This window comes from Triticum aestivum, chromosome 7B (genome assembly GCF_018294505.1).
Source record: "Triticum aestivum cultivar Chinese Spring chromosome 7B, IWGSC CS RefSeq v2.1, whole genome shotgun sequence".
NCBI classification, from domain to species: domain Eukaryota; kingdom Viridiplantae; phylum Streptophyta; class Magnoliopsida; order Poales; family Poaceae; genus Triticum; species Triticum aestivum.
The window spans coordinates 561,250,626-561,322,714 of NC_057813.1; the positions used below are offsets into that span (position 1 = coordinate 561,250,626).

Consider the following 72,089-nt stretch of genomic DNA (forward strand, 5'->3'; position numbering starts at 1 on the left):
TGAAATCGAAGGAAGGATAGCAGCGCGGATGACTTACACGGGATGATAAGGCACGAGAATCGCCCCCTTGTCCTTATTGGCGAGCATGAAATTGACGATGTATTCCCTCGCGTATACACGGTGCTCTGCGCAGACTCCCAAGAAGCCCTCGTGCATGTAGTACGGGTCAGCGACACAGATATGAGATATCTGCTCAACCCCGATGATGTAGTTCATGTGCAAGGCATAAAGGCGGACAAACGTAAAATCCAGCTTCTTCACGTGAAACATGTCGAATATGTAATCGAATCGGAGGAAGAACTTATCCGCGGGGAAGCTGTCGACGTACGACCTTTGCCGCGGAACGTTAACCACGTAGAGTGGGTATCCTGGATCTGTCGAGGCGATGAGGCCTTTCTCTACCCGCAGCACATCGTCATGAAGTCTCCTTAGATCGCCGAATCTGGCCTGTAGCGCTGTTGCAGGTAGGATTGGTTGACCGGGGATATGCCATTTATCCGCATCGGGGATATCTATACGGTCCTGAAGCCGAGGCTGCTGAGGCGGCTGGATCATAGAATCAGCTTTTTTGCCTTTCCTCGCTCTCTTCCTAGACTTCTTTACTACCGGAAGGTCGTCCATAATACGTTGAGACGGCAATTCAGGCACCGACTCATGACGCTCAAACCCTGAGGAGGCGCCAGTATAGACATACTGTTCAGCGCCACCGTCGTCCTCATCCTCATCCATGGCGACGTCATCAGCAACTAATGGAGCCTCCTCCTTACCCCGTCCGCTATCACCCAACCCGACACCCGACGCTAATTGGGTAGGTGGGGTGTTGATGTTCATACCTTGCTGAGGCTGCGTGCTCGTGGGTGTGCTCCCGACCGCCTCCAGACGAAGCAGACTCTTTGGCCACAACAGGACCCACCCATTGCAACAATCACCAAGCCGCCGCGGTGTCTCCTCGTCATCCACCAGTAGTGTTGGAGGAGGCAAATTCTCGTGGCCCGGTTCGACACTGGCCACGGAAACCTTGAAGACGTTCGGGGGGATCGGCCGGCTGTGGAACAATGGTTCCTTCGGCTTCATTATCGTCGCCTTCCCCACGTCCACCTTCTGGTCGCCGATGGTGTACAATATGGTGCACGGGTTTCGTCCGCCTGCAAAGAAAAGTCTGCGACGTGAGACATCCGAAAGCCAACGAAAACAGGAGATTATACATTTATATTGAAGGGGGCCGATGTGACAGATACCGTGAGGCTGTCGAGCTCAGCCAAAGACGAAGCACCGCCGAGCACGTCAGGTGCGGGAGCCGGTGCGGGAGCAGGTGCGGGAGCCGGTGCAGGAGTAGGTGCTCCCAAGAAGTCAGCAAGGGGAAAGTCCTCTGCATTTTTTTCTGGATTTTGCCTTGCCCAAGTGATAATGCCCGTCACCAAGGAAGTAGACAAATCTGCAACCACCTGTTTTGCGGCAGCTACCGCTGTTGCGACTATCTGTGATGATTTCTTCTCAACCGCAATCTCAACCTTCTTGTCAATGTTTTCTTCAGTTAACCTCCGTCTTTCCTTTCTCTCCTCCGTGGTCTCACGGTAGTACTTCTTCCACGTGGCGCCATCTCCGACACCGTGCACGCGTCCATACGACGGTTGAGTATCCACTGGTTGTTGTTTCAATATGTTCAACACCCAGTTGAATGGAGTGTCCCACTTGGGCCTCGCCAATGCCTCGGACGGTGAGTCGCTTTCGGCCGCAATCCGGTACTTCTCTCTCTGCAAAAGGCACAAGGATCGTTTACAAATATGACTAATGTGTGCAGTCGAATTGATCAGAAACTAAAATTACTTGCACTCTCATGAACTCCGTAATGACCGGTGTTGTCTCGTAAACCTTCTTCACTGGGTCCCAATGGTGTCGGGCCCTCAGGACGTCACGCTCATGCGGGATGGTGAAATCCGCCAAGGGGTCTGGGATGCCTAGACTCACGGCTTCTGCGTCCTCCTTGGCCCATTTGGACCTCTTTCCGCCGTAACCACGGCTTCCGAGGTGGTGGCTCCCAATGTTCCTCTCTTGAAGCCCCTTCATGTACTTAGACTTGTTTTTGGCAGCTTCGGCCTTGCAAGCCTCCTTGAATATTTGAAACTGGTCTTCCGTGATTGTCGGATTATCCTTTACAATCTCGGAGTAGGGTTCCTTCTTGTCGATGATCCTTGCTTTCACTCGAGTTTTCCAGGCGGCCAACGCGTCGCTAAACTTGGTCATGGCGTGTTTGTTTATCTTCTTCATTGCCGGGTCCTCGTCTGGATCTTCATAATCCTTCTCATTCCGGCCCGGGAACAAGAATATCTGGTGAAACTTCTTTAGGAGGGAGCTCCTCATATTTTCTATCTTCTGTAGTTTCTCATCATTGCTGGTGGCGGTTGTCCGTACGATGCAGCCTATTTGATTGTCGTAGCACGAGCGAGCTTCCTTGGGCGCCTTTGGCTCAAAATGCCGTCGTCCACCTCCGTGACCACCAGCCTAGTAGTCCTGATTTTGTTAGGAAGTCGTCGCCTCTTTTCTTTCGGTTCTACATCGGCTCCGCTCCCCGAGGCAGCACCGGTCTCAGTCTCAGCGCCGGTCCCGATGCCGGTCTGAGTCTTAGCGCCGGTCTCAGTCTCATCACCGGTATGTGTGTCGGTCTCAGTCCCCGATGCCATCGGTGGGCCCAGCAACAACATCGGTTGATCGTCGGTAAGGCTAAAAAATTCGTCTACCGCCCGGTAGGCATCGCCGCAATCACCAGAACCCTGTCCTTCATCGTTGCTAGCCATGTTTCTTATGATTAAATCTAGTCAATTAATTCTAGACCTAATAAAATGAATAATGACATAAAAAAGGCCTATTGTTTGCAGGAATGTTGACTCCTTCCTGGTGCGGCAAATCCCGGGCACTCGATATGTCCTAGTTTGTAGCACAAGTCATGCCGAAATTCACGGAAAATTTCGGCATGACCATTGCTAAAAAGTGGACAAATCGAGAACCTGAAATTTGCCGGAACAGAAATGAATCAACATTCCGGCAAAACATAGGCCACTCAGCATCATTCCCTGGAAACAACAAAGCCACTTGGGCACAATCGAACCACTTCAATGAAAAGATATAACATGACCACTTCAATGAAAAGATATAATCAACAATAAAAGTCTAGGAAGGGATCATCTTTAAAATAAAATTTGCCTAAATTCTTTTCCTTCACTAAACACTTCTCTGCCTAGGACAAAACCCAAATTATGTTGATCTAGCTATTCCTCTCTCTCACACAAACACACATTATTATCTCTAACCCTTCTCTGCCTAGGACATAACCCAATTAAATTGCAAAGGAACTCCATTTCTCTAACCCTTCTGACCTAATGCTCTAAAATAACATTTTCCTCTAACCTAGCCAACCTACTTAACCTAGCTTGTTAATCCAACGAACCTAATTAACCTACCTATTTAACCTAGTTAGTTAATCTAGTTTACCTACATAATTAACCTAATTAAACTAGTTAACACAGCTAGTTCTCCGTCAAAGCCCTAAATAAATTTTTACACTAATTAACCTAGATAATTAACCTAATTAAACTAGTTAACCTGACTAGTTCTCTGTCAAAGCCCTAACTAATTTTTGCACTAACCTAGATAATTAACCTAATTAAACTAGTTAACCTAACTACTTCTCTGTCAAAGCCCTAACTAAAATTTTGCCCTAACCTAGATAATAAAGCTAATTAAACTAGCTAACCTATGCATGAGAGAGAGAGGAGGGGTGGGGGCTTACAGAGGATGGCTCCGGTGGTGGCGAGGGAGGCAGTGGTGGCGAGGGAGGCAGGGGCGTCTTCGGTGACGGCGAGGGAGGTAGTTGTGGCGAGGGAGGATTTGGTGGCATCGACGGCGGCTCCGGTGGCGTCGATGAGGCCGCGCGGCTCCGTGGCATTGGGGGCAGCTCCGGTGGCGTCGACAGCGCACGGCTCTGGTTGTGTCGACGTCGGCAGGAGCGGCGGCGAAGTGGGGCGACTGAGAATCAGGGAGACGGCGGCGGGGTGGGTCGAGGGATTTGGGGGAGAAGTGGTGGCCGGGGGGAAACGGTTTTTTGGTTAAGTCAAATTTAGCGGTAGCGCGTTTCGCAAAACGCGCTATAGCTAAGATAGCTACAGCAGTTTTTACAAAACGCGCTGTTGTTATAGCTATGTAATTTTCTTCCATTTTTTAATTTTCTTTTCTATTTCTGTAGCGGGGTTATAGGACACGCGTTGCAGCTATGTTAGCTATAGCACATCTTACAAACACACGCTACTGCTATGCCTTCCTCCGTTTTTTCGCCTTTTCAATTATTATGCTTTACATTTTATTTTTTCCTTTTTCCTTTTTCTATTTCTTTCATTTTCATTTACTTTTCTATTTGTTTTTCATCTTATTTTGTTTCCATTAATAGTAGCGCTCTTCGTAGGAAACGCGCTACTACTTATACCCTAGCGGTAGCGCGCTTCTTCCAAGCCCGCTACTGCTATGTGTATCCTATCATTCTACCAACGGGAATATTAATAGTAGCGCTTTTGGCACTACACGCGCGACTGCTAAGGTTGTATCTGTAGCGCGGTTTTTCCTCAATCGCTACTGCTATCTAGCACTAGCGCTCTTTTTTGACCCGCGTTATTGCTAAATTTCTGTGTATAGGCTTTTCCCTAGTAGTGAATAATAATGATTTCCTTAGCACTCCGATTGCTCCTCTTAATGTTGAATCTTGTGAAATCAATGATGCTTTGCTGAATCTTATTATGAAAGATCAATTCTCCGGCCTTCCTAGTGAAGATGACGCTACCCATCTAAACAACTTTGTTGATTTGTGTGAGATGCAAAAGAAGAAAGATACAGATAATGATATTGTTAAATTGAAGTTATTTCCATTTTCATTTAGAGATCATGCTAAAATTTGGTTTTCATCTTTGCCTAAAAATAGTATTGATTCTTAGAATAAGTGCAAAGATGCTTTTATCTCTAAGTACTTTCCTCCCGCTAAGATCATATCTCTTAGGAACGATATTATGAATTTTAAACAACTTGATCATGAGCATGTTGCCCAATCTTGGGAAAGAATGAAATTGATGATTCGCAATTGCCCTACTCATAGTTTGAACTTATGGATGATCATACAAAACTTTTATGCCGGATTGAATTTTGCTTCTAGAAATCTTTTAGATTCGGCCGCGGGAGGCACTTTTATGGAAATCACCTTAGGAGAAGCTACTAAACTCCTTGATAACATTATGTCTAATTATTCTCAATGGCACACCAAAATATCTACTAGTAAAAAGTGCATGCTATAGAAGAAATTAATGTTCTGAGTGGAAAGATGGATGAACTTATGAAATTGTTTGCTACTAAGAGTGCTCCTATTGATCCAATGATATGCCTTTGTCTACTTTGATTGAGAATAATAATGAATCTATGGATGTGAATTTTGTTGGTAGGAATATTTTGGTAACAATGCTTATAGAGGAAACTTTAATCCTAGACCGTTCCCTAGTAATTCCTCTAATAATTATGGAAATTCCTACAATAATTCTTATGGTAATTTTAATAAGATGCCCTCTGATTTTGAGAATAGTGTGAAAGAATTTATGATCTTCAAAAGAATTTTAATGCTTTGCTTGAAGAAAAATTGCTCAAAGTTGATGATTTGGCTAGGAACGTTGATAGACTTTCGCTTGATGTTGATTCTTTGAAACTTAGATCTACTCCTCCTAAGCATGATATCAATGAGTCTCTCAAAGCCATGAGAATTTCCATTGATGAGTGCAAAGAAAGAACCGCTAGATTGCGTGCTAAGAAAGATTGCTTTGTAAAAGCGTGTTCTTCTAGTTTCCATGAAAATAATGATGAAGATCTAAAAGTTATTGATGTGTCCCCTATTAAATCTTGTTTTGCAATATGAATCTTAATAATGATGGGACTGGAGATGAGTCAACTTTAGTTAAAAGGCGTCCCAATGATTCGGAGTTTTTAGATCTTGATGCTAAATTTGGTAAAAGTGGGATTGGAGAGGTCAAGACTTTAAATAGCATTGAACCCACTATCTTGGATTTCAAGGAATTTAATTATGATAATTGTTATTTAATAGATTGTATTTCCTTGTTGCAATCCGTGTTGAATTCTCCTCATGCTTATAGTCAAAATAAAGCTTTTACCAAACATATTGTTGATGCCTTGATGCAATCTTATGAGGAAAAACTTAATTTGGAAGTTTCTATACCTAGAAAACTTTATGATGAGTGGGAACCTACTATAAAGATTAAAATTATAGATCATGAGTGTTATTCTTTGTGTGATTTGGGTGCTAGTGTTTCCATGATTCCGAAAACTTTATGTGATATTCTAGGTTTCCATGATCTTGATGATTGCTCTTTAAATTTGCACCTTGCGGACTCCACTATTAATAAACTATGGGAAGGATCAATGATGTTCTTATTGTTGCAAATAGGAATTATGTGCCCGTAGATTTTATCGTTCTTGATATAGATTGCAATCTTTCATGTCCTATTATTCTTGGTAGACCTTTCCTTAGAACGATTGGTGCAATTATTGATATGAAGGAAGGGAATATTAGATTCCAATTTCCATTAAGGAAAGGCATGGAGCACTTTCCAAGAAAGAAAATCAAATTACCTTATGAATCTATCATGCGAGCTACTTATGAATTGAGTGCCAAAGATGGCACTGCTTAGATCTATCCTCGCTTTTATGCCTAGCTTGGGGCGTTAAACCATAGCGCTAGTTGGGAGGCAACCCAATTTTATTTGTATTTTTGTTTTTGTTTTTGTTTAGTAATAAATTTTGCATCTACCTTCTGCTTAGATGTGTTTTTATGTTTTAATTAGTGTTTGTGCCAAGTAGAACCTATAGGATAACCTATGGTGATAGTTAATTTGATTCTGCTGAAAACAGAAACTTGCACGCACGAATTTAGTTTAGTTAATTCATAGAAACATGATTTTGCGTTGATTCTTTTTGTTGTAGATCAATAGACAAAGTTCCCAGGACTTCCTATTTTTTAGGATTTTAGAGTTCCAGGAGTATTCGTGGGTTACAGATTGCTACAGACTGTTCTTTACATTTTTTCGTGTGTTGTTTGCTTATTTTGATGCATCTATGGCTAGTATTAAGTGGTATGAACCATAGAGAACTTGGAATACAGTAGGTTTAACACCAATATAAATAAAGAATGAGTTCATTACCGTACCTTATGTGGTGGTTTTTCTTTCTTGCACAAACGGAGCTTATGAGATTTCCTGTTGAGTTTTGTGTTGTGAAGTTTTCAAGTTTTGAGTAAAGATTTGATGGACTATGGAATAAGGACTGGAAAGAGCCTAAGCTTGGGGATGCCCAAGGCACCCCAATATATTCAAGGATAACCAAAAGCCTAAGCTTGGGGATGCCCTGGAAGGCATCCCCTCTTTCGTCTTCGTCTATCGGTAACTTTACTTGGAGCTATATTTTTATTCGCCACATGATATGTGTTTTGCTTGGAGCGTCTTCTATGATATTAGTCTTTGCTTTTTAGATTACCACAATCATCATTGATGTACACACCTTTTGGGAGAATCCCACATGATTTAAAATTTATTAGAATACTCTATGTGCTTCACTTATATCTTTTGAGCTAGATAATTTTTGCTCTAGTACTTCACTAATATCTTTTAGAGCACGGCGGTGTCTTAATTTTGTAGAAACTATTGATCTCTTATGCTTCACTTATATTATTTTGAGAGTCTCTTAGAACAGCATGGTATTTGCTATGTTTATAAAATTGGTCTTAGAATGATGGGCATCCAAGTTGGGTATAATAAAAACTATCATAGAAAGTGAATTGGATGCTATGATAAATTTGATGCTTGATAATTGTTTTGAGATATAGAGGTGGTGATATTAGAGTCATGCTAGTTGGGTGATTATGAATTTAAAGAATACTTGTGTTGAAGCTTGTGATTCCGGTAACATGCACGTATGGTGAACCGCTTTGTGATGAAGTTGGAGCACAATTTTATTTATTGATTATCTTCCTTATGAGTGGCGGTCGGGGAGGAGCGATGGTCTTTTCCTACCAATCTATCCCCCTAGGAGCATGTGCGTAGTAATTTGTTTTCAATGGCCTGTAGATTTTTGCAATAAGTATATGAGTTCTTTATGACTAATGTTGAGTCCATGGATTATACGCACTCTCACCCTTCCACCATTGCTAACCTCTCTTGTGCTATGCAACTTTCGCCGGTACCATACACCCACCATATACCTTCCTAAAAACAGCCACCATACCTGCCTATTATGGCATTTCCATAGCCATTCCAAGATATATTGCCATGCAACTTTCCACCGTTCCGTTTGTTATGACACACATCATCATTGTCATATTGCTCTTTGCATGATCATGTAGTTGACATCGTATTTGTGGCAAGGCCACCTTCATAATTTTCATACATGTCACTCTTGATTCATTGCATATCCCGGTGCACTGCTGGAGGCATTCATATAGAGTCATATCTTGTTCTAAGTATCGAGTTGTAATCTTGAGTTGTAAGAAAATAAAAGTGTGATGGTCTTCATTATTAGAGCATTGTCCCAGTGAGGAAAGCATGATGGAGACTATGATTCCCCCACAAGTCGGGATGAGACTTCAGACTTTAGCAAAAAAAGATAGGCCAAATAAAAAAATGAAGGCCAAATAAAAAAATGGGAGAAAAAGAGAGAAGGGACAATGCTACTATCCTTTTTACCACACTTGTGCTTCAAAGTAGCACCATGATCTTCATGATAGAGAGTCTCCTATGTTGTCACTTTCATATACTAGTGGGAATTTTTCATTATAGAACTTGGCCTATATATTCCAATGATGGGCTTCCTCAAAATGCCCTAGGTCTTCGTGAGCAAGCGAGTTGGATGCACACCCACTTAGTTTCTTTTGTTGAGCTTTCATACATTTATAGCTCTAGTGCATCCGTTGCATGGCAATCCCTACTCACTCACATTGATATCTATTAATGGGCATCTCCATAGCCCGTTGATACGCCTAGTTGATGTGAGACTATCTTCTCCTTTTTTGTCTTCTCCACAACCACCATTCTGTTCCACGTATAGTGCTATGTCCATGGCTCACGCTCATGTATTGCGTGAAAGTTGAAAACGTTTGAGATTACTAAAGTATGAAACAACTGCTTGGCTTGTCATTGGGGTTGTGCATGATTAAATACTTTGTGTGATGAAGATAGAGCAACAGCCAGACTATATGATTTTGTAGGGATAACTTTCTTTAGCCATGTCCTTTTGAGAAGACATGATTGCTTTATTAGTATGCTTGAAGTATTACTATTTCTTATGTCAATATGAACTTTTATTTTGAATCATTTGGATCTGAACATTCATGCAACAATAAATAAAATTACATTGAGAATTATGCTAGGTAGCATTCCACATCAAAAATTCTATTTTTATCATTTACCTACTTGTGGATGAGCAGGAATTAAGCTTGGGGATGCTTGATACGTCTCCAACGTATCTATAATTTTTTATTGTTCCATGCTATTATTGTTGGAAATATGCCCTAGAGGCAATGATAAATTAGTTATTATTATTATATTTCCTTGTTCATGATAATCGTTTATTATCCATGCTATAATTGTATTGATAGGAAACTCAGATACATGTGTGGGTACATAGACAACACCATGTCCCTAGTGAGCCTCTAGTTGACTAGCTCGTTGATCAATAGATGGTTACGGTTTCCTGACCATGGACATTGGATGTCGTTGATAATGGGATCACATCATTAGGAGAATGATGTGATGGACAAGACCCAATCCTAAGCCTAGCACAAAGATCATGTAGTTCGTATGCTAAATCTTTTCTAATGTCAAGTATCTTTTCGTTAGACCATGAGATTGTGCAACTCCCGGATACCGTAGGAATGCTTTGGGTGTACCAAACGTCACAACGTAACTGGGTGGCTATAAAGGTGCACTACAGGTATCTCCGAAAGTATCTGTTGGGTTGGCGTGAATCGAGACTGGGATTTGTCACTCCGTTTAAATGGAGAGGTATCTCTGGGCCCACTCGGTAGGACATCGTCATAATGTGCACAATGTGACCAAGGGGTTGATCACAGGATGATGTGTTATGGAATGAGTAAAGAGACTTGCTGGTAACGAGATTGAACAAGGTATCGGCATACCAATGATCGAATCTCGGGCAAGTACAATACCGCTAGACAAAGGGAATTGTATATGGGATTGATTGAGTCCTTGACATCGTGGTTCATCCGATGAGATCATCATGGAACATGTGGGAGCCAACATGGGTATCCAAATCCTGCTGTTGATTATTGACTGGAGAACGTCTCGGTCATGTCTGCATGGTTCCCGAACCCGTAGGGTCTACACACTTAAGGTTCGATGACGCTAGGGTTATAAAGGAAGTTTGTATGTGGTTACAGAATGTTGTTCAGAGTCCCGGATGAGATCACGGACGTCACGAGGAGTTTCGGAATGGTCCGGAGGTAAAGATTTATATATGGGAAGTCCTATTTTGGTCACCAGAAAAGTTTCGGGTTTTATCGGTAACGTACCGGGACCACCGGGAGGGTCCCGGGGTCCACCAAGTGGGGCCACCAGCCCCGGAGGGCTGCATGGGCCAAGTATGGGAGGGGACCAGCCCCAGGTGGGCTGGTGCGCCCCCCACAAGGGCCCAAGGCGCCTAGGGTTGGGGGAGGGGGCGCACCCACCTAACTTGGGGGGCAAGTTTCCCCTCTCCCCCCCTTGGCTGCCCCCTAGATGGGATCTTGGGCTGGCCGCCGCCCCTAGGGTGGAACCCTAGGTGGGGCCGCAGCCCACCCCCCCTCTCCCCGTATATATACTTGAGGGGTTTTGGGGCTGCCAATAGATGAGTTTGACCTCTCCTTGGCGCAGCCCTACCTCTCTCCCTTCTCCTCTCCCGCGGTGCTTGGCGAAGCCCTGTAGGATTGCCACGCTCCTCCACCACCACCACGCCGGTGTGCTGCTGCTGGATGGAGTCTTCCTAAACCTCTCCCTCTCTCCTTGCTGGATCAAGGCGAGGGAGACGTCACCGGGCTGTGCGTGTGTTGAACGCGGAGGTGCCATCCGTTCGGCACTAGGATCTCCGGTGATTTGGATCACGACGAGTACGACTCCTTCAACCCTGTTCTCTTGAACGCTTCTGCTTAGCGATCTACAAGGGTATGTAGATGCACTCTCCTTCCCCTCGTTGCTGGTTTCTCCATAGATAGATCTTGGTGACACGTAGGAAAATTTTGAATTTCTGCTACGTTCCCCAACAGTGGCATCATGAGCTAGGTCTATTGCGTAGATTCTATGCACGAGTAGAACACAAAGTAGTTGTGGGCGTTGATTTTGTTCAATATGCTTACCGTTACTAGTCCAATCTTGTTTCGACGGTATTGTGGGATGAAGCGGCCCGGACCGACCTTACACGTACTCTTACGTGAGACAGGTTCCACCGACTGACATGCACTTGGTGCATAAGGTGGCTAGCGGGTGCCAGTCTCTCCCACTTTAGTCGGAACGGATTCGATGAAAAGGGTCCTTATGAAGGGTAAATAGCAATTGGCATATCACGTTGTGGTTTTGCGTAGGTAAGAAACGTTCTTGCTAGAAACCCATAGCAGCCACGTAAAACATGCAAACAACAATTAGAGGACGTCTAACTTGTTTTTGCAGGGTATGCTATGTGATGTGATATGGCCAAGAAGAATGTGATGAATGATATGTGATGTATGAGATTGATCATGTTCTTGTAATAGGAATCACGACTTGCATGTCGATGAGTATGACAACCGGCAGGAGCCATAGGAGTTGTCTTTATTTATTGTATGACCTGCGTGTCATTGAACAACGCCATGTAATTACTTTACTTTATTGCTAACCGGTAGCCATAGTAGTAGAAGTAATAAGTTGGCGAGACAACTTCATGGAGACACGATGATGGAGATCATGATGATGGAGATCATGGTGTCATGCCGGTGACGATGATGATCATGGAGCCCCGAAGATGGAGATCAAAAGGAGCAAAATGATATTGGCCATATCATGTCACTATTTTGATTGCATGTGATGTTTATCATGTTTCTACATCTTATTTGCTTAGAACGACGGTAGTAAATAAGATGATCCCTCATTAAAATTTCAAGAAAGTGTTCCCCCTAACTGTGCACCGTTGCGAAAGTTCGTCGTTTCGAAGCACCACGTGATGATCGGGTGTGATAGATTCTTACGTTCACATACAACGGGTGTAAGCCAGATTTACACACGCGAAACACTTAGGTTAACTTGACGAGCCTAGCATGTACAGACATGGCCTCGGAACACAAGAGACCGAAAGGTCGAGCATGAGTCGTATAGTAGATACGATCAACATGAAGATGTTCACCGATGATGACTAGTCCGTCTCACGTGATGATCGGACACGGCCTAGTTGACTCGGATCATGTAATCACTTAGATGACTAGAGGGATGTCTATCTGAGTGGGAGTTCATTAGATGAACTTAATTATCCTGAACATAGTCAAAAGCCCTTTGCAAATTATGTCATAGCTCGCGCGTTAGTTCTACTGTTTTAGATATGTTCCTAGAGAAAATATAGTTGAAAGTTGATAGTAGCGATTATGCGATCAGTAGAAAGCTTATGTCCTTAATGCACCGCTCAGTGTGCAGAACCCCAAAACGTCGTCTGTGGATGTTGCAAACATCGGACATACATGTTTTGATAACTACGTGATAGTTCAGTTAAACGGTTTAGAGTTGAGGCACCAAAGATGTTTTAGAAACGTCGCGGAACATATGAGATGTTTCGAGGGCTGAAATTGGGATTTCAGGCTCGTGCCCACGTCAAGAGGTATAAGACCTCCGACGATTTTCTTAGCCTGCAAACTAAGGGAGAAAAGCTCAATCGTTGAGCTTGTGCTCAGATTGTCTGAGTGCAACAATCACTTGAATCGAGTGGGAGTTGATCTTCCAGATGAGATAGTGATGTTTCTCCAAAGTCATTGCCACCAAGCTGCTAGAGCTTCGTGATGAACTATAACAAATCAGGGATAGATATGATGATCCTTGAGATATTCACGATGTTTGACACCGCGAAAGTAGAAATCAAGAAGGAGCATCAATTGTTGATGGTTAGTGAAACCACTAGTTTCAAGAAGGGCAAGGGCAAGAAGGGGCACTTCATGAAACGGCAAATCAGTTGCTGCTCCAGTGAAGAAACCCAAGGTTGAACACAAACTCGAGACTAAGTGCTTCTGTAATAAGGGGAACAACCACTAGATCAGAATTACCCTAGATACTTCGTAGATAAGAAGGCTGGCAAGGTCGATAGAAGTATGTTGGATATACATTATGTTAATGTGTACTTTACTAGTACTCCTAGTAGCACCAGGGTATTAGATACCGGTTCGGTTGCTAAGTGTTAGTAACTCGAAATAAAAGCTACGGAATAAACGGAGACTAGCTAAAGGTGAGCTGATGATATGTGTTGGAAGTGTTTCCAGGGTTGATGTGATCAAGCATCGCACGCTTCCTCTACCATCGAGATTGGTGTTAAACCTAAATAATTGTTATTTGGTGTTTGCGTTGAGCATAGGCATGATTGGATTATGTCTATCGCAATACAGTTATTCATTTAAGGAGAATAATGGTTACTCTGTTTATTTGAATAATACCTTCAATGGTCTTACACCTAAAAGGAATGGTTTATTGAATCTCGATCGTAGTGATACACATTTTCATGCCAAAAGATATAAGATAGTAATGATAGTACCACTTACTTGTGGCACTGCCATGTAAGTCATATTGGTTAAAACGCATGAAGAAGCTCCATGTTGATGGATCTTTGGACTCACTCATTTTTGAAAAGTTTGAGACATGCGAACCATGTCTATTGGTGTATACGCATGAAGAAACTCCATGCAGATGGATCGTTTGGACTCACTTGATTTTGAATCACTTGAGATATGCAAATCATACCACATGGGCAAGATGACTGAAAAGCCTCGTTTTCAGTAAGATGGAACAAGATAGCAACTTGTTGGAAGTAACACATTTTGATGTGTGCAGTCCAATGAGTGCTGAGGCATGCAGTGAATATCGTTATGTTCTTACTTCACGGATGATTTGAGTAGATACTGAGTATATTTACTTGATGAAACACAAGTCTGAATTATTGAATGGTTCAAGTAATTTCAGAGTGAAGTTGAAGATCATCGTGACAAGAGGATAAAATGTCTATGATATGATCATAGAGATGAGTATCTAAGTTACGAGCTTTGGCACGCAATTAAGACATTGTGGAAATTGTTTCACAATTAATACCGCCTGGAACACCATAGTGTGATGGTGTGTCCGAACATCATAGTTGCACCCTATTGGATATGGTGCGTACCATGATGTCTCTTATCGAATTACCACTATCGTTCATAGGTTAGGCATTAGAGACAACCACACTCACTTTAATAGGGCACCACGTAATTCCGTTGAGACCACATCGTTTGAACTATGGTTTGGAGAAACCTAAGTTGTCGTTTCATAAAAGTTTGGGGCTGCGACGCTTATGTGAAAAAGTTTCATCGTGATAAGCTCGAACCCAAAACGGAGAAATACATCTTCATAGGATACCCAAAATGGTCGGGTATACCTCCTATCTCAGACCCGGAAGCAAAATTAATTGTTTCTAGAAACAGGTCCTTTCTCGAGGAAAAGTTTCTCTCGAAAGAATTGAGTGGGAGGATGGTGGAGAATTGATGAGGTTGTTGAACCATCACTTTAACTAGTGTGTAGCAGGGCACAGGAAGTTGTTCCTGTGGCACCTACACCAATTGAAGTAGAAGCTTATGATAGTGATCATGAAACTTCGGATCAAGTCACTACCAAACCTCGTAGGTCGACGAGGATGCGTACTGCTTCAGAGTAATACGTGATCCTGTCTTGGAGGTCATGTTGCTAGACAACAATGAACCTACGAACTATGGAGAAGCGATGGTGGGCCCGGATTCCGACGAATGGCTCGAGGCCATAAAATCCGAGAGAGGATCCATGACTTTGGAAGAAATACTTGATGGTCGTAAGGCTGTTGAGTACAGATGGATTTTAAAAGGAAGACAAACAATGATGGTAAGAATCACCATTAAGAAAGCTCGACTTGTCGTTAAGATGTTTTCCGACAAGTTCAAGGAGTTGACTATGGTGAGGCTGTCTCACTTGTAGCGATGCTAAGAGTCTGTTGGAAATGGATTAGCAGTTACTGCATTATTTATGAAATCTTGCAGATAGAATGTCAAAACATTGTTTCCTCGATAGTTTTCTTGAGGAAAGGTTGTATGTGATACAACCATAAGGTTTTGAAAATCCTGAAGAACGCTAACAAATTTGCAAAACTCCAGCAATCCTTCTAAGGACTGGAGTAAGCCTCTCGGAGTTGGAATGTACGCTTTGATGAGATGATCAAAGATTTTGGGTTTATACAAAAGTTTATGAGAAACTTCTATTTCCAAAGAAGTGAGTGGGAGCACTATAGAATTTCTGATGAGTATATGTTGTTGACATATTGTTGATCAGAAATGATGTAGAATTTCTAGAAAGCATATAGGGTTGTTTGAAAAGTGTTTTTCAATGGAAAACCTGGATTAGGCTACTTGAACAATAAGCATCAAGATCTATAAGATAGATCAAAATGTTTAATAATACTTTCAAATGAGCACATACCTTGACATGATCATGAAGGTGTTCAAGATGGATCAGTCAAAGAAGGAGTTCTTGCCTGAGTTGTAAGGTATGAAGTTAAGAGTTAAAGCTCGACCACGGCAGAAGAGAGAGAAAGGACGAAGGTCATCCCCTATGCTTCAAACGTAGGCTCTATAGTATGCTACGTTGTGTACCGCACTGGAAGTGTGCCTTGCCATAAGTCAGTCAAGGGGTACAAGAATGATCCAGGAATGGGTCATTGGACAGCGGTCAAAATTGTCCTTGGAGTAAATAAAGGACATGTTTCTCGTTTATGGAGGTGATAAAGAGTTCGGCATAAAGGGTTACGTCGATGCAAGCTTTAACACCTATCCGAATGACTCTGAGTAGCAAACCGGATACGTATAGTGGAGCAACCATTTGGAATAGCTTCAAGTGGAGCATGGAAGCAGCATTTACAATATGACATAGAGAATTGTGAAGTACATACGGATCTGAATGTTACAGACCCATTGACTAAAACCTCTCTCACAAGCAAAACATGATCAAACCCCAGAACTCACTGAGACTTAATCACATGGTGATGTGAACTAGTTTAAGACACTAGTAAACTCTTTGGATGGTGGTCACATGATGATGTGACCTATCAGTGTTAATCACATGGCGATGTGAACTAGATTATTGACTCTAGTGCAAGTGGGAGACTGTTGGAAATATGCCCTAGAGGCAATAATAAATTAGTTATTATTATTATATTTCCTTGTTCATGATAATCGTTTATTATCCATGCTATAATTGTATTGATAGGAAACTCAGATACATGTGTGGGTACATAGACAACACCATGTCCCTAGTAAGCCTCTAGTTGACTAGCTCGTTGATCAATAGATGGTTACGGTTTCCTGACCATGGACATTGGATGTCGTTGATAACGGGATCACATCATTAGGAGAATGATGTGATGGACAAGACCCAATCCTAAGCCTAGCACAAAGATCGTAGTTCGTATGCTAAAGCTTTTCTAATGTCAAGTATCATTTCCTTAGACCATGAGATTGTGCAACTCCCGGATACCGTAGGAATGCTTTGGGTGTACCAAACGTCACAACGTAACTGGCTGGCTTTAAAGGTGCACTACAGGTATCTCCGAAAGTGTCTGTTGGGTTGGCACGAATCGAGACTGGGATTTGTCACTCCGTGTAACGGAGAGGTATCTCTGGGCCCACTCGGTAGGACATCATCATAATGTGCACAATGTGACCAAGGGGTTGATCACGGGATGATGTGTTACGGAAGAGTAAAGAGACTTGCCGGTAACGAGATTGAATAAGGTATCAGAATATCGACGATCGAATCTCGGGCAAGTACAATACCGCTAGACAAAGGGAATTGTATACGGGATTGATTGAATCCTTGACATCGTGGTTCATCCGATGAGATCATCGTGGAACATGTGGGAGCCAACATGGGTATCCAGATCCCGCTGTTGGTTATTGACCGGAGAACGTCTCGGTCATGTCTACATGGTTCCCGAACCCGTAGGGTCTACACACTTAAGGTTCGATGACGCTAGGGTTATAAAGGAAGTTTGTATGTGGTTACCGAATGTTGTTTGGAGTCCCGGAAGAGATCCCGTATGTCACGAGGAGTTCCGGAATGGTCCGGGGGTAAAGATTTATATATGGGAAGTCCTGTTTTGGTCACCGGAAAAGTTTCGGGTTTTATCGTTAACGTACCGAGACCACCAGGAGGGTCCCGGGGTCCACCAAGTGGGGCCACCGGCCCCGGAGGGCCGCATGGTCCAAGTGTGGGAGGGGACCAGCCCCAGGTGGGATGGTGCGCCCCCCCCCCCCCACAAGGGCCCAAGGCGCCTAGGGTTGGGGGAGGGGGCGCACCCACCTAACTTGGGGGGCAAGTTTCCCCTCTCCCTCCCCCTTGGCCGCCCCCCAGATGGGATCTTGGGCTGGCCGCCGCCCCTAGGGTGGAACCCTAGGTGGGGGCGCAACCCCCCCTCTCCCCCTATATATACTTGAGGGGTTTTGGGGCTGCCAATAGATGAGTTTGACCTCTCCTTCGCGCAGCCCTACCTCTCTCCCTTCTCCTCTCCCGCGGTGCTTGGCGAAGCCCTGCAGGATTGCCACGCTCCTCCACCACCACCACGCCATTGTGCTGCTGCTGGATGGAGTCTTCCTCAACCTCTCCCTCTCTCCTTGCTGGATCAAGGTGTGGGAGACGTCACCGGGCTGTACGTGTGTTGAACGCGGAGGTGCCGTCCGTTTGGCACTAGGATCTCTGGTGATTTGGATCACGATGAGTACGACTCCTTCAACCCCGTTCTCTTGAACGCTTCCGCTTAGCGATCTACAAGGGTATGTAGATGCACTCTCCTTCCCCTCGTTGTTGGTTTCTCCATAGATAGATCTTGGTGACACGTAGGAAAATTTTGAATTTCTGCTACGTTCCCCAACAATTATATTACCCGTTTTCGATGTTTATGGGCTTTACTTTACACTTTTATATCATTTTTGGGACTAACCTACTAACCGGAGGCCCAGCCCGAATTGCTTTTTTTTTGCCTATTTCAGTGTTTCGAAGAAAAGGAATATCAAACGGAGTCCAAACGGGATTAAACTTTTGGGAGCGATCTTTTTGGAACAAATGTGATCCAGGGGACTTGGAGTGGAAGTCAAGCAATAGAGGAGGCAGCCACAAGGGTGCCCGACGCGCCCCCCACCCTCATGGGCCCCTCGAGTGTCCACCGACCTACTTCTTCCTCCTCTATATACCCACGTACCCTGAAACCATCAGGGAGCACCACGAAAACCTAATTCCACTGCCGCAACCTTCAGTATCCGCGAGATCCCATCTTGTAGCCTTCGCCGGCTCTCCGCCGGAGGGAGAATCCACCACGGAGGGCCTCTACATCATCTCCAAGGCCTCTCCGATGAGTTGTGAGTAGTTTACCACAAACCTCTGGGTCCATAGTTATTAGCTAGATGGCTTCTTCTCTCTCTTTGAATCTCAATATCAAGTTCTCCTTGATCTTCTTGGAGATCTATTCGATGTAACTCTTTTTGCGGTGTGTTTGTGGAGATCCTATGAATTGTGGGTTTATGATCAAGTTTATCTATGAGAAATATTTGAATTTTCTCTGAATTCTTTTATGTGTGATTAAGTTATCTTTGCAAGTCTCTTCGAATTATCAGTTTGGTTTGGCCTACTAGATTGATCTTTGTTGCAATGGGAGAAGTGCTTAGCTTTGGGTTCAATCTTGTTGTGTCCTTTCCCAGTGACAGCAGGGGAAGCAAGGCACGTATTGTATTGTTGCCATTGAGGATAAAAAGATGGGGTTTATATCATATTGCATGAGTTTGTCCCTCTACATCATGTCATCTTTCTTAATGCGTTACTCTGTTCTTTATGAACTTAATACTCTAGATGCAGGCAGGAGTCGGTTGATGTGTGGAGTAATAGTAGTAGATGCAGGCAGGAGTTGATCTCTTGTCACGGACGTGATGCCTATATACATGATCATGCCTAGATAATCTCATAATTATGCGCTTTTTTTTATCAATTGCTCGACAATAATTTGTTCACCCACCGTAATACTTATGCTATCTTGAGAGAAGCCACTAGTGAAACCTATGGCCCCCGGGTCTATCTTTTATCACATAAGTTTTCAATCTACTTTATTTGCATCTTTACTTTTCCAATCTATATCATAAAAATACCAAAAATATTATCTTATCATATTATCTCTATCAGATCTCACTTTCGCAAGTGGCCGTGAAGGGATTGACAACCCCTTTATTGCGCTGGTTGCGAGGTTCTTGTTTGTTTGTGTAGGTGCGTGGGACTTTTGAGGAGCCTCCTACTTGATTGATACCTTGGTTCTCAAAAACTGAGGGAAATACTTACGCTACTTTGTTGCATCACCCTTTCCTCTTCAAGGAAAACCAACGCAAGCTTAAGACGTAGCAGTAGCCACCTATGTAATTGGATGTTTAATTTGGTTAATCATGCATGTAATATATATGCTGTTGTTCCGTATGCAATCCCATCGCACAACACACACGTCTTGTTAGCAGCAATTTTCTGTGTTATTATCGGTCTTCGCACACATTTCTGATTACAGACCTGTTTGCCGCGTATCGCACACATCTTGTTATATTGAACCATTTATGTTCTCTTGTCTCAACACAAGCAGTTCATCCGCGTGAACCGCATGTCATATATCGCACACACCTTGATTTGGCTGACCGTTTCTTTTGTGTTGCCTAATCACGAATAGTTTATCCTAGTGAATCGTATGCTGTTTATCGCACACACCTTCATCTGGCTGCCCGTTTCTTTTGTTTCTCCTCATCCCAAACAGTTAATTGCACTGAACTGTATTCCCTACATCACACATGGAACTAAAATCTGAACCATGTTTGATGCATCCGTCATCGCAAACGTTTTGCACCTTTTTGACATTTTTTACACCACTGTTTGCGATTAATGCATCGCACACAGTTTCGTCAAAGGGTCTCTAATCGTAGTGTCCTGTTAGCAGCATCCTGTAGTAGTGTCCGTTCTCCGGAACAATGGAACGAGCTACTGACTTATTGGAAATAATGCATACCGATGTATGCGGTCCAATGAGTGTTGAGGCTCGTGGCGGGTATCGTTATTTTCTTACCTTCATAGATGATTTGACCAGATATGGTTATAACTACTTGATGAAACATAAGTCTGAAACATTTGAAAAGTTCAAAGAATTTCAGAGTGAAGTGGAAAATCATCGTAACAAGAAAATAAAGTTTCTACGATCTGATTGTGGAGGACAATATTTGAGTTACGAGTTTGGTCTTCATTTGAAACAACTTACGTCACCTGAAACACACAGCGAAATGGTGTGTCCGAACATCGTAACCGTACTTTATTGGATATGGTGCGATCTATGATGTCTCTTACTGATTTACCGCTATCATTTTGGGGTTATGCTTTAGAGACGGCTGCATTCACTTTAAATAGGGCACCGTCAAAATCCGTTGAGACGACGCCTCATGAACTGTGGTTTGGCAAGAAACCAAAGTTGTCATTTCTTAAAGTTTTGGGCTGCGACCCTTATGTGAAAAAGCTACAACCTGATAAGCTCAAACCCAAATCGGAGAAGTGCGTCTTCATAGGATACCCAAAGGAAATTGTTGGGTATACCTTCTATCACAGATCCGAAGGCAAAATCTTTGTTGCTAAGAATGGATCCTTTCTAGAGAAGGAGTTTCTCTCGAAAGAAGTGAGTGGGAGGAAAGTAGAACTTGATGAGGTAATTGTACCTTCTCCCTTATTGCAAAGTAGTTCATCGCATAAATCGGTTCCAGTGATTCCTACACCAATTAATGAGGAAGCTAATGATGATGATCATGAAACTTCAAATAAAGTTACTACCAAACCACATAGGTCTTCCAGAGTAAGATCCGCACCAGAGTGGTACGGTAATCCTGTTCTGGAAGTCATGTTACTAGACCATGGTGAACCTACAAACTATGAGGAAGCGATGATGAGCCCAGATTCCGCGAAATGGCTTGAGGTCATGAAATCTGAGATGGGATCCATGTATGAGAACAAAGTATGGACTTTGGTGGACTTGCTCGATGATCGGCAAGCCATAGAAAATAAATGGATCTTCAAGAATAAGACCGACGCAGATGGTAATGTTACTGTCTACAAAGCTCGACTTGTTGCGAAAGGTTTTCGACAAGTTCAAGGAGTTGACTACTATGAGACTTTCTCACCCGTAGTGATACTTAAGTCTGTCCGATTCATGTTAGCAATTGCCGCATTTTATGATTATGAAATTTGGTAGATGGATGTCAAAACTGCATTCCTGAATGGATTTGTGGAAGAAGAGTTGTATATGGTGCAACTAGAAGGTTTTGTCGATCCAAAATGTGCTAACAAAGTGTGCAAGCTCCAGCGATCCATTTATGGACTGGTGCAAGCCTCTCAGAGTTGGAATAAACACTTTGATAGTGTGATCAAAGCATATGATTTTATACAGACTTTTGGAGAACCCTGTATTTACAAGAAAGTGAGTGGGAGCTCTGTAGCATTTCTAATATTATATGTGGATGACATATTGTTGATTGGAAATGATATAGAATTTCTGGATAGCATAAAGGGATACTGGAATAAGAGTTTTTCTATGAAAAACCTTAGAGAAGTTGCTTACATATTGGGCTTCAGGATCTATAGAGATAGATCAAGACACTTAATTGGACTTTCACAAAGCACATACCTTGATAAAGTTTTGAAGAAGTTCAAAATGGATCAGTCAAAGAAAGGTTTCTTGCCTGTGTTACAAGGTGTGAAGTTGAGTTAGACTCAATGCCCGACCACTGCAGAAGATAGAGAGAAAATGAAAGTCATTCCCTATGCTTCAACCATAGGTTCTATCATGTATGCAATGCTGCGTACCAGACTTGATGTGTGCCTTGCTATAATCATAGCAGGGAGGTACCAAAGTAATCCTGGAGTGGAGCACTGGACAACGGTCAAGAACATCCTGAAATACCTTAAAAGGACTAAGGATACGTTTCTCGTTTATGGAGGTGAAAAAGAGCTCGTCGTAAACAGTTACGTCGATGCAAGCTTTGACACTGATCTGGATGACTCTAAGTCGCAAACCGGATACATATTTTTATTGAATAGAGGAGCTGTCAGTTGGTGCAGTTCCAAGCAGAGCGTCGTGGCAGGATCTACATGTTAAGCAGAGTACATTGCTACTTCGGAAGCAGCAAATGAAGGAGTTTGGATGAAGGAGTTCATATCCAATCTAGGTGTCATACCTAGTTCATCGGGTCCAATGAAAATCGTTTGTGACAATACTGGTGCAATTGCATTGGCAAAGGAATCCAGATTTCACAAGAGAACCAAGCACATCAAGAGACGCTTCAATTCCATCCGTCATCAAGTGTCGGAGGGGGACATAGAGATTTTCAAAATACATACGGATTTGAATGTTGCAAACCCGTTGACTAAGACTCTTCCAGGAGCAAAACATGATCAGCATCAAAGCTCCATGGGTGTTAGAATCATTACTATGTAATCTAGATTATTGACTCTAGTGCAAGTGGGAGACTGAAGGAAATATGCCCTAGAGGCAATAATAAAGTTATTATTTATTTCCTTATTTCATGATAAATGTTTATTATTCATGCTAGAATTGTATTAACCGGAAACTTAGTACATGTGTGAATACATAGACAAAACATATTGTCCCTAGTATGCCTCTACTTGACTAGCTCGTTAATCAAAGATGGTTATGTTTCCTAACCATGGACATGCGTTGTCATTTGATGAATGGGATCACATCATTAGGAGAATGATGTGATGGACATGACCCATCCGTTAGCTTAGCATTATTATCTTACAGTTTCATTGCTACTGCTTTCATGACTTATACATGCACTACTAGGAAAAGGCATGCTCGTGGCGCACAAGTTTTGCCTACTAATGGCGCACTACTGGTGTGCCACTAGCATCACGCCATTAGAATATTTTAGTAATGGCGCACCACAGGTGCGCCATTAGTATCTGGTATACTAATGGCGCACCACATGGAAGTGCGCCATTAGTAACATTTTTTTAATTTTTTTCATTTTTTCTTAATCTCAGGTCACTATTTCACATATGAGATATCCAACACACACACATATATATATACAACAAGCATCCATATAACAATCATATCCAACACACAAGTTTCATCATATATACATACATAGCCAACACATAGTTCCATCGTTACATATTACAAAAGTTTCACATTGTTCATCCAACACCGTTATCCATCAATTCACAAAAGTTTCACATTGATACAAAATAAAAACACAAATGGAAAAGAAGCACTCCATCCATGCAAGCTTCCGTGAATTAAATCAAATCTACAAAATGATAAACAAGAAGTTAGAAGAAGAAGAAGAAGAAGAAGAGAAGAAGAAGAAGAAGACTAGAAGAATACTAGAAGAAGAAGAACACTAGAAGAAGAATAAGAAGAAGAATAAGAAGAATAAGAGGAAGACTATAAGATTATTATGTAAACTTGATCATTTTGTGCTAACATAAGTTATTTTCGAGCTAACCTATAGGAAACTAAGCATATAAGCTCTCTAAGTTAGCATATTAGAGCCAACTTAGGTAAAATGAAGCTAACCTATGTCATTTTGGAAAAGAAGAAGAATAAGAAGAAGACTATAAGCTTATTATGTAAACTTGATCATTTTGTGCTAACATAAGTAATTTTGGAGCTAACCTATAGGAAACTAAGCATATTAGAGATAACATAGGTCACTAAGTGTATATATATATATATATATATATATATATATATATATATCATTTTGGAGATCTACCATACCTGACATAGTTCAGTTCTCATTGTTCTTCTCCTTCTCCTTCCTCAGCCTGATGCACCAAGAGCGGCGAGGCGGTGGAGGCAGCGGGATGTAGTCTTCTACCACAATTGGCGTGGTCATGTTGCCCAGCTGTGGGATCGCCGACACCACCACCAGTGCGTGGTCATTGTTAGGCACCACTACCATCACGAGGCCACCTTCAGGCAGGACGGGCACGACCATCGCTAGGTCATCCTCATCCACCACCATCTCTTGCCCATGGTCAGCCACCACCATCTCTTGCCCATGGTCAGCCACCACCATCTCTTGCCCTTGGTCAGCCACCACCAGCGCTAGGTCATCCTCAGCCTGATGCCCATCATCATCCTGCAGCTCCTCATCCCCACTCTGCTCCTCTTCTCCCCCACTCCAGTCCGGATCATCCTTCTTGTTGTCAGAATCGCTGCTGCCAGAATCGCTGCTGCTTTCGCTAAAGCCAGAATCGCTGTTGCTTTTGCTACAACCATAATCGCTGCTGCTTTGGTTGTAGCTAGTGTCGCTGCTGCTGCTCCCATTGCCTGTCCAAATGCAACAATGACCGTTAACAATCAATGTGAGACAAAGCCAAATGTAGAGGAATAAGAAGAGGCAGAACGTACTGGCATCATCATCGTCAGCATAGCGCATGCGACACATAGTCGCGTTGAACACCTTCACGATGAGCATGGTGGTGGCGTCGTCGTACCTGAAGAGAAGGAAGTACCCCAGCTACAGGTCGTAGGCACGGTAGAACTTCTCCCACCCATGATACAAGTACATGTGGCCCTCATTGATCACCAACTCCACATCCCACAGCCTGCGAAACCCACTGCCGGCCTGTCGCAGCTTCACATTATTTGGCGGATCTTCACCCAGCATGTTCATAAAACTGTCAGGCAGCCTCTGCAGTTTGGGACAATGAGTGATGTAGCAAACAACAGATATCATAATGAGATGTGTGAAGGGGAGATCTCTCGTTTTATATACCTGCATCATGGATGATACTGAAGTCCCAAGTATGATACTGAAGAACTCGGAAGCATCCAACTCATACTGCGGTGTGGCAGCGCGGCGGTGGCTGCTTCCCCCCATCTCTGATAAGCAGCAGAAGAGACCAATTAGTACCCTTACAACAGATCATAAAACATGCATGAAAATAACCACTCTATATCAAGTTTATCCAAGCAAAATCTCTCATTGTGAAAGCAGTGGGCAAAGTAACAAAGAGTAAGCTGGACAACAAGCACAACAAATAAAAAGAAACAGGAATGATAACAGGCTGTACTGAAAGTCCAATTGTACTAGACTATAAATTAGGGTAACAATGACACAGAAGATGGGAGCACCTAGTACACATTAGCAAAACAAAAAGGTACCACACTTAAAAGGAAAGACCTATACAAACACCTCATATTAATAAGGTTGCTTGAACAAGTGTTATCTATCAATACATTTGGGGATTGGCACTAACAATTCAGAAGACCAAATGCTAACAAGGCAATCAACTAACTTGTTCAGTTACAGAGTAAGCTCATTTGCAGCCCCATCATGATAACCACAAAGAGGAATGTCCACAAACAAACCTTTGGTTAAACAAGGTATGTATGGTCTCAGTTCATCTCTCAATTCACCAACATGACTGATAGGCATGTTAATACATCTACCATATAAACCTTTGGTTCAGAAAAAGTATGCAAACAACATTGCAACCGATGATATCACAATCATAGTGCCATTCTAAACCAATAGCACATTTGATTCGAGTTATGAGGTGGGTCGGCCAAACCCTTTTTTTGGAACACTCAACTTCATTGCTTCAACCACATGGACAACAGAGCAAATGTTGGAAGTTGACAATATACTTTAGATTCACACATGGTCCCCTAATTATTTTGTCTGTATCTTTAGATTATCTACTTTAGGCACAATCATATACAATTCTGACTAATTCATCACTGTAGGCCAGCATGAAACACACTCCTCCAAAAAAAGCCTAAAATTCTACTGAACTGTCAGGAGTTAACTGAAAAATGAGTGGTTGTTGGCATGAGGGAGTAAACTGATTGTTGGCACAAAAATATTGGTTCTGCAAACATGAAAACAGTCACAAAAATAATGCACTTGGTTTGTGTTGAGTTTTTGCTTTCAGGGATTGGTTTGTGTTGAGTTGTTAACCTAAAGGTTAGGCAGTTTGAATCTCCTATAGCTAGTTTGAATCCATGGACTACCCTATTAGATTGGGACTGAAGATAGGTACCTGCTTATCTTTCTATTCCGTCACCAACAGTGGCTTTTCCAAGAATAATATCCCTGCATGAACATAGGTGAGAGGTTAACTAACTGCCTCAAAGGCATAATCAATGGTTATACATGGAACAAATTGCCTGAACATAGATAGGTTAACCGACTGTTCTATAGTGCACTCACTAATCAAATGATGATTATAAATACAACAAGTGGCCCAAGCTGCCGGCCTAAGCTATAGTTAATAGGAAGCAAGACTCTACTGTAATAAAATGTTGAAAACTAATGTACAACCCTGACTGCAAACTAAATTTCTTCTGAACCCCATACATTGTCTCGAAAAATCTACTCCTATGCAGAACAAAGAGGGAAAGATCATGATGCACCATGGTCCTATGCAGAACAAAGAGGGAAAAATCTACTCCTATGCAGAACAAAGAGGGAAAGATCAATGATCAGGGCTGGTGGTGGGGGCGGCGTGAGAGGCGCGGGCTTTGGAGGGGGAGCACGGCGGGTGGCGGCGAGGCGGACGGTGGGGAGGCGGGGAGCTTCGGACTTGGGGGCGGACCTGACGGCGGGGAGGAGGGCGGAGGGGAGGTGGAGGGCGCGGCGAAAGGGGAGGGAGGGAGGGGATGGGGAGGAAGGGTGGAGAGAGAGGAAGGAGGAAGGAGGAGAGGTACCTGGGCGGGCGCGGCCGGTCGCCGGAGGGGTCGGGGTTGGGGTCGGGGTCGACGGTGGCGCAGGGCAGGGGCCGACGCGGGGAGGCGGCGCAGGGTAGGGGCCGACGCGAGGAGGCGGCGCAGGGCAGGGGCCGACGCGGGGAGGCTTTCGGCGACGGCGAGGTCGCGTAGGCGTCGGCGATGGCGCGGGGGCGCGGCGGCGGCAGCGCACGCAGGGGCGGCGGCGTCGTGGGTCATCGGGGCAGCGCGCGGGTGGGGAAAGTGGATCTGGCGAGAGGGAGAAGGGGTCGGGCGGGTTAGAGCTAGGGGGAAGATTACTAATGGCGCACCCCCGAGCGCTGCGCCATTAGTAATCTTTTTTTAGATACCAATGGCGCACCTCCCTAGCGGTGCACCATTAGTATGTTTTTTGTTGCTATTTTTTAATATTTTTTTATAAAAATAGTAATAATTTTTTATAAAAACAATAATAATTTTTTTATGAATATGAAAAAATATCATCAAATGGGGGTGCTCGGCGGCGGTGGAGCGGGCCGGGGAGGGTACGGGGGGTCGGCGGCGGCGGTGGAGCGGGGGAGGGTGCGGGGGGTGCTCGGTGATGGTGGAGCGGGCCGGGAAGGGTGCGGGGGGTCGGCGGCGACGGTGGAGCGGGGAAGGGTGCGGGGGGCATCAAGATCGAGATGGAGGGGGATAGCGATCGAGATCGAGGGGACTACCCTGTTTGAATCTCCTTTAACCTAGGGAGGAAGGAGGAAGGAGGAGAGGTACCTGGTCGCCGGAGGGGTCGGGGTCGGGGTCGGCGAATGGGTCAGGGTCGGGGTCCGAGATCGTCCGGGTCCTCGCTCACCGCGGTCGAAGGAGAGCAGCGGCCGGTGGCGGAGGACGGTAGGGGCAGGCGGGGTGGGCGCGTCGGGGCCGCGCTCGCTGGTTGCTGCAGGGGCCGGAGGAGGCCCTCGCTCGTCGGAGGGAGGAGGAGAGGAGAGGAGTGGTCGGCGCGCGCTCGGCCGATCCCGTTCATGGGGCGCGGGGGCGGCGGGGGTGGAGTCCCGCGGGGGTCGGGGCGGCGGCGTCGGGGCAGCGCAAGACCACAGCGGCGACGGCGTGCAGGCGCGGCGGACGGAGGGGGCGGAGCAAGGGGGCGGTAGCGGGTGGTGGGGGCGACGGGGCGAGGGACGGTGGGGCCAGGGGGCGGTGGCGGCGGTGGGTGGAGGGGCAAGGGGGCGGCGAGGGGAGGGGGGCGAGGGGAGGTGGGGCGACGGGGTGAGGGGAGGTGGGGCAAGGGGGCGGCGAGGGGAGGGGTGCGACGGGGCTAGGGGAGATGGGGCTCGACATTACTAACAATTTTTTTTTCAAAACTACTAATGGCGCACGGTGGGTTTGGTGCGCCATTACTATGTCAACTAGTAATGGCGCACTGTACAACGGTGCGCCATTAGTAACAGTTTTTTTTGTTTTTTTTAAACTACTAATGGTGCACCAGGCACCAGGTGCGCCATTAGTAATATATTACTAATGACGCACCATCACATGGTGCGCCATTAGTATATAGTAATGGCGCACCACATGTCTGGTGCGCCATTAGTGGCCATATCATCTATAGCCCTTTTCCTAGTAGTGATGTTCCTTAGACTATAAGATTATGCAACTCCCGAATACCGGAGGAACACTTTGTGTGCTACCAAATGTCACAACGTAAATGAGTGATTATAAAGGTGCTCTACAGGTGTCTCTGAAGGTGTTTGTTGGTTTGGCATAGATCGAGATTAGGATTTGTCACTCCGTGTTTCGGAGAGGTATCTCTGGGCCCTCTCAGTAATACTCATCATTATAAGCCTTCCAAGCATTGTGACTAATGAGTTAGTTGTGGGATGAAGTATTATGGAACGAGTAAGGAGACTTGCCGGTAATGAGATTGAACTAGGTATGATGATACCAACGATCAAATCTCGGGCAAGTAACATACCAATGACAAAGGGAACAACGTATGTTCTTATGCGGTTTGACCGATAAAGATCTTCATAGAATATGTAGGAACCAATATGAGCATCCAGGTTCCGCTATTGGTTATTGACTAGAGATGTGTCTCGATCATGTCTACATAGTTCTCGAACCCGTAGGGTCCGCATGCTTAACGTTCGATGACGATATGTATTATGAGTTATGTGTTTTTGATGACCGAAGTTTGTTCGGAGTCCCGGATGAGATCACGGATGTGACGAGGAGTCTCGAAATGGTCGAGACATAAAGATTGATATATTGTACGTCTATATTCAAACACCAGAAGTGTTCCGGAGAAGTTTCAAAAAAAACCGGAGTGCCGGAGGGTTACCGGAACCCCCCGGGGGAACTAATGGGCCTCAAGGGCATTAGTAGAGAGAGAGGGACGGACAGGGTAGGCCGCGCCCCCTCCCCTTCCCCTTGGGTCCGAATTGGACTAGGGAAGGGGGGGCCTTTCCTTCTCCCTCTCCCTCTCCTTCCTTCCCCCTTTCTCCCTATTGGTGGAATCCTACTAGGACTAGTAGTCCTAGTAGGACTCCCCTTGTGGGGGGCGCCCTAGAAGGGTCGGCCGGCCTTCCCTTGCTCCTTTATAAACGGGGGTAGGGGGGCACCCTAGGACAGACAAGTTTCTCTCCCAACCATGTGCGGTGCCCCCCCCTCCACAGTTACACACCTCGATTATACCATCGTAGTGCTTAGGCGAAGCCCTGCGCCGGTAACATCGTCATCACCGTCACCACGTCGTCGTGCTGACGGAACTCACCCTTGTCCTCAACTAGATCAAGAGCACGAGGGACGTCATCGAGTTGAACGTGTGCTGAACGCGGAGGTGCCATACGTTCGGTACTTGATCGGTTGGATCGCGAAGAAGTTCGACTACATCAACGACGTTATTGAAACGCTTACGCTTTCGGTCTACGAGGGTACGTGGACACACTCTCCCCTCTCTTTGCTATACATCACCTAGATAGATCTTGCGTGATCGTAGATTTTTTTTTTTTGAAATTACCGCATTCGCCAACATGCCTCGAGTGCATCATTGCAGAAGTAGAGTAAGTGACATGCTGCGAAATAACCTCCCACATGCTGTCGTGAAGAACCACCATCCTCGCTCTGGCAGAACCGTCCTCCAGGGAGAAGAACCCGTCCACCGTGAGGGCGAGCCAGTCGGGGGGGGGGGGGGGGGGGGGGGGGGACCAAGCCTACTCCAACGGCTTTGTTTGGTCTACCCGCACATGAATGAAGACATCCACTAGGGGTTTGTCATTTAACACCCGCTCCATACTTGGTACCTTCGCATCACATATGGAATTCAAATAGCCCCCAGTTACTGGTCGCCAGTTAGCTTTCCCAAATTTTCAGTGTGACAAAAAATCGAGGACCCATACAGGCGAGTCCGTGACGGGCCAACCCAACTCGACACGAGCGTACAAGTTCAGGGTGGTTTTCTTCTTTTGTTTGGGCGTTTTGTCCCTTATTTTGTCTGTCTTCTATCAGGATTGGTGGTTTTCTTCGATTTTTTATCACATTTCTCATTTTCCCTTTTGTCCTATTTTTGGTTTATTTCCCCTTTTCTTTTTTATTCTGATTTTTGTTTTTCTCTCTTTTATATTTCAATCTATGAACACTTTTAAAGACCATGAATTGATTTTTTAATGAAGGAATATTTCTTATATACACAAATATTTTTTAGAATTCAAAAAAATATTCAAATTTGACAAACATTTTGTAGAAATTCATGAACATTTTATATAAACTTATGTTTTTAGAAGCACACATATTTTTAAATATATATTGTATATCTAAATAGTTTATCCCCATTAATTCAATTATCTTAACACATGCAACTAAGCCAACTCATCACGTGACCATGCATGCTCCACTAACTTTAATTCTCTGAACATGTAACTATGCCAAATCACCATGCCACCGTACATGGAAAAATAATCACACCTTAACATGCACCATGCATGCCATTCATATATTCAATAAATATTATATAACTATATAATAATCAAATATTTAGTTCCCAGTATTGCTAATCCAAATACTAAAGTTTCATACTGCCAAATCTCATAGAAATAACTGCACCCAATTCCCACAAAACATGGGGTATTACCTCTGGTTCTTAAAACAGTCGAAATAAAAATCCAAACTTAGTGATCGAAGCCCATGGGTTGGCGGGCTCGTTCACTTGCATCACAACATGGGTCGGCAGCTTGCAGCTCACGAAAATGGTTAAAGACTCAAAGTACTACCTCAACACCGTCGGGAGCGACTACCCAAGGGTTACTAATTGCAGGGCTCCCGCAAGGATCATTTTCTTGGCATGCGAGCACGCAAGTGGTGTGCCCAACCATCATCATATATTGCGTGCCCAGACGTTTTCTCTGAATGTTTTTTTTCCTGTATGTGTTTTTTGAGTTTTAGATTGTTTCTTTTTGGTTTTTTTTTTGGCTTTTCAGTTTTTTTTTTTGGCTTTTCCTATGTTTTGGAGCAAATTTTCCTTTGCAAAGCACAGTCGTGCTTCTAAAAAAAAGGTACTTCCACAAGAAACGCATTTTTTTGTGTGAAGCACAGTTGTCCACAGTCAACTAGTTTTTCTAGGCAAGTCCACAGCCAATTAGTGATTTTGGGTCATTCGCAAAACAAATAAAAGTAGTGATTTCGGGGCAAATCCTAAACGGCGCCCGTTTCTTTTCTGCATGCAAACGGGCGCATACCCCCCGCGCTAGGTTGGGCCGGCCCATTTCTTTTTTTTTTTGAGTGCCCAAGAAACAACTCAGGCTGTAATACACTCGGAGGCAACAAGGCCCTGAAGTCTGTCAGGAACTTTAGCAATAATTTCCTGGTCTCCGCTAATCCTGGCTTCAGCAGCGAGCTCATGTGCTAGCTGGTTGCATTCCCTGGGGACGTGTGATATTCTGTATTCAGTAAAGACTGCAAGGCTAGCTTTGTCCAGGATCAGACCAAATAGCGGCGATCTACTTGGGTTATCAGCACTGCAAAGGATGGTCAGAGACTTGCAGTCAGTTTCCCACACCACTGGTCCCTTGTAGACCTTTGCCAAGGACCGAAGGCCGATCAGCGCCGCTCGACCCTCCGCTTCCTCAGCCGTGCGTGAATGTGGTAATTTCCTGCAGACTGAAGACAAGACCAAACCGGCATGATCACGGTTCACCGCTCCCGCCCAGCTATTGCCATTTTCTTGAATAAATGCCGCGTCAGTATTGCACTTTGCCCATCCAACTGCTGGAGTCGACCAAAGTAAGCGTTGTACAACGAGGCCGCTCCCCCTGGTTTGGACAGAGTCCCAGTAGTTTTCCCTGAAACTGAAAGTTCCTGGACCGAAGCAGATTTCCATTCCTCTTCATATCTCTGAAGGAAGCCCACTGATCCCAATATTGACTCCTTGCCCCCTGCATGGACACAATCATCTCGCAAGTGCCAGCATCTCCAGAGAAGAAAGAGAATTTTAGCATGTAGATCGTCTGACGCTGAGTCTAGAAGAATCTGTAACCAGTCCCGACCCGTGTAGCAGAAGCTTTTCTCTGGAGGGAGATCCCAAACTTCCCTCATGGCCTGCCTCAGAGCTCTACTTTTAGTATAGTTAATCACCGCATGATGCTCGTCCTCTGCTGTTGTACCACAAATGATGCAGGTACCATCCTGGATGATGGTTTGTCTGAACTTATTGCGTTGGGTTGCCAGGGTATTAGTTGCTACCCTCCAACCAAAAATCCTGATTTTGGGGGGTACTTTCGCCTTCCAGATCAAGTCCCATATGCTGCGGTTATTGGTGGCACTAGACGAGCTGGAGGGAGCCAAGTTCGTATGACCTTCGATGGCAGCCGCAAGTTTGTAAGCACTCCTGACTGAAAAATTGCCACTCTTTTCATAATGCCACGCTATGTAGTCCGTGGCATCCACCCTCGGGATGGGGATTTTGCAAATCTCATCCGCATCAAAGGAGTGAAAAATTTGCCTTACTAGTGGCTCGTTCCATTCTTTCCTGTCCGGGCACATGAGTTGGCTTACCCATCTTAACCTCGACCTCTTTATGAATGTAGCTGTTTTCAGTCCCTCATCTCTTGGAATCCACTGGTCTCGTTTGATTTGGATGCTCCTACCATCTCCCACTCGCCAAATAATACCCTTTTTAAGGAGTTCTAACCCAGCCTCGATTCCCTTCCACACGGGTGATGCATCAGACGCAAACACAGTGTCCAAAAGGTTGCCATTCGGGTAGTATTTTGACTTGAGTATCCTAGCACAAAGACTATTTGGGTTCTGGACCAGCCTCCAGCTCTGTTTGGCAAGTAGAGCAATGTTAAAGAGGTGCATGTCCCTAAAACCTATTCCACCCGCTCTCTTCGGCATCGTCATGCGTTCCCATGACATCCAGTGAACCTTACGGTGTCCATTCTCATCCCCCCACCAGAAATCGCGAATCAGCTTCTCGTATTTATCGCAAAAACCTTTAGAAAGGAGGAAAACACCCATCGTGTAGCAAGGTAGAGCTTGGACGACTGATTTGACATGTACTTCCTTTGCAGCATATGCCATATACTTTTCCGACCAATCATTACATCTTTTCCGAATCTATCCATGATCGGCTGAAAATTATCATCCTTCATTCTCCCTTCTGGGGTCGGGAGTCCCAAGTACTTGCTCTCAAAGGACGAAGAGATAACTCCCATTGTGCTCTTGATTTCTTCCCTAGTTTCAGCAGGGCAAATCTCACTGAATAGAATAGAGCATTTGCTCTCACTAAGGAGTTGGCCTGTACCCTTCTGAAAGATTTCCAAGACTCTTCGGATGACTCTTGCTTGATCCACTGTTGCCTTAAAAAAGAGAAGGCTATCGTCAGCAAATAGGAGGTTTGAGATGCCCGGGCTATTCCTCGCGATTTTAAGGGGTGTTAGGTTCCCATCATTAATTTCCTTGCATAGCAGGTTAACCAAGCCATCAGCAACAAAAAGGAATAAGTACGGGCTGAGGGGATCTCCCTGTCTAAGACCTCTAGATGGCGTGAAAGGTTCTAGCAGCTCTCCATTGCACCTGACCGAGTATCTAACTGACCGTACACACTGCATAACCCAGCTCGTCCACCTCTTATCAAAACCGGTTTTCAGCAGCACCTCCTCGAGGAAATACCAATCTACCCTGTCATATGCCTTGGCGAGGTCCAGTTTATATGCACAATGAGTATTATGGGTGTTCCTGCTGTGTTGTATCTTATGGAAGCACTCAAAAGCAATGGTGGCATTATCTGTAATAATCCTGCCTGGGATGAACGCACTCTGGGTCTCTGAAATGATACCATCCAGCAAGGGGCGTAACCTGTTCACTAGGCACTTTGAGATCACCTTGTACAGAACGTTGCATAAGCTTATAGGCCGGTAATCTCTCAGTGATTGTGGGTCCTTACTCTTGGGGATGAGTACAATCACCGTGTCATTAATCCCTTCCGGTAAGTGGCCATTATCAAAAAAACTCAGAACGCCTTTGGTAACGTCATCTCTGAGAAGATCCCAGTTTCTTTGATAGAATCTCGCAGGAAATCCGTCCGGCCCAGGAGCTTTAAGGGGACCGATCTGAAACAGAGCGTCACTAATTTCCTCCGTTGTGAAGTTTTTTGTTAGCTCTTTGTTCATGTCCTCGGTCACCCTCTTTTCAATAAGCTGCAGAATTTCATGTGGCCTCACTTCTGCTTCTTTTTCATATAGGCTTTGAAAAAACTGCCGCGCCATCACCTTGATTTCCTCTCTGTTCTCCTTCCAAACACCTGTGCTATCTTTTAGCTCCGTAATATCATTCTTTTTCTTTCTCCATGTTGCTTTTCTATGAAACCATTTTGTATTTCTATCACCCTCTCTAAGATACGTAGCCCGTGATCGTTGTCTCCATATGAGCTCTTCTCTCAGAAGCAACTCATCCAATTCCTTCGAGTATTTCTTGATGTTTTCTTGCCGTTTGACTGACCTGGGTCCGCTCCAAAGGGCACAAAGTTTACTCCTTGTCACTGCTGTTTGTTTGATCACAGAGCCAAAATCTCTGTCAGCCCAAGAAGCCAAAGCGGACTGCATCAGCTTTAGTTTAGCTCCCACGTCCTGAAGGTTTGTAGCCGATCCATTCCTACTCCAAGCTGCGTTAATGGTGTTCTGCAAGGTATCCAGTCGCTCCCACATCTGCTCGTAGCGGAACTGCCTACTCTTTCTTTCCCCTATGGGTCTCCACTCCTTTCTTTTTCCTACACGCATCAACACAGGCAAGTGGTATGATCTGGAAGAGCAGATGTGCTCAATCGAAGCATCTCTGAAGTAATCTGACCACTCCGGCGAGGCGACCCCCCTGTCCAGTCTGGTTTTAACATTCCTCCATCCCTCTTGTTTGTTGTCAAAAGTCCAATTTGGGCCTTTAAAACCAAGGTCAAAAAGGTTACAAACAGATAAAGCCTTTCGAAAATTTTCCATTAGCCGTTCTGATCTTTTTGTAGCTGAGAAGTGCTCCGGTTGCCACATCGCCTCATTAAAATCCCCCATCATCAGCCATGGTGCGTTTGAGTTACTTTTTAGTCTCCTCATCAATTCCCACATGAGATGCCTATCACTTGCTTTCGGTTCACCATAAACAAAGGTACAACGCCACTGCAAACTCGAAGAGTGAAAACGCACTAACACATCGATGTACCTCGGGCCAACGACAAGCTTTATTACTTCCACACTTTCATCATAGAAGAGCACAATACCAGCACCTTTTCCTATGTCGGGTTGCGTGATACAATGCCTGAGGCCAAGCCTCCACTTTAACTTATTGACGTAGGAATTGCTTTGCCGCATCTCAGAGAGGAACACAAGCTTGGGCTTGTATGTGTGCACTAGGCACACTAGTTCCTGAACTGTCCGGGGTTGCCCCAAGCCCCGGCAGTTCCAACTGAGGAGACTCATTTCTCCTGACGGGCGTCGCCATTCGCGCCCGTCAGAGTACCGATGGCCCCAGGATCGGTTGCCGCCTTTCCACCTTGCTGACCTATGCCTTGCTTCTCCTCTTGACCGCTACATAACTTCTTTCTGATCACAAGTTTGCCTGAGCTACTCTCACTCCCTATTTTCTCTCCATCTAGAGTTCTATCCTACCTTTTGCCTAGAGCGGATTTCACAATCTTTACAGCCCTACTTTCAGTAACATTAACAATGGATTCAGAGCGACTACGACCCCTATGTCCACTGCTTGTAACTCTTGACCCTAGAGTACCTTTTCCACCATCCTCAGTGTTGACATTACTTGGTGTTGCACTCCCTGAAGCTGAATTCTTGTCTTTGACATTGTTCAGGGTTTTCTTAATTTTGTCAGGATCAACCTTTGAGTCCTCCAACAACGGTTTTTCACTGCCCCAATTTCCAGGGGTCTTCCATCATCACCTGGGGCGGAACGAGTGTTAGTGTTTGGGTACTGGGTGCCAACAACAGTTGGAGCTGGGTCGCTAGTGTCGGTGAAGGGCGGCATATCCCCTCCTGCTGCTGCTCCAGACACTATCGTGGGGTCATGCACCACCACCTCAGCCTTGTCCTGCAAGTGCTCGGAGCTGGTGTGCGGCGGTTCGAACTTGCGATGTTTCGTTTATACATCAGCGCAGTTACCACTAGGCAAAGAACCACTTGCTGTTTGCAAACCTCCTTTTCCTCTTTTATTGTTTCTCCAGGTCGCGAGATTTTTTCTCCCTTTTATTGCGCCTTTTCATTTTTCTTTTCTTTATTCCTTTTTCTTTTTTTCGTAAGTGTGCAATTTTTTTATCCAATGAACCTTTATCAAATCGATGAACTTTTTTAAAAATTCGATGATTTTTTTTTCAAATTCCATGATTTTTTAAAAATGTGAACAATTATTGAGAACCTGAACAAAAATTTATATACGATGAGCGATTTGCAAATATACACTAAACATTTTTCCGGTGTACAATGAACAATTTTTAACTACACAGTGAACATTTTTGTGATATGCATTGAAATAATTTAAAACATATTTATACATTCTTTTGATATAAGATGAACAATTTTTATACATTGAACATTTTTGTAATATAATCTGAAATTTTTAACTACACATTGAACAATTTTATGATATGCGCTGAAAAACCATTTAAATACCCATTGAACATTTTTTTATGTACATTGAACAATTTAAAATAGTGAACAAAATTTGAAAAAGTGAATAAATTTGGAAAACTATGAACACATTTTGAAATCACGAACAAAAAACGAAAAATGCATTTTTAAAATTCCATGAACTTTTTTCAATTTCAATGAACTTTTCTAGATTTCAATGAACCTTTTCTAAATTTTGACAAACTTTTTTCAAATTTGATGAACCTTTTCCAACTTTGATGAACTTTTTTTCAAATTCGTTGAACTTTTTTTTAGTTCGAACAAACTTTTTTGATATTGATGAACTATTTTTCAAAATTGATGAACTTTTTTGAAATTTGTGAACTTTTTTAAAATCAATGATTTTTTTTAGTTCGTTAACCTTTTCAATTCGTGATTATTTTGAAATCTGTGAATTTTCAAATTTCGTCCCAAAAAAATTACGTTTCCCTTAATTATTCTTAATTCATGCGCGCTGAAAATATGCATGATTAATTGTTTGCACTAGTGGTTAGTCGACTGGAACATGTACTGGAGGTCGCTTGTTCGAATCCTCACGGGAGCAACACTTTTTAGTGTATTTTTTTGTGGTATAGATGGGATTTTTTTTGTGGTATAGAAGGCGTGTCGTGGGCCGGCCCAGCAGGCGCAGCTGTGAACGCCAGCTTCCTGAACCGGCGCTTAAGGCGCCGGTTAGGAGCTCCCAATCTCTGCCATGTTTTAGCTGACGGGTTCGATCAGCCTTGCATCACAACGTGGGTGGGCTGCAGCCTGGGCTGGGCCGAGGCTCCCGGAAACGGTCAAAGTACTCCTCCACAGTCAAAAGGACCAGCGGATTCTGAAGAGAGAGGAAGAGAGTCAAACTCGAGCTTAAAATCTCACGGATACGAATGCGCGCAGATTGCTAGGTGAGAGCTCATCGGAGCTTGGCCGGAGTAATTCTTCCTTCATTCATTGGCATGCAGGGATCCAAAGGGCGGCGCGAGCGGCGCCGTGTGCATGCACACGCTCGCTGCAGGCTTTGATTTGTTCCCGCTTCCCGGCGAGCTCTCACCTCTAAAGCCTCTATAAAAGAGCAACACGGCACTCGTTCTCTACGCAGACGCAGCACCACAGTCTACTCCAGGCAAGAGAAGCTTCTGCTTACGACCGATCCAGGAGAGAGAGATGGGTGGCAAGGGCGGCGGTGGAGGTGGAGGCAACGGGGGAGGAGGTGGCGGCGGCAAGGGCGGTGGCGGTGGCGGTGGAGGTGGAGGCGGCAGGAGCGGTGGAGGGGGAGGAGGAACGAAGGGAGGCGGAGGCGGATCAAAGGGGTCAGGCGGCAGTGGAGGCGCAGGGAAGTCGTCCGGCACGAGCGGTGGCAGCGGTGGTATGATGAAGGCGCCCGGCGGTGACGGCGCCTACATCTCCCGTCCCGGGTTCGAGTCCAACCCGCAGGGCTACTTCCAGGGCCTCCACGGCGCCGGAGGAAAGTAGCCGGAGACTGGGAGCGCTCTTCCCGTCTTCCGTCCGTCAGTCAATCAGTCAGTCGAGCTTCTCGTCACTCGTCAGCAGCTTAATTCGGCCATGCATGCATGTTTACGCATTGGCTTCTAAATAATGTAACCCCGTGAGAGCAGCCTGCATGCTAGTCCAAGTCGGTCTCGTTCGCAGCGTTCGCTTGATTGTAATGGAAGTACTCATGAACCATGCAAGAAATGATCGTGGAAATTAAGTCATCGATTGTACATACCTCCGTCCGAAAATACTTGTCACCAAAACAAATAAAAATGGGTGTATCTAGAACTAAAATATGTCTAGATACATCTCTTTTCATCCATTTTGATGACAAGTATTTACGGACGGAGGGAGTACGTGTTTGGTTGATCGTGTGGTGGGCTTTTCGTACTCATCGCCTTCGTATCTGGTTGATCGTGTGATGGCCGTTTCATACTCATTGACTCATTGCCATATCGTGAGTTCGTGACTGCGACCGATCTTTTTCTAAAATGCAGAAGTGCGACCGATCAATTTATCGCCGGTAAGCAATTTTGGATGCATGCCATTTCCAAACAACGAAGTTAATCGAATTACTCCGTACTGCGCTTGCTTAAGCATTGCATCTGATGAAAATACTTTCTGCCTACTCATTACAAGATATGAATTTGGCGCACATGACTAAGTCAACTTCTTCTGCAACACCAACATCAAAAAGTGATACTCGTCATCACGCTGGCGTCTCCATGTCAAGCCAGAGAGGGCTAACAATGTCTTGGGCGTTGCGTGAATAATGTTTTTTGGCTCCGATGATGTTTCTGATGAATAAATAGGCAGTTTTTTGATTAAATTAATCAATGAATAAATCATGAGCATGACATGGATGTTAGAATATATATAACCGTATTATTTTGTATAGTTATACGGTTGTATATGTGTAGTCCTTGTATAGGTGTCCGTATATTGTACGATACGAACTCTGCCTTGTAACCTATATATATAGATCAATACAAGGCACCACAATGTGTGGTTTCCCCAATCTTACATGGTATAGAGCCTAAAAACCTAACCCTAGCCTGTGCCGCCCTCCTCCTCCTTCCGCTGCCGCCGAAACCACCACCTCTCTCGCCGCGGCGCCCACACCGCCGCCTCCATGTCGCAACCCGACACTGACGCGACGAACCAGGCATTGGCCGCCGCCAAGGAGCGCCAGGACGCCGAGGCTGCCGAAGCCGCCAAGGCAAAGCTGCCTCTCGCGACCGCCGCCGATGGATCCGGGACGAGCGCGAGGTCCTTCTCCTTGACCTCGCTGCACGCCCAAGCCGTCGGTATCCACTCCATCAAAGGCCACGTTCCCGTCGAGCTCGCGCTTGACACCGGCGTTCACCGGCAGTGGCGCACCTTCTTCCGCGCCGCTTGTCGCAAGTACGCCCTCCTGGATCACCTCGACTTCGATGCTCCCGATGCGCCGAACCCGGAGTGGTCTCTCCTCGACGCCACCGTCGTCTCTTGGCTCTATGGGTCTGTCTCGCTCAGTATCCTCGACGCCGTCATGACGCCCGGCGACGATCCCCTCGCCGTCGATCTCTGGAACAGCATCAACGGTCTCTTCAACGACCACAAGATCAATCGCCAACTCCACCTTACGGCCGAGCTCGGCGATGTCAAGATGGGAGAGATGAGTATGGCCGACTATCTCCAGAAGGTCAAATCCCTCTCCGACGGGCTTGCAGATCTTGGCGCCCCCGTTGGCGATGTCGAGATGGTGGTCCACTGCCTCAATGGCCTCTCCGAGCAATACGAGTCCGCCGCCGATCTCATCTCCCTCATGCCCGGGATGACCTTTGCGCAGTGCCGCTCGTTGCTTGCGCTCCAAGACATGAAGCGCAAAAACCGCCGCGCCCGCAACTCAGACACGGCCCTCTTCACCAACACCGGCAACCCTGGCAACACGGCAACCCTGGCAAGGCTCCTGGAAAAGGAAAGAAGAAGAAGAAGGCCGCCGCTGGAGTCACCAAGGAGACCCCGGCGCCCGCGACCCCGCAGTCTGCCACTCCTTCCTGGCCCTCACCGCAACATCCCTGGAACGGCGCCATCCAGATGTGGCCCTATGGCCAAGGGGGGCTGCTCGGTCGCGCGCCGCCCGGCTATGGCGTTGCTCCCGGCTACGCGCCCCGGCACACCCCGTCGCCGCATGCGTTCTACGCCCAGAACCCGTACGGCGTTGCTCCCTATGGTTACGGCTACGCCCCTGGACAGCTCTCCTACGGCCTCCCAGGCACTGCTCCATCATCACCGGCCTCATCTTCGGCTTCATGGGACCAGGCCGCGCTCATGCATCAGTTCCAAACCATGGGGCTGCAAGCACCCTCCAGGGAGTGGGTGATGGACACCGGCGCCTCCTCCCACTTTGCGTCCGATCCCGGTATGCTCACCTCTGTGTCCCCCCCCCTCCTCCTCTCGTCGTGCTGTCATTGTCGGTAACGGTTCCACTCTTCCAATCACCGGTACCGGGCATGCACGTCTTCCTATTTCTACTACCTCTCGCCCTCTTTACCTTCGTAATGTCTTAGTAGTTCCTAACATAGTTAAAAATCTTTTGTCTGTTCGTCAGTTCACCATTGATAATCGTGTATCCGTCGAATTTGACCCTCTTGGTTTTTCTGTGAAGGATCTTCTATCCAGGACCGAGATTCTCAGATGCAATAGCTTCGGAGCTCTCTACTCCATCCGCCCTTCCTCTACTAGCCAGCCACACGCCTTCCTCGTCGTCGATGCAACACTCTGGCACCGTCAGCTTGGGCATCCTGGGCGGCCCGTCATGGAGTCATTAGCTCGTTCTTCGGTTATTCCTAGGGAAAAGAATAAAAGTAGCTTGTGTCATGCTTGTCAGTTAGGTCGTCATGTTCGTCTTCCTTTTTCTTCCACCAATCGTGTAACCACTACTCCGTTTCAAATAATTCACTGTGATTTGTGGACCTCTCCTGTTGAGAGTATTTCTGGCTTTAAGTATTATCTCGTCTGTCTCGATGATTTTACTCAGTATGCATGGGTGTACACTCTACAGACTAAGTCCGAAGCTTTCTCGCACTTGTCGTCCCTTCATGCTTTAGCGCTCACCCAGTTTAGTGCACGCTTGCAGGCTATTCAGTGTGATAATGGTCGTGAGTTCGATAATTCACTCCTCCATTCCTTTGCCCAGCACCATGGAATTGCACTCCGCTTTTCATGTCCATACACTTCGCAACAGAATGGTAAAGCCGAACGCATTATTCGTACTCTTAATGACATTACTCGTACACTACTTATCCAAGCCAGTATGCCACCTCGTTTTTGGGTTGAAGCTCTTCACACCGCCGTTATGTTGCATAATCGGCTGCCTTCAAAGGCAATCTCGGATCGTATTCCCTTTCGTGCCTTACTTGGCGTAGATCCTTCATATGCTGGTCTTAGGGTTTTCGGATGTCTATGTTACCCCAACACCACAGCCGTCGCTCCGCACAAACTTGCGCCTCGCTCCGTGCCGTGCGTGTTTCTAGGGTACCCATCACGGCATCATGGCTATCGTTGCCTTGATCGTTCCACCCAAAAGATCATCATCTCTCGTCATGTAGTGTTTGATGAGTCAACCTTTCCATTCACCTCCCCTTCATCTTCGTCAACTCCTACTCCTTCCCTGCACACTTATGATTTTTTTGCAGGGTGCTGAGCAGCCGGTTTCGTTGATGCCATTCACCGTGCTAGGCACGGTGACCTCGGACGCGACTCCACCGTCGCCGCCACGGTCGCCGTCACCGCCGCCACGGTCCCTCCACAGTCGCCGCCATCGACTTCGCCTCGGTCGCCGCCACTGACCTCGCCCCGGTCGCCTGGGGCCCGGGCTACTGCCGAACGCCCTGCTGGGAGCTTCGAGAGCGACCTTGCTGGGAGTCCTTCTCCTCCTGCAGCCGCGGCACCACCGGCAACACCGTCGCCAGCTCCTGTTGTGGTGGATCCACCCCAGACCCGCCGGCCACGGGCCCCTCCACCGCCACCATCTCACGCCATGGCAACTCGTGCTAAACGGGGCATTGTGCAGCCGAAAAAGATATTTGATCTTCATGTTGAGGGTTTATCTCCCATACCGAAGACTTATCGTGGTGCTCTCAAGGATCCAAATTGGCATTCCGCTATGGTTGAGGAGTATGGTGCTCTTCTCTCCAACAACACTTGGGACCTCGTTGATCCCCCTCGCAATGCTAACATTGTCCGGTAAGTGGATCTACCGTCACAAGATGAAGTCTGATGGTTCTTTGGATCGCTACAAGGCTCGTTGGGTGCTTCGTGGATTTACACAGCGAGAAGGTATCGATTTCGATGAAACTTTCAGCCCGGTCGTCAAGCCAACCACTATTCGAACGGTGCTCTCTCTTGCTCTCTCTAGTGACTGGTCCATCCATCAGCTTGATGTCAAGAATGCTTTCCTCAATGGCACTCTCAGCGAGACTATTTATGCTCGTCAGCCTTCTGGGTTCACTGATCCTCGTTTCCCTGATAAGGTTTGTCGTCTCAACAAATCACTCTATGGTTTGAAACAGGCGCCTCGTGCATGGTTTCAGCGGTTTGCTTCGTTCATTGCATCGGTTGGTTTCATTAGCTCTAAGTCTGACAGCTCGTTGTTCGTTTATCGGCGTGGTGCTGACATGGCCTATCTCCTGCTCTATGTGGATGACATTATCCTGACTGCATCGTCCTCGACATTGTTGCACAGTTTGATTGCCTCTCTTCGTACCGAATTCAGTATGACGGATATGGGTGATCTTCATTATTTTCTGGGCATCTCCGTCACACGCAGCAAGGACAGTCTGTTCCTCTCACAGGAGAAGTATGCATTGGATCTTCTTGATCGAGCTGGCATGTTGCAGTGCAAACCCATCTCTACTCCAGTTGATACTACCTCCAAACTTTCAGCCAAGTCCAGTGATCCAGTTGCAGATCCCACCGAGTATCGTAGTATTGCAGGCGGTCTTCAGTACCTCACGTTCACTCGGCCGGACATCTCTTATGCAGTGCAGCAGATTTGTCTTCATATGCATGATCCTCGGGCTAATCATTTGCTACTTGTGAAGCGTGTGCTTCGCTATATCCGCGGCACCACCGGCCATGGCCTCACTTTGTTTCGACGCAGCTCCAACAAATTGCTGGCCTATTCTGACGCTGATTGGGCAGGTTGCCCTGACACTCGTCGGTCTACCTCAGGTTATTGTGTCTTCCTTGGCACTAACCTGGTGTCGTAGTCTGCTAAGCGGCAGCACATGGTCTCTCGCTCCAGCGCCGAGGCCGAATACAGGGCAGTTACAAATGTCGTGGCTAAAACATGTTGGTTGCGGCAGCTTCTTCAGGAGCTTCATCGACCGGTGACTGGTGCCACTGTGGTGTTTTGTGACAATGTGAGATCTGTTTACATGACACAGAATCCCATTCATCATCAGCGCACCAAGCATGTGGAGATCGATTTACACTTTGTGCGCGACCGTGTCACCACAGGTGAGGTCCGGGTTATTCACGTTCCGAGTTCTTCTCAATTTGCGGACATTTTCACCAAAGGATTGCCATCTCCTCTCTTTTTGGATTTTCGGGACAGTCTTAACATTCGTCGACGCCCGTTTACGATTGAGGGAGGGTGTTAGAATATATATAAATGTATTGTTTTGTATAGTTATACGGTTGTATATGTGTAGTCCTTGTATAGGTGTCCGTATATTGTATGATACGAACTCTGCCTTGTAACCTATATATATAGATCAATACAAGGCACCACAACGTGTGGTTTCCCCATTCTTACAATGGACAGCATTGATAACACACTGATTACGATCTAACAGAGCATGTACTACGCATATAGTAGAAACATGTACGCATATCGCTAGTACTGCTACAACAGAAAGAAACACGAGAGTGATAAGCGATGTATACCCTCCAATCGGCCACGCGGCGGCGGTGACAGTGGCAGCAGCCGCGGCATCCTCGGCGGCCTTCTTGTCGGCCTCGACCTTCTCAGCAGCGGAACGGTCGGCGTCGGTCGACATGGTGATGACAAAGGTGATGCGGACGTAGATGAACAAAAGTGAGTAGTTGCATAGTCGCTACCCAAAAACCTAATCACCCCTCTCCCGTACAGGATCCGGAGAGGCAGGGTTTCGGAGGTCTGCTCTCCTGTCAACCGTGTACGCGGTGAACGTGATGGAGTCGCCGGCGGCAGCAGCAGCAAAGAAACGACGTGGGCATGGAGGCGGAGATGCGTTCTATTTCGCAGCGCCCCACATATATATGTGCGGCCGCGCGTGGAGAGATGTGGGCTGAACCCACGTCCAAGTCGGTAGCCCATGATCCGACGTCTCAGATCGTGGCCCTACCTGTCAAAGACTCTTCGTTCCTGACCGGCAAAAAGAAGCGCATAGGAGTGAGCTCGGCTTGGCTCAATCCCGCAACCCGCGGCGCGGCAAGGCGAGTGGAGGAGGAGGAGTGCGCGAGTGCTTCTGTTCTTCTCAAGCTCCAATAGCATGAGGGAGAGAATCCCTTATAAACCACTCCAACTCTCCTTCAACTAGCATGGTGGGACTAAACTTCCCACCACCTTGTCATGCCACCTACATGGGCCCTTAGAGATTAAATCTGAAATTGTCATATAGGCTCTAGGCCCATCTCATATTTCAACAGTTTCGGATGTCTACAGGCATCATCGAGCATTGCTCAAGGCATGCCGCTGGCAACTTCAAGAGAAAGACGGACTCTTCTGTAGTTTTAAATCTTTGTAAGGATAGCCCTTGTAAAGATAGGTCGACTTCAATATATGGAGTTTCATATTTTTCACAAAAAAAGAATTTATTATTTGCTTCAAAAAATCAGGAAGTATGTTTTCTAGTGTTCATGGATGATATCTTGATGTACAATTTAGACCTTGATCAACATTCGCAGCACCTAACTACGGCCTTCCACTTTTTAAGGAAACACAAGCTCTATGCCAAATTGCCCAAATGCTCTTCTGCACAACCTCACCCCTAAACACATCATATCTGGTAAAGGCGATAAAGGCGTAGCCACACACTTTGTAAAAACTTAGGCCATAGTATAATTGCATACTCCCACAAATATAATCGAACTAGATTTTCTAGACCTCATTCTCTTATCAATAAGGCTAGATATATTGAAAATTGATTTCCGGGCCTATGTCTCCTTATCCCCTTGATTTATCAAACTAACCCCCCTGATTTCATTGCGAGACGCAACGTCAACCCGTAAACCCCGATACATAAAATTTTGTAGATGTAGCATTACTCTTCTCCTTGCAACCTTGAGTTGCTGAGCCCACATTTTTTCTAATTTTTTTTATGATTTGCCCATATTGTGTTACCTAGCACAACGTATGTGCTTCGCACGAAGCAAACATCAATTGTCATGTACCTTAGTTGGCCTGATGTGGGACAAGATCCGGGAGCAACTAGGATGGAAACTGGGCATATTGTAAAAGAGATTGAAAATATCAATCCAAACTGTCGGATTGGAATCAGATGGCCGAGATCTTAGTGGAGGGACCCGCACGCATAAGTACATGCTTCTATGCAAAAAGAACTCTCACTTATACTTATTTTTTAGTCGTTGTCCTTCTTCTTCGAGTCCCCTCCCCAACACAAGGTAGGCCCCAAAATTCGCCAATAATGACGTAACCGCCCTCTTTGAGCCCCTCTCACTTGCAGACGCAACGGTGGTCGAGATTCGTTGTCAAGCTCTGCCCCCACTATGTGGTCTTCACTTCCTCCTCATATGATGTTGCATCATCTCGCATACGACAATCCAGTGGTGGTACCTCCTCCCCCTCTTAGGATCTAGCAGTAGCTCGTTGGTGACAAGTCAGTGGTGAGCTCCTCGCTTCCTTTCCCTCTCAGGCTCAGGTTCAGGCTCATGGTTTTTCTGCAATGCTCCATCGTTAGTGGCATTGCTCATGACTTAATGGTGAGACATGATGATAGACCTATGATTGACAAAGTAAACTCACAAGGCTTGTTGTTGTTGTTACCATGGACTACAATTATATTAAGGTGAGTACAGTAATTCATTAATTATATTGTCCTTTTGTAGGGAATTGGTTATATTGTCTTGATAAGTATCCTCTCCACCTGAACTATTTTAGCCATGCTCAAAAGGTAGTCTTTTTTATTTAAGTTGCTCGAGAATGAACCTTGAAAGAATGGGTTTGAGGCCAACTTGTATGTGAGGTTAACATGTATTTCCTTTCTGTTTTGCATTCTTGCATTTATTGACAAATGTTGTCAATGCTTGCAAAGTTTCACAGTGAAATGACATCTATAGAAGCCGTGGCAAAATAAAATAAAAATCAATGCTCCAAAAATGTTTTTTTTGAAATGCATTTTGGAGTGATGATTTTTTTTCACGGCTTCCACAAATGCCATTTCATTATGAAAATTTACAAGAACTTAAAACCTCTATCATTGGTTTTCCACCAAACAAATTCTGAATTTTCATTTTGTTGAAATTTAATGTTCATCTCGAGCTCATTTTTTCGTTTCTAGCGGCGTCATAGACTGAATAAAAGAAAAGGAACGCCGATAACGCCCACACGTGTGAGCGTTAAGGGGTCTGCCCACATATTTTTTGTGGTGTTTTAGGCAAAATAGATAATGCCCACACGTCCGTACGTCATACCTCCTACCTTATGGCCCCCCACGCCCAGCGTGACAGTCACCACGCGTCCCCCGCAGTTGCCATGGTCTGGACCCTCTTCCATATTCATTTAACTGCAGTTGCCATGTTGCTGAATTACAATTGCCATGTCGGACAACTACAGTTGCCATGGTTGCTCAACTGCAATTGCCATGTATGGTCTGGTCTACTGCAGTTGCCATGATTTCAAAACTTTAGGAGTTGCCACCTACTAACACTAGACAGTTGTCATGTAGCACTACAAAAAAAGGCATGAAAAAAAACATGTTCGGGTAAAAAGAGAGAGTTGCCATGTGCTCACAAGCACGCTAGGGCAGTCGCCATGTAAAAAGAGAGGGTTGTCATCTGCTTATGTGCACGCTAGGGCAGTTGCCATGTATCATGCAAAAACACATGGCAACTCAGGTAAAAGAGTTGTCATCTACTTACAAGCAAAGTTAGGGCAGTTGCCATGTACCCTGCAGAAACACATGGCAACTGACAACTTTGGGTGTGGGCGAGGAGACGGGCGTGTGGGCGAAGTGATAAACGCCCACACACCTGCCTCTCTGCGTGCGTGAAAACTGATGTGTGGGCGAATTGCTAAATGCCCATACACTAGCCCCTCCCGTGATGAAAAAGGACGTGTGAGCGACCGGAGGAATGCCCACACACCAGCCCAGTCTTACGTGACACACAAAAACTATTAGAACGCGTTAAGATTCGTGCAGAATTGATTGGATAAAGATCCATGCGTGTAGATGAGTTGCCAGACGCCCACACGTGTGGGCGTTAGTGTTTTCGAAGAAAAAAGAGCTCACTCATTGGCGCCTAGCTAGCTGCAGTTCTGCGGAACTTTCGGTTACAGATTTACAGTAATCTCCACCCACTCCACTGCCAAGTGCACAAGCAAAAGTCGTACGGTCCCAAGCTCTCGCCATGGCCTCCGCCGGCGAGCACACAGTGCCCCTGCTCGACCGCCCACCCCCCGAGGTCTCGTCCCCCTCTCCCCCGCCTCCCTCGTGATAAACTCTTTTCTCTCTGATTCAACTTTGACCCATGGATGCTGTTTGGCTCCTAATTTTGATGGGGATCGCCGTCGCAGGCAGCGGAGGCATACACCACCGACGGGTCTCTTGATTTCGACGGGAACCCGGCGCTGAAGAATCGGACGGGTGGATGGCGCGCATGCCGCGCAGTCCTCGGTAATTTGTTTCTTGTTCCGACTGAGATTTCAACGAGACCAAACTCTCTTGGCAATTCAACTGTTCTTGGCTACGCGCACAGGTGGATGGCGTGGTGATTAATTTGGTTCCGGCCGCATCTTGGAACGATGATGTGCGTGCAGGTACCGACTTCTGCTACTGCCTGGCCTTCCATGGCATCTCCTACAACCTCGTCACGTACCTCACGACCGTCCTGGGCCAGACCAACGTCGCCGCCTCGAGGTGCGTCTCCACCTGGAAGGGCACCTGTTACCTCACTCCTCTCGCCGGCGCCGTCGTCGCCGACTCCTACTGGGGAAGGTACCGCACCATGGTCGTCTCCTGCTCCGTCGGCGTCGCAGTAGGTTCCTTCCAACCACTCTACACAGCAATCAATAATCACTCTGCACCAGAGTCTGAATCTCTGTGTCATGTCCCAGTGGAGCAATTCAGAATATCGTTCTGACATTGCAGCAATTTCATTTCATCCTGCTCGGAGCACTTCAATTAATCACCACTCTGCAGTCTACATCCTGCCCGGTCCTAATTGAGAAAATTCAGACTTGAATCCTGCAAGATTGTGAGAATTTGGCCTCTCTGTTTTTGGGCAGGGCATGCTCATGGCAGCACTCTCAGCGTACCTGCCGCTGCTCGTCAAGAACGGCGCGTCGTTCACAGGCCTCACCTCGTCCAACATCGTGTCGGCTCAGGAGTTCATCTTGTTTCTGGGCCTCTACATGGTTGCCTTTGGGTTGGGCGGCCTCAGGCCGTGCCTGATGTCCTTCGGCGCCGATCAGTTCGACGACGGCGATCCATCGGAGCGCGTGACGAAGGGCTCCTTCTTCAACTGGTACGTCTTCAACATGTACTGCGCATCGCTGGTATCCAGCACCGGCATCGTATGGGTGCAGGACCGTTACGGCTGGGCGCTGGGGCTGACCATCCCGGCGGCCGTCCTCGCCGTCGGGCTTTCTTGCCTGGTCGTGGGCTCGCGGACGTGCAGGTTTCACCGCCCCGGCGGCAGCGCACTCACCAGAGTGTGCCAGGTCGTCGTTGCTGCAGTGAGAAATTTTGGCGTCGAGCCGCCGTCCGACAGCTCTCTTCTCTACGACCCGCGGGAAGAAGACCTCGCAGTTCAGAGGATCGAGCACACCCCTGATCTCCGGTCAGTTACTACAATCCTCTAAGGTTTCCTAGTAGCTGCGTGCTTGATCAGATTCACCACTCAAGACGGATGTGCTGCTTGCTTGATCAGATTCTTCGACAAGGCCGCCGTTGTCGTGCCTTCGGGCAAGGAGGTGGAGACGGCAGCCGCGTCGACACCGCACAGCCCGTGGAGACTCTGCATTGTGACGCAGGTTGAGGAGACCAAGATTCTCGTGCGGATGCTTCCGCTCTGGGCGACCGTCGTGTTCTTCTATGCCGTGTTAGCGCAGGTCTCGTCGACGTTCGTCGAGCAAGGCATGGCGATGGACGCCAAAGTCGGCTCCGTACGCGTCCCGCCCGCGTCCATGTCCACCTTTGAAGTGCTCACCATCATCGCCCTGGTCCCGCTCTACGACCGGGCATTCGTTCCTGCGGCCAGGAGGCTCACCGGGAGGGAGAAGGGCATCTCGGGGCTTCAGAGGATCGGTGCCGGCCTCGCCATGCCCGTGCTCGCCATGGCCGCAGCGGCGCTTCTCGAGACGGCACGCCTCCGCGCGGCAAAGGCGTCGCCGCTGGCGCCGAATTCGACCAGCGTGCTGTGGCAGGCGCCCCAGTACGTGCTGATGGGCATGGGCCAGGTGCTCACTACCATCGGGCAGCTCGACTTCTTCTACAGCCAGGCGCCGGCCGCGATGAAGACCGTGTGCACGGCGCTCGGGTTCCTCGCGATAGCGGCCGGCGACTACCTGAGCTCCTTCCTACTGACGGTCGTGCAGTGGGCCACGTCGACGGGCGGCGCGCCGGGCTGGATCCCCGACAACCTGAACGAGGGTCACTTGGATCGCTTCTTCTGGATGATGGCCGGACTGGGCTGCCTGAATCTGATGGTTTTTGTGAGCTGCGCCGCGAGGTACAAGGAAAAGAATCCAATAAGACCATGTTGACAACAATCTGAAAGCACCATAGTATACATTTTGCAGTTAATTTAGTTTGCACTGATGTAGTGTAGTGTCAAAAAGTGTTTTACATTATGGGATGGAGGGAGTACGTGTTTCTGTACTTTACCCTCCTGAGCCGGAAAAAGTCCAAAACAAACCTTCAACTTATGGAAGAAGCTAAATCGATTATTTTAAATTTTCGTAATGAAAATATTTTTTTTTACAAACCCACTTGTCCTCTACCAGACAACGACAACTCATCAAGTAACTAACGGCTGTGCTAATTTTCGTGCCGAAACGTTAGACACCCATGATTATAAGGAGGGAATATTAGAAGTGACAAAAATTGAAAGCGGCCACAAAAAATGAGCTTAACAATATTTGAACTCAAGACGTCACACTCGCAGAGGCCCCACCTATCCAATCAGCCTGAAGGCTACTAACGATTATGTTTAGCGGGTACAGTAATATAAGAACAGAAATGAGCGGTTTATGAAAACCTTTTTGAAAAAAGTTCCAAACATTTCTTTAAAAAACTGTAAAAAAATTTGAAATACCGAATATATTTTTTAAAGCGAATAATTTACGAAATTCCAAAATATTTTTTTCAAAAATATGACACAGTAACATTTTGCCGAATGCACATTTTACATTTGCTTAATGAAAATAAACATTTTACAAAAGTGTACAAACATTTAAAAAAATTCTTCATATTTTAAAATCTGTTCCCATTTTTTCCAAAAATGTTTGTCTCGAATAGTGTAACTCAAAATCGGTTGTGTTCTCCAAAAATGTCCGTTTTTTAAAAAGTATTCCGGATTTTAAAAAGTGTTCGTACTTAAAAAAAATCAGAGATCTAAAAATCCCAAAACCTAAAAAGTGCATACGCACTATCTGGAAAGAACGAGCGGCCGAACGAGAGCCACTCGATCTCGTTTCGATCGACGACGCGCGGTGTCCAGGTGTTCCCTGGTCGGGTGATGGAGCCGCGCCGCTCGGACCACGCGTGGATCGTCGCCTGGTCCGATCGAGCCGCGCCGCGTGAGATAAACTTCCTGACGGACCCACACGTCATAGAGGATTAGGCAGTTCCCCAGCGCGATAGCCGTCGTAGTGGGCGGCGGTTTCGAATTTCATGCCATTACCCGGTCCACCCCGCACCTATCGCCGCGCATTCCTCCTCTTTCCCCCTTGCTTTCGCCGCTGGTTGGTGCTCGGAGGCGGTTCCAAATCCGCCGCTGGTTGTGGTCGACGGCGGGGCGCGCCGCGAGGGTCGTCGTCCGCGGCGGCACAGGTACTGCTCCTACCGCGCGTTCCCCGTTCTTCGTCCCTGCTTGTTTCTCCACTCGCCCGCCCTCCTTTTTTCCGATGAGGTCGCACGTTTTCCGGTGAGGTCGCGGTCGTTGTCAGGGAGGTCGAGGTAGAGGTCGAACTCGAGGTCGTGGTCGGGGTTAGGGAGGTCGAACTCATTTTCCGGCGAGGTTGAGGTCATCCCCGCGGACTACTTCGTTTGGGAAACCGCCGGATTGGCAGGGGCGGGCTAGGGTCGTGCTCATCCCGTCGTTTTTTGCGTTTCAATAGGGGGAGAGCTCGTGCATATACGTATGGGATGAGTGGTTCAGGGAGGATGAGTGGTTCGTGGCGATAGAGCCTCGTTTGTGGATTGTAGCCTCGCGGTGGATCTGGTGTTTTTGATGAGTGTCCCCCCCCCCTGCGGTGTGCAACTGTGTTGCTCCTTGCGTGCAAATTAGGAGCAGTAGTAGACAATTTTTGAGACAATATAGCCAATGTGTCATCCTTGTGGTGGTTATCCTGGGTCATGTGTGTTTTTCCCTGTTGTATGCAATTACAGACCATTACTTGTGCAAATCAGTACCTATGCTTACCAATTTCCCAATATTAACTATCCAAGCTGCCATCCTTTATGATTGATCTGGTGGTTCGTGTGTTTTTCCGGTGCTGTGTGCAACTAGGAACCCTTGTTTGTGCAATTTAGCACCAATGCTTGCCATTTTTTGCAATATAGTGTACCCAATCTGTCAGTCTTGTGGTGGATGTGGTGGTCCACGTGTTTTTATTATGCTGTGTGCAAATAGATATCATCACTTGTGCAAATTAGTACCAATGGTTGACAATTTTCCAATATAGTCTACTGATTTTTCTGCCAGCCTTTGTGCTGGATCTGGTCGTTCATGTGTGTTTCCCCTGCTGTGTGCAACCAGGCACCCTTGTTTGTGCAATTTAGCACCAATGCTTGCCAGTTTTCCAATATGGTCTACCCAATCTGTCAGTCTTGTTGTCTATGTGGTTGTTCATGTGTGTTTTCCCTGCTGTGTGCAACCAGGGACCATTATTTGTGCAAATTAGTTCCAATGCCTGCCAATTTTCCAATATAGTATATTCTTGTTGCACAAGTTCTGTTTTTCCCAGTTGCACAAGCTATGATAATGAGCTTGTTGCCTTTAGTTAATTATTTTCTGCCTAGTTATTACTTTGCCACAGTTAAACTTTAGTTGATTTATATGATTTGTCCTAGTCCTTCTTCAAGTTCTATGTCGAGTTCATGTTGTTGTTTGTTAGATGTGCGCATTCTGTGTGCAATGCAATGGCTGATTGAACTTGTTGTATATGTTTGTAGTTGCACAAAATTCTCCCCAGTTGGCTGCATCCATATAGTAGTTGGTTGTGTTGGAAATATGCCCTAGAGGCAATAATAAAAGCATTATTATTATATTTCCTCGTTCATGATAATTGTCTTTTATTCATGCTATAATTGTATTATCCGGAAATTGTAATACATGTGTGAATACATAGACCACAATACGTTCCTGGTGAGCCTCTAGTTGACTAGCACGTTGGTCAATAGACAGTCATGGTTTCCTGACTATGGACATTGGATGTCATTGACAACGGGATCACATCATTAGGAGAATGATGTGATGGACAAGACCCAATCCTAAGCATAGCACAAGATCGTGTAGTTCGTTTTGCTAGAGTTTTTTCAATGTCAAGTATCTCTTCCTTAGACCATGAGATCGTGTAACTCCCGGATACCGTAGGAGTGCTTTGGGTGTACCAAACGTCACAATGTAACTGGGTGACTATAAAGGTACACTACAGGTATCTCCGAAAGTGTCTATTGGGTTGACACAGATCGAGACTGGGATTTGTCACTCCGTATGACAGAGAGGTATCTCTGGGCCCACTCGGTAATGCATCATCATAATGAGCTCAGAGTGACCAAGTGCTTGGTCACGGGATCATGCATTACGGTACGAGTAAAGTGACTTGCAGGTAACGAGACTGAACGAGGTATTGGGATACAGACGATCGAGTCTCGGGCATGTAACGTACCGATTGACAAAGGGAATAGTATACGGGGTTGCTTGAATCCTCGACATCGTGGTTCATCCGATGACATCATCGAGGAGCATGTGGGAGCCAACATGGGTATCCAGATCCCGCTGTTGGTTATTGACCTGAGAGCCATCTCGGTCATGTCTGCATGTCTCCCGAACCCGTAGGGTCTACACACTTAAGGTTCGGTGACGCTAGGGTTATTAGGAAGACTTGTATGTGAATACCGAATGTTGTTCGGAGTCCCGAATGAGATCCCGAACGTCACGAGGAGTTCCAGAAGGGTCCGAAGGTAAAGATTTATATATGGGAAGTTGTCAAAGGGACACCGGAAAGTTTCGGGGGCATATCGGTATTGTACCGGGGCCACCGGAAGGGTTCCGGGGGTCCACCGGGAGGGGCCACCCCTCCCGGGGGGGGCACATGGGCTGCGTGGGGCAGGAGCCAGCCCCTGGAGGGCTGGGCGCCCCCCTGGGCCCATGCGCCTAGGGTGGGGGGGGGGAACCCTAGAGGGGGCGCCCCCCTTTGCTTGGGGGGCAAGTCCCCCCTCCCTGGCCGCCGCCCCCCCTCTAGATCCCATCTAGAGGGGCCAGCCCCCCTTTCCCCTTCCCCTATATATAGAGGGGTGAGGGGAGGGCTGCATACACAAGCCAAGGTGCAGCCCCTCCCCTCCCCAACACCTCTCCTTCTCCGTCACGAGCTTGGCGAAGCCCTGTTGGAGTGCTGCTTCTCCACCAACACCACGCCGTCGTGCTGCCGGTGGAGCTATCTTCCTCAACCTCTCCTTCCTCCTTGCTGCATAAAGACGGAGGAGACGTCACCCATACCATACGTGTGTTGAACGCGGAGGTGCTGTCCGTTCAGCACTTGGTCATTGGTGATCTGAATCACGTCGAGTATGACTCCGTCATCACCGCTCCCTCGAACGCTTCCGTACACGATCTACAAGTGGTATGTAGATGCAAACTCACTCCCTTGACTCGTTGCTTAGATGAACTCATAGATGGATCTTGGTGAAACCGTAGGAAAAATTTTAATTTTCTGCAACGTTCCCCAATAGTGGCATCATGAGCTAGGTCTATGCGTAGTTCTCTATTGCACGAGTAGAACACAATTTTGTTGTGGGCGTAGATCTTGTCAACTTGCTTGCCGCTACTAGTCTTATCTTGCTTCAGCGGTATTGTGGGATGAAGCGGCCCGGACCAACCTTACACGTATGCTTACGTGAGACCGGTTCCACCGACTAACATGCACTAGTTGCATAAGGTGGCTGGCGGGTGTCTGTCTCTCCCACTTTAGTTGGAGCGGATTCGATGAAAAGGGTCCTTATGAAGGGTAAATAGAAGTTGACAAAATCACGTTGTGGTTATTCATAGGTAAGAAAACGTTCTTGCTAGAACCCAATTGCAGCCACGTAAAAGATGCAACAACAATTAGAGGACGTCTAACTTGTTTTTGCAGCAATTGTCATGTGATGTGATATGGCCAGAAGTTGTGATGAATGATGAATGATATATTGTGATGTATGAGATCATGTTCTTGTAATAGGAATCACGACTTGCATGTCGATGAGTATGACAACCGGCAGGAGCCATAGGAGTTGTCTTTATTTTTTTGTATGACCTGCGTGTCATTGAAGAACGCCATGTAAATTACTTTACTTTATTGCTAAACGCGTTAGCCATAGAAGTAGAAGTAGTCGTTGGCGTGACAACTTCATGAAGACACGATGATGGAGATCATGATGATGGAGATCATGGTGTCATGCCGGTGACAAGATGATCATGGAGCCCCGAAGATGAAGATCAAAGGAGCTATATGATATTGGCCATATCATGTCACTACTTTATATAATTGCATGTGATGTTTATTATGTCTTATGCATCTTGTTTACTTAGAACGACGATAGTAAATAAGATGATCCCTTATAATAATTTCAAGAAAGTGTTCCCCCTAACTGTGCACCGTTGCTAAAGTTCGTCGTTTCGAAGCACCAAGTGATGATCGGGTGTGATAGATCCTTACGTTCACATACAACGGGTGTAAGACAGATTTACACATGCAGAACACTTAGGGTTAACTTGACGATCCTAGCATGTACAGACATGGCCTCGGAACACAGAGACCGAAAGGTCGAACATGAGTCGTATGGAAGATACGATCAACATGGAGATGTTCACCGATGATGACTAGTCCGTCTCACGTGATGATCGGACACGGCCTAGTCGACTCGGATCGTGTAACACTTAGATGACTAGAGGGATGTCAAATCTGAGTGGGAGTTCATTAAATAATTTGATTAGATGAACTTAATTATCATGAACTTAGTTTAAAACTTTTGCATAATATGTCTTGTAGATCAAATGGCCAAAGCTCATGTCAACATGAACTTCAACGCGTTCCTAGAGAAAACCAAGCTGAAAGATGATGGCAGCAACTATACGGACTGGGTCCGGAACCTGAGGATCATCCTCATAGATGCTAGGAAACAATATGTCCTAGAAGGACCGCTAGGTGACGCTCCCGTCCCAGAGAACCAAGACATTATGAATGCTTGGCAGTCTCGTGCTGATGATTACTCCCTCGTTCAGTGCGGCATGCTTTACAGCTTAGAACCGGGGCTCCAAAAGCGTTTTGAGCAATACGAAGCATATGAGATGTTCGAGGAGCTGAAAATAGTTTTCCAAGCTCATGCCCGGGTCGAGAGATATGAAGTCTCCGACAAGTTCTATAGTTGTAAGATGGAGGAAAATAGTTCTGTCAGTGAGCATATACTCAAAATGTCTGGGTTGCACAACCGCCTGTCCCAGCTGGACATTAACCTCCTGGATGAGGCGGTCATTGACAGAATCCTTCAGTCGCTCCCACCAAGCTACAAGAGCTTCGTGATGAACTACAATATGCAGGGGATGGTGAAGACCATTCCTGAAGTATTTTCAATGCTGAAGTCGGCAGAGGTTGAAATCAAGAAAGAACATCAAGTGTTGATGGTCAATCAGACCACTAAGTTCAAGAAGGGCAAGGGTAAGAAGAACTTCAAGAAAGACGGCAAAGATGGTGCCGCGCCCGGTAAGCCAGTTGCCGGGAAGAAGTCAAAGCATGGACCCAAGCCTGAAACTGAGTGCTTTTATTGCAAGGGGAAGGGTCACTGGAAGCGGAACCGCCCCAAATACTTAGCAGACAAGAAGGCCGGCAACACTAAAGGTATATTTGATATACATGTAATTGATGTGTACCTTACCAGTACTCGTAGTAACTCCTGGGTATTTGATACCGGTGCCATTGCTCACATTTGTAACTCACAGCAGGAGCTGCGGAATAAGAGGAGACTGGCGAAGGACGAGGTGACGATGTGCGTCGGGAATGGTTCCAAGGTCGATGTGATCGTCGTCGGCATGCTACCTCTACATTTACCTACGGGACTAGTTTTAAACCTCAATAATTGTTATTTAGTGCCAAGTTTGAGCATGAACATTGTATCTGGATCTCGTTTGATGCGAGATGGCTAGTCATTTAAATCCGAGAATAATGGTTGTTCTATTTATATGAGAGATATGTTTTATGGTCATGCCCCGATGGTCAATGGTTTATTCTTAATGAATCTCGAACGTAATACTACACATATTCATAGTGTGAATACCAAAAGATGTAAAGTTGATAACGATAGTCCCACATATTTGTGGCACTGCCGCCTTGGTCACATTGGTGTCAAGCGCATGAGGAAGCTCCATGCTGATGGACTTTTAGAGTCTCTCGATTATGAATCATTTGACACATGCAAACCATGCCTCATGGGCAAGATGACCAAGACTCCGTTCTCCGGAACAATGGAGCGAGCAACCAACTTGTTGGAAATCATACATACCGATGTTTGCGGTCCAATGAGCGTTGAGGCTCGCGGAGGATATCGTTATGTTCTCACTCTCACTGATGACTTGAGTAGATATGGGTATGTCTACTTGATGAAACACAAATCTGAGACCTTTGAAAAGTTCAAGGAATTCCAGAATGAAGTAGAGAATCAACGTGACCGAAAGATAAAATTCTTACGATCGGATCGTGGAGGAGAATATTTAAGTCACGAATTTGGTACACACTTAAGAAAATGTGGAATCGTTTCACAACTCACGCCGCCTGGAACACCTCAGCGTAACGGTGTGTCCGAACGTCGTAATCGCACTCTATTGGATATGGTGCGATCTATGATGTCTCTTACCGATTTACCGCTATCATTTTGGGGATACGCTCTAGAGACAGCTACATTCACTTTAAATAGGGCACCGTCTAAATCCGTTGAGACGACACCATATGAATTATGGTTTGGGAAGAAACCTAAGCTGTCGTTTCTAAAAGTTTGGGGATGCGATGCTTATGTCCAGAAACTTCAACCTGAAAAGCTCGAACCCAAGTCGGAAAAATGCGTCTTCATAGGATACCCTAAAGAAACCATTGGGTATACCTTCTACTTAAGATCCAAGGGCAAGATCTTTGTTGCCAAGAACGGATCCTTTCTAGAAAAATAGTTTCTCTCGAAAGAAGTAAGTGGGAGGAAAGTAGAACTCGATGAAGTACTACCTCTTGAACATGATAGTAGTGCAGCTCAGGAAAATGTTCCTGTGATGCCTACTCCAACTAGAGAGGAAACTAATGATGATGATCAAGGTACTTCTGATCAAGTTGCTACTGAACTTCATAGGTCCACAAGGACACGTTCCGCACCAGAGTGGTACGGCAACCCTGTCCTGGAAATCATGTTGTTAGACAACGGTGAACCTTCGAACTATGAAGAAGCAATGGCGGGCCCAGATTCCAACAAATGGCTTGAAGCCATGAAATCCGAGATAGAATCCATGTATGAAAACAAAGTATGGACTTTGACTGACTTGCCCAATGATCGGCGAGCGATAGAAAACAAATGGATCTTTAAGAAGAAGACGGACGCGGATGGTAATGTCACCATCTATAAAGCTCGACTTGTCGCTAAGGTTTATCGGCAAGTTCAAGGGATTGACTACGATGAGACTTTCTCTCCCGTAGTGAAGCTTAAGTCCGTCCGAATCATGTTAGCAATTGCCGCATACTATGATTATGAGATATGGCAGATGGACGTCAAAACGGCATTCCTTAACGGGCATCTTAAGGAAGAACTATATATGATGCAGCCGGAGGGTTTTGTCGATCCTAAGAATGCTAACAAAGTATGCAAGCTCCAGCGATCCATTTATGGGCTGGTGCAAGCATCTCGGAGTTGGAACATTCGCTTTGATGAGATGATCAAAGCGTTTGGGTTTATGCAGACTTACGGAGAAGCCTGCGTTTACAAGAAAGTGAGTGGGAGCTCTGTAGCATTTCTCATATTATATGTAGATGACATACTCTTGATGGGAAATGATATAGAATTCTTGGACAACATTAAGGCCTACTTGAATAAGTGTTTTTCAATGAAGGACCTTGGAGAAGCTGCTTATATATTAGGCATCAAGATCTATAGAGATAGATCGAGACGCCTCATAAGTCTTTCACAAAGCACATACCTTGATAAGATTTTGAAGAAGTTCAAAATGGATCAGTCTAAGAAGGGGTTCTTGCCTGTATTACAAGGTGTGAGATTGAGCTCAGCTCAATGCCCGACCACGGTAAAAGATAAAGAAGAGATGAGTGTCATCCCCTATGCTTTAGCCATAGGATCTATTATGTATGCCATGCTGTGTACCAGACCTGATGTAAACCTTGCCGTAAGTTTGGTAGGAAGATACCAAAGTAATCCCGGCAAGGAACACTGGACAGCGGTCAAGAATATCCTGAAGTACCTGAAAAGGACAAAGGACATGTTTCTCGTTTATGGAGGTGACGAAGAGCTCGCCGTAAAGGGTTACGTCGACGCTAGCTTCGACACAGATCTGGATGACTCTAAGTCACAAACCGGATACGTGTATATGTTGAATGGTGGAGCAGTAAGCTGGTGCAGCTGCAAGCAGAGCGTCGTGGCGGGATCTACATGTGAAGCAGAGTACATGGCAGCCTCGGAGGCAGCGCATGAAGCTATTTGGGTGAAGGAGTTCATCACCGACCTAGGAGTCATACCCAATGCGTCGGGGCCGATCAAACTCTTCTGTGACAACACTGGAGCTATTGCCCTTGCCAAGGAGCCCAGGTTTCACAAGAAGACCAGGACATCAAGCGTTGTTCCAACTCCATCCGTGAAAATGTTCAAGATGGAGACATAGATATTTGCAAAGTACATACGGATCTGAATGTCGCAGATCCGTTGACTAAACCTCTCTCGCGAGCAAAACATGATCAACACCAGAACTCTATGGGTGTTCGATTCATCACAATGTAACTAGATTATTGACTCTAGTGCAAGTGGGAGACTGCTGGAAATATGCCGTAGAGGCAATAATAAAAGCATTATTATTATATTTCCTCGTTCATGATAATTGTCTTTTATTCATGCTATAATTGTATTATCCGGAAATCGTAATACATGTGTGAATACATAGACCACAATACGTCCCTGGTGAGCCTCTAGTTGACTAGCACGTTGGTCAACAGATAGTCATGGTTTCCTGACTATGGACATTGGATGTCATTGACAATGGGATCACATCATTAGGAGAATGATGTGATGGACAAGACCCAATCCTAAGCATAGCACAAGATCGTGTAGTTCGTTTTGCTAGAGTTTTTTCAATGTCAAGTATCTCTTCCTTAGACCATGAGATCGTGTAACTCCCGGATACCGTAGGAGTGCTTTGGGTGTACCAAACGTCACAACGTAACTGGGTGACTATAAAGGTACACTACAGGTATCTCCGAAAGTGTCTGTTGGGTTGACACGGATCGAGACTGGGATTTGTCACTCCCTATGACAGAGAGGTATCTCTGGGCCCACTCGGTAATGCATCATCATAATGAGCTCAAAGTGACCAAGTGCTTGGTCACAGGATCATGCATTACGGTACGAGTAAAGTGACTTGCCGGTAACGAGACTGAATGAGGTATTGGGATACCGACTATCGAGTCTTGGGCATGTAATGTACCGATTGACAAAGGGAATAGTATACGGGGTTGCTTGAATCCTCGACATCGTGGTTCATCCGATGACATCATCGAGGAGCATGTGGGAGCCAACATGGGTATCTAGATCCCGCTGTTGGTTATTGACCCGAGAGCCGTCTCGGTCATGTCTGCATGTCTCCCAAACCCGTAGGGTCTACACACTTAAGGTTCAGTGACGCTAGGGTTATTAGGAAGACTTGTATGTGAATACCGAATGTTGTTCGGAGTCCCGGATGAGATCCGGGACGTCACGAGGAGTTCCGGAAGGGTCCGGAGGTAAAGATTTATATATGGGAAGTTGTCAAACGGACACCGGAAAGTTTCGGGGGGCATATCGGTATTGTACCGGGGCCACCGGAAGGGTTCCGGGGGTCCACCGGGAGGGGGCCACCCCTCCCGGGGGGCCACATGGGCTGCGTGGGGCAGGAGCCAGCCCCTGGAGGGCTGGGCGTGCCCCCCCTTGGGCCCATGCGCCTAGGGTTGGGGGGGGGGAACCCTAGAGGGGGCGCCCCCCTTTGCTTGGGGGGCAAGTCCCCCCTCCCTGGCCGCCGCCCCCCCTCTAGATCCCATCTAGAGGGGCCGGCCCCCCTTGCCCCTTCCCCTATAAATAGAGGGGTGAGGGGAGGGCTGCATACACAAGCCAAGGCGCAGCCCCTCCCCTCCCCAACACCTCTCCTTCTCCGTCACGAGCTTGGCGAAGCCCTGTCGGAGTGCTGCTTCTCCACCAACACCACGCCGTCATGCTGCCGGTGGAGCTGTCTTCCTCAACCTCTCCTTCCTCCTTGTTGAATCAAGACGGAGGAGACGTCACCTGTACCGTACGTGTGTTGAACGCGGAGGTGCTGTCCGTTCAGCACTTGGTCATCGGTGATCTGAATCACGTCGAGTACGACTCCATCATCGCCGCTCCCTCGAACGCTTCCGTACGCGATCTACAAGTGGTATGTAGATGCAAACTCACTCCCTTGACTCGTTGCTTAGATGAACTCATAGATGGATCTTGGTGAAACCGTAGGAAAAATTTTAATTTTCTGCAACGTTCCCCAACAGGTTGTCCATATGCTCTGCAGTTGCACTAGTTGTCTTGGTCAGTTGGTTTACTGTTTCTAACTATTTGTACTAGTTGGTTGTCTACACGTTGTTCAGTTACACAAGTTGCCTACTGATTTGGCTGCATCACTATACTAGTTGGCTGTTCATGTGTTCTACACTGGACACTAGTTTCCCTGCTTAGTTTGCTTGATGTTTTGTGCTAGGTTGTCTGTCTATGCGTCGTTTAGTTGCACAAGTTGCCTAATTAGTTGGCTGCATCCATGTACTAGTTGGTTCTGTACTTTATTTGCGGATCTTCTAACTATGTTTTCTTTTCTTGTATTTCCCCCACGGGCTAAAAATGGTTATAATAGGAGGAGAAGCTGATGGCAATGAAGGAGATGTATTTTTCTCATTTTTTTCTGCATTTTTTAGTTGTTTTAAACTTATCCATGTATGCTTATGTCTTTTTTTTCATGTTTTTATGGTTGCTTAATTAGGGTTCTGGAAGTCAGTCCCTTTGCCGGAGGACAAAGCGTGCTGCTAATCGCCAGCCACGCCTAAAACGTAGTGTTGAGCAGGGAGAGGAAGTTGAGGTAAGGGCATGCTGATTACACACTCACCTTATTTTTGGTCATATAATAATTTTTTCCCACACCCATGTTTTTTTATTTTCTTAGGATGTTGATCGGTTTCGGATTGTAAAGCGGACTAAATGTGCAGCAGCAGCAGGGCGAGCTGAATCATCTACTAGGGTAAGTAAATCCTTGAATATCAATGTTTCTCGGGTTTTTAGGGGCTGATGAATTTATGATGCTGTTGGCACAACTATTTTTGTTCTAGTTGCTCAATTACCATCTTGTAGTTGACATCACTGGTCATCTTGATGTACATATAGTTTTCAAAGAAGTTGACATCTTTGTAGTTGACATCATTTGTCACCATTTTTGTGCAGGCAGCAGTTGGTGGAGGAGCTGCCTCATCTTCCGCAGCAGATGCTGAGGTATGTGGTTTTTTTTGCGTGTGTTTATGAGCTATTGAACTGTTTCTTGCAAAACTTTTTTTAGTTGTTGTTATCTTCTTTCCAACATCATGCTTTATCGTTGCACATTCCCTAGAACTTTCTGTAGTTGTCAGGTCTAGTATGCTTTCCTAGTTTTCTTGTTGTTTGCACACTGGTAGTCTTCAGTTGCCATGATGAGCTTTCTTAGTTGCATAAAAAACACCAAATCAGTTGGCATGATCCATTTTATGTTTATATAGTTTTTGCTATACTGATCCACACGATCATTGCTAGGTTTTTCACAGTTTAGTTTTCTGTCCTGTGTTTATTTTTTTTTATTTTTTCATCATCAGGCCAACGGTGAAGGAGTTGAGGTGGCCGCCCGGGAAGATGTGGAGCGACCATCACAAGCTGGCAGGTCAAGGGCATCATCAGGGCAGTTTGTGAAGTTCAATAGCTCGCTATCCCCGCCACAGAAGTCAGAGCTAGTTTCAAGGTTGTTTGGGGGCCTCTTGAATCAGATACACTTCCAGGGGACTTCAGTAAATTCCTGGTGCAGTCCTACCAACCAGAGACATCTGAAATGGTGTTCCCAGGCAGGGGAAGTATCTGTGTCGATGATGACAGTGTTCAAAGGGTATTTGATCTTCCTAACATGGGTCTAAAAGTCAGTTATAAAGTTGACAAGGATACCACTAGGAGATTAAGAGAGACTTTCAACATAACTGGAACTTCTCATCCCCAGATCAGTACATGGACCAAGATGATTAAGGATATGGGGGGAAGAACGGATGACACATTTTTTATGGCTTGGCTTGCGGTTGCATTTAGCACTTTCTTAGCACCAACCACGGCCTTGAGGCTGAGCCCAAAGTGCTACGAACTCGTGCTAGATCATGAAAACCTCAAGAACATGAACATCTGCATTTTTGTAGCAGAACACATAAATGAAGCTTCCTGGAACATGGACCAGGCGAAGATAAATGTTTGCCGCTGCTTGTATCACTTGATGGTGAGTGAAAACTAGTACTTCAATGTGTTTTTCTTCTTTTTGTGCAGTCATAGTTTCTGATAAATACCCCTCATAATAACTGAAATTTCTTTTTTCTTTTTTGGTTCTGTGGCAGATCCTGTACCTTGACGCGCTCGTTCATTACGTCCCAGTAAGCAACTGTGCTATACGATCGAATGCATGGGACAGTAACCTAATTGCCAAGAGGATCAAGAAGGACACGGTCTCTCCTGGTGTGTTCGGCAAATTACAAGTGAGTTCTGTTTTTTTCAACAGTGGCTATTTTTATGTTCTATTCATTTCTGCCCAGTTTTAATTCCTTGGTAGGTGCATATATGATTTTGAGACCAGCTTTTCAACACTGCCTGGTAGTTGCATAAAAACTATAATCAGTTGGCACAATAATGCCTGTAGTTGCACAGCTTGTAGCCCTAGTTTGGCATGTGGTCACATGTTTCAAGTTGCATGGTTTTACTTATCTTGTTGCACAGATGTGTGACAACAGTTGGCAGAAAATTCAGTTGCTGTTTGAACTAGTTTTTGGTTAAGTTGCACAAAATTCTCCCCAATTGGTTGCATCCCTTTTTTTAGTTGGCTGTTCACATGTTGTGCACTTTGCATTAGTGAAAGGATCGAGAAGAGGTGTCTAGAGGGGGGGGGGGTGATTAGACACTAAGTGCTAAAAGTTGTAGTTTTTAACTTCTTTAAGTTCGAGTGGAGTTTAGGCACAAGTTTAACACTCACAATACATAACAAGCAAGCATGCAAAGAGTATATGAGCAGCGGAAAGTAAAGCATGCAACTTGCAAGAATGTAAAGGGAAGGGATTGGAGGATTCAAACGCAATTGGAGACACGGATGTTTTTGTCGTGGTTCCGATAGGTGGTGCTATCGTACATCCACGTTGATGGAGACTTCAACCCACGAAGGGTAACGGCTGCGCGAGTCCACGGAGGGCTCCACCCACGAAGGGTCCGTGAAGAAGCAACCTTGTCTATCCCACCATGGCCGTCGCCCACGAAGGACTTGCCTCACTAGCGGTAGATCTTCACGAAGTAGGCGATCTCCTTGCCCTTACAAACTTGTCGGAGGCTCCCAAGTGACACCTAGCCAATCTAGGAGACACCACTCTCCAAGAAGTAACAAATGGTGTGTTGATGATGAACTCCTTGCTCTTGTGCTTCAAATTATAGTCTCCCCAACACTCAACTCTCTCTTACAGGATTTGGATTTGGTGGAAAGAAGATTTGAGTGGAAAGCAACTTGGGGAAGGCTAGAGATCAAGATTCATATGGTAGGAATGGAATATCTTGGCCTCAACACATGAGTAGGTGGTTCTCTCTTAGAAATGGTAAGTTGGAAGTGTAGGCTTGTTCTAATGGCTCTCTCCACGAACGAAGAGGAGGTGGAGGGGTATATATAGCCTCCACACAAAATCTAACCGTTACACACAACTTGCCAATCTCAGTGGGACCGAATTAAAAAACTCGGTCGGACTGATTCAGAAAATCTAGTGACCGTTAGGATTTTTGGTGGGACCGACATGCAATTCGGTAGGACCGATATGGTTAGGGTTAGGGCATAACGTAATCTCGGTGAGACCGATTACACAAACTCGGTGAGACCGATTTTGGTAATAAGCTAACCAGAGAGTTGGTCAGGCAAACTCGGTGAGACCGATTACACAAACTCGGTGGGACCGATTTTGGTAATAAGCTAACCAGAGAGTTTGCATTGTAATCTCGGTAGTACCGATTACTCAACCTCGGTGAGACCAATTTTAGTAATGGACATACATAGAGAGATTACAATCCCATCTCGGTGAGACTGATTTGCCTAGGGTTTGTGGCAGTGGCTATGACATCTGAACTCGGTGGCGCCGGATAGAAAGAATTGGTAGGGCCGAGTTTGACTTTTGGTTTAGGACATATGTGGATGTGAGAAAGTAGTTGAGGGCTTTGGAGCATATCACTAAGCACTTTGAGCAAGCAAGCCATTAAGCAACATCTCATCCCCTCTTGATAGTATTGGCTTTTCCTATAGACTCAATGTGATCTTGGATCACTAAAATAGAAAATGTAGAGTCTTGATATTGGAGCTTGAGCCAATCCTTTGTCCATGCCACTCCATTGTTGAACTTCTCTGAAACATACTAGGTAAAAGTGTTAGTCCAACAAGAGATATGTTGACATTAATTACCAAAACCACCCAGGGAGCACTTGTGCTTTCAATCTCCCCCCTTTTTGGTAATTGATGACAACATACATCAAAGCTTTAGATAAAGATATAGAGAATAGCAAGTAAAGCTTTGGAAAGACATGTAACAAGCATAGGCTCCCCCTACATGTATGCAATCATGTGAATATGGAATATAGAAGCATGTGAATGCATGAACATGAAGCGTCTGAGGCAAATGTCAAGGCACGATTAGACCGAGCTTTCGCAAACAAAGAGTTCAGGCAACACTTCCATCACATACGAGTCAGACACCTACCGTCAGTTGAGTCTGATCACTGTTTTGTCGTGGCAGAGGTAATGGAGACTTTGTCACAGAGGCCAAGATCCAAGAAACAGTTTTGGTATGAGAATGTGTGGCAGACACATACTGACTATGACCGCTTAGTAAAGGATAATTGGCGGGGCATTCAGCGCTCGCCGGGGCTCCAGGGGATTGCTTCGGCCTTGGGGACCCTGCAGGCAACGCTAGAGCCATGGGGCTCTAAGGAATTCGGCTATCTGGCTCGTACAGTACGACAACTTCAAAAGAAACTCGAGCGCATTCGGTGCCACTCGATTGGCTCGGGACCAACAGACGAGGAGAAAGCCATAGTTCAGAAACTGAAGGAAGCTCTATACCGTGAGGAGGTATGGATCCGACAGAGATCTCGTGTTCCTTGGCTCCGTGAGGGCGATCGGAACACTTCCTATTTTTAGGCACAAGCTGCCCAACGCAAGCGCATGAACAAAATCCTTGGGCTTCGCCGAGCAGATGGTTCAGTTTGTGCAAATGAAAATGAGGACAAGGCGGAGGTGTTAGCTTTCTACCAAGACCTGTATCAAACGCAGGGCTTCGCGGATGCTAACGATCTATTATCACATGTGCCTGTTAAGGTGTCACATGCCATGAATGATGATCTTACAAAACCCTATACCCCGGAGGAAGTCAAACGGGCTCTATTTCAAATGGCACCTTCAAAAGCTCCTGGTGTTGATGGGTTTACAACTGGGTTTTACCAACGGCATTGGGACCTATTGGGACAAGATGTTACCCTGGCAGTTCTGGACTTTCTCAATGGGGGTGAGCTACCGACGGGCCTGAATGACACTTCCATAACACTTATCCCCAAGGTACGGCACCCGCAGTCGATCTCCCAGTATCGTCCTATTGCTCTATGCTCGGTGCTCCATAAAATTGCTGCAAAGGTTATTACAAACCGTTTGCGAGGCAATATGGGCGCAATCATTAGTCAAGAACAGAGTGCCTTCGTTCCCGGACGCCTCATCACAGATAATGTGCTAGTTGCTTATGAGAGCATACATACAATGAGGAGAAGAAAGAAGGGCAAGAATTATTCTTGCGCGGTCAAGCTGGACATGATGAAGGCTTACGATCGCGTCGAGTGGCATTATCTTGAGGCAATCCTATCTCGCCTCTGTTTCAGTATCACATTCATTCGCCTGATCATGAAGTGTGTAACCTCTGTCCGTTTCTCCGTCCGGGTCAATGGCGAACTTCTCCCATACTTCACGCCAACTCGAGGATTCAAACAAGGTGACCCAGTATCCCCCTACCTTTTTCTGTTATGCGCGGAGGGTTTTTCCTCGTTGTTAAAATATTACAATGGTGGAACTATTGATAGAGGTCTAAGAGTGAGCTATAGATCACCTTGGGTCTCTCACTTGTTGTTTACAGATGACAGTTTAATCTTCATCAATGCAAATACTCTGAGTGCAGCTCGATTGAACGAGATCTTGAGGATATATGGAGTCGCCTCGGGACAGTGTATTAATCGAGAGAAGGGCTCGATATATTTCAGCACAAATACTCCGGATATTGTCAGGCAAGCAATGAAATCAACACTGAATATCCAGAGAGAGGCATTCAACGAGAAGTACCTTGGGCTCCCTACTGCTGTTGGCCGGATCTCTAGTGGCACCTTCGACCATATCAGCGAGAGAGCTCGTGGGAAGATGCAAGGGTGGTCTGAGAGGCTGCTTGCTTGCGCGGGAAGGGTAACACTGCTCAAGCCTGTCATACAATCTATTCCAACTTACCCCATGAGCACTTTTCTCCTCACCAAGAAAGTTTGTAAGAGTTTAACTTCTCCTATGGCAAATTTTTTTTGGAGTAGCTCTCTTGACAAAAAAGCAATGCACTGGGTATCCTGGAAAGCGTTGACTACACCAAAGTGCAAGGGAGGGATGGGGTTTCGTGACCCACATCTTTTTAATCTGGCTATGTTGGGCAAACACGGCTGGCGTTTTATTACCATCCCAAACTCGCTTTGTGCTCGAGTTCTAAAGGGCCGGTATTTTCCAGACACGGATTTCTTGCATGCCACAATACCCAAGTCAGCTTCGGCCACATGGAGGGCAATCGTGGCAGGAAGGAATGCCCTCAATACTGGACTAATATCTAGGGATGGAGACGGATCCACCATCTCAGTATGGGAGGATAAATGGATACCGGGCACGATCTCCATGACACCGACCCTGAGACCTGCAGGTACAACCATCGACCGGGTGTCGGACTTAATTGACAGTGATCTTTGGTCGTGTAAACATGAAGTGGTGAGGAACACTTTCACCGCCCAGGATGCCGCTGCCATCCTCAACATCCCGATCAGGCAGGGCGGGGGTGAAGATTTTTTTGCATGGGCATTTGATAAATCAGGGAACTACACTGTTAAGACGGCGTACCGCACTCTAGTGACTCAGACTGAGATTTTGTCTCAAGAGGAAGGGGCGGCTACCGAAGCTTCAACGGACGACCAACAGCTATGGAAATCTCTGTGGGAATTGCCTGCTATTCCCAAAGTGAGAGTTTTTTGGTGGAGAGTATTGCGTGGCATACTCCCAGATGAAGCTACACTTAATTACAGACATATTGCAGATGCTCGACAATGCAAAGTGTGCTGTTCCATGGAGGAGGATCTGAAGCATGCTCTTATTCACTGCCCACATGCCCAGGGCTTCTGGGAAGAGGCGTGGACTTGGCTCGGCCTTCGCCTGCCTCCCCTACACTCCAATACTTGGGCACGTGATGTAACTTGTCACCCGCAGTTTTCTGCAGACGATCGAGCCAAGATCACTACCATAATGTGGTCTATTTGGCATTCGAGGAACCGAATCAAACATGGAGACGAGGGGAGGGACCCCACAGCAACCATGAGATCTATCAAGGAAGCAATCTCCCTCTTACAGCTGCCTCGGAAGGACGCTATGATTCTCCCAGGTCACGGCTGGCGACCCCCGGAAGAGGGTATGATCAAAATCACAACCGATGGATCCCTAAACTTTGATGAAGGGCGGGGAGGTGCTGGGGGAGTGGCTTGCTCCTCTACGGCCCTTTTGGTTTCATGGTGCAAACCATACGTGGGGGTTTCGGATCCCTTGATGATGGAGTGTTTGTCCTTGCGAGATGGAGTCCGATTCGCTTGTGTTCGAGGATTCCCGCAAGTGACTATGGAAGTCGACTGCTTGGAGCTGGTGAAGCTCTGGCACACTCGCCACAATGCTCGTTCTATTGTGGCTCCTTTACTTTTAAAAATAGGAGAGCTATGTACTTCTTTTTCTTCTTTCGATATTCAACATGTAAATCGGTCGGCAAATCTTCCGGCGCATCTATGTGCCAAGCGTGCTTGCACATTGAATGTTACAGAAAGCTGGCTCGATGATACCCCTGGCTTCTTGGTGACCAGCCTACTGGCTGACTGTCCCAAGAATGCGTTTAATGAATAAAAGCTCTCTGATTTCCCGCAAAAAAAAAGAATGCATGAACATGATAGAGTAAGCAATGTGTTACATGTATCTTGGCCATATGCATCAGAGCAAAAGATAGCAACAGATGTGTATGTGGGAAATGTACCTTCATGCTCACGAGTCCTTCTTGCAAACAGTATGTACATCAGCAAGAATTTCTCATACACATGACTGTGATGCATATACTTACCTTGTGGTCTTGAGTTGTCTTAGGATGGAATGAACCTGTGTAAACAAGGTTAGATAACACAGATACACCTACTAGCCAGAGCAAACAGAAGAAACCACAAGAATACCAAGACTGGGATGACATGTAGAGAGTGAGTACTAAGTACCACATGGACATGTCCCCAAAGGTAAAGATGTCCAATGAGTTTAAGGAATTTCTTTCCCTTAGATGTCTTGCTCCCCCTAAATCTAGCATGGGATACTGGGAGAAGATAGGGAACAGAAAAACAGAGCAAAATGCAAAATCAGAGATAATGCAACTAGGCACATATGAACATGTCTTTCCCCTCAAGAAGACATGTGGCATCTCTCCTCTTGAACACCAAGGATCTGGGATCCTTGAGGATTACTCTCTTCTTGAGTATTCTCTCCCCCTGGAGATCTCTCTCTCCCCTTGTGGAAGTGATACTCTCTCCCCCTTTGGAAGTGATAAGCTTTGATGTGATCTCTCTCTGCTCCTTTGACATCAATTTCCAAGAAGGGCCTTCTGGAATTTGTCGTGAATGGGTTTGGTCCTTGAGTCACAACATAAAGCACTAATAAAAATGTGATGCTTGTAGAGGACAAGATTCATTGAGTGGAGCTGGATCAAAAGTAAAGCAGGAACAAGTGGCAAAATGTTTTTCCTGTAGTGAAATCGGTGGCACCGAGTGGTATGCTTTGGTTGCACCGAAAGGATTCGGTTGGACCAAAAACAACAAACCGGTGAGACAGAGTTCATCTCAGAGAAAACACTTGTCACCTCAGCTCACTAGACAAGTTAGATCTCACAAGGATTTGCAAGGAATTAACTGAAGGATTTGCAAAGAATTGGATGCAAGGAATGCAGAATAAATAGAAAAGAAATCTAGATGAAGTTTTTTTGGAAAGGGGAATCAAACATGCATGAGACAAATGCAAGAGTACAGAAAAGAACACAAGTAAACTTCATCTAGAGATGGTCGGCGACAAGGTCACCTATGTTAGAGTATATTGACTTTAGGAGTCAAGTGAGATCACTTGATCATAGGTCATACTCATTGTTTAAGCTCAAAATGGGGTTACCATTTATCGTTTAGGCATCTGGATGTATTCACATCTTGTCGAGTTGCTTTGACTCATGACTTGGAGTAAAGCTTCTCTAAGATGGAATGACATACCTTGGGTGGTGGTGTTGATCATGTAGTTGAACTTGTATGGGTTGCTCAAGGTTGATGTAGCTCATCAAGAGTTGGGAGCATAACTTGGAATTTGAGTTCATCTACCTACATGGGTTAGTTTTTGCAAGGAAGAGCACTTGTATGTCCAAAATGACAATCATGAAACTCAATCATAGAATTTGTCAAAGGATATGTTTGGATGGTTCTGTGCTTCCTTGTCTTTAACCACCATTGTGTAGAGACTTGGTGATGTAGAGATTGCTCAAGATATGAGTAGGTTACAATCTCATGGAATTCGATTCAACCAGGTACCTACATGGGTTAGATAACATGCAAGGTGCAAGTATATCCAAGACATAAGATTATCATCATAAGAGAAATATCAAGGATTAGTCATAAGCTCATGTCTTGCATGTATCCAATGGAGCTTCTACTCCAAGTTTGAAGCATCAATGATGTTCAATTCACCTCTTAACCTGCAAAACACTTTCTCATCAAGTGGTTTGGTGAAAATATCCGCTAATTGTTTTTCAGTGCGAACATGCTTAAGATTAATGTC

The 72,089-nt window shown here is 45.9% G+C and overlaps 2 protein-coding genes across 4 annotated transcripts; both read left to right on the forward strand.

The window, feature by feature from the left end:
* The first annotated feature begins 38,417 nt into the window (after positions 1-38,417).
* LOC123158172 (glycine-rich protein 23-like) lies at positions 38,418-38,726 on the forward strand. Its single transcript, XM_044576265.1, has one exon. The coding sequence runs from the start codon at positions 38,418-38,420 to the stop codon at positions 38,724-38,726; it is 309 nt and encodes a 102-aa protein (XP_044432200.1).
* Positions 38,727-48,206: 9,480 nt separating this feature from the next.
* On the forward strand, positions 48,207-50,842 carry LOC123161591 (protein NRT1/ PTR FAMILY 8.3). Of its 3 annotated transcripts, none has more exons than XM_044579394.1 (5): positions 48,207-48,419; positions 48,532-48,631; positions 48,775-48,992; positions 49,243-49,796; positions 49,887-50,842. In XM_044579394.1, the coding sequence occupies exons 1-5, from the start codon at positions 48,366-48,368 to the stop codon at positions 50,719-50,721; spliced, it is 1,761 nt and encodes a 586-aa protein (XP_044435329.1). In that variant the 5' UTR covers positions 48,207-48,365; the 3' UTR covers positions 50,722-50,842. The 3 variants fall into 3 exon arrangements, with proteins under 3 accessions (XP_044435329.1, XP_044435330.1, XP_044435331.1); XM_044579395.1 differs by having other exon boundaries at positions 48,775-48,952; XM_044579396.1 differs by having other exon boundaries at positions 48,268-48,419; positions 48,714-48,992.
* Positions 50,843-72,089: the final 21,247 nt, after the last annotated feature.

What these genes read in the sequence shown, in the direction of transcription:
- LOC123161591 (XM_044579394.1), top strand. Translation starts at nt 48,366, where the DNA reads ATGGCCTCCGCCGGCGAGCACACAGTGCCCCTGCTCGACCGCCCACCC. An exon ending in CGCATGCCGCGCAGTCCTCG is followed by an intron (nt 48,632 to 48,774) that starts GTAATTTGTTTC and finishes ATGTGCGTGCAG; the next exon opens with GTACCGACTTCTGCTACTGC. An exon ending in CCTGCTCCGTCGGCGTCGCA is followed by an intron (nt 48,993 to 49,242) that starts GTAGGTTCCTTC and finishes GTTTTTGGGCAG; the next exon opens with GGCATGCTCATGGCAGCACT.
- LOC123158172 (XM_044576265.1), top strand. Translation starts at nt 38,418, where the DNA reads ATGGGTGGCAAGGGCGGCGGTGGAGGTGGAGGCAACGGGGGAGGAGGT.